The 60,948-nt window shown below is 38.8% G+C and overlaps 2 protein-coding genes across 3 annotated transcripts; both read right to left on the minus strand.

The window, feature by feature from the left end:
* Window positions 1-10,946: 10,946 nt before the first annotated feature.
* On the minus strand, window positions 10,947-24,788 carry LOC139314185 (gastricsin-like). The gene is made up of 9 exons (XM_070939739.1): window positions 24,682-24,788; window positions 22,991-23,138; window positions 16,639-16,756; window positions 16,375-16,493; window positions 15,290-15,489; window positions 13,814-13,936; window positions 12,403-12,550; window positions 11,728-11,826; window positions 10,947-11,118 (listed from the first exon to the last, which is right to left on the minus strand). Exons 1-9 carry the CDS (start codon window positions 24,735-24,737, stop codon window positions 10,963-10,965), a joined length of 1,167 nt encoding a protein of 388 aa, XP_070795840.1. The 5' UTR covers window positions 24,738-24,788; the 3' UTR covers window positions 10,947-10,962.
* A 20,694-nt stretch (window positions 24,789-45,482) lies between these two features.
* Window positions 45,483-58,945, minus strand: FRS3 (fibroblast growth factor receptor substrate 3). Of its 2 annotated transcripts, none has more exons than XM_070939741.1 (8): window positions 58,868-58,945; window positions 55,246-55,360; window positions 54,107-54,238; window positions 53,484-53,578; window positions 52,454-52,640; window positions 50,247-50,402; window positions 48,540-48,682; window positions 45,483-46,830 (listed from the first exon to the last, which is right to left on the minus strand). In XM_070939741.1, exons 4-8 carry the CDS (start codon window positions 53,547-53,549, stop codon window positions 45,889-45,891), a joined length of 1,494 nt encoding a protein of 497 aa, XP_070795842.1. In that variant the 5' UTR covers window positions 53,550-53,578; window positions 54,107-54,238; window positions 55,246-55,360; window positions 58,868-58,945; the 3' UTR covers window positions 45,483-45,888. The 2 variants fall into 2 exon arrangements, with proteins under 2 accessions (XP_070795842.1, XP_070795841.1); XM_070939740.1 differs by lacking the exon at window positions 58,868-58,945 and adding an exon at window positions 57,441-57,757.
* Between the last annotated feature and the right edge of the window lie 2,003 nt (window positions 58,946-60,948).

A 60,948-nucleotide genomic window follows, 5' to 3' on the forward strand; every position in this document is an offset into this window, starting at 1 on the left:
TTCCTTCTGTGAATTGGAATCCTGCTTTATTAAGGTCTTTGATTGTATGGGGTAGTTTTGGGATAGTGTTCTCATAATTAAATAATGTAATAAATATTACTTTAAATAATAGCGCAACAAATAATAAGATAGCCCCTCTAAGCCATTGGGAGTTAATATTGACCACTTTGAGGAACTGTATCTACACTTTACAACATAGTTCTCTATTACTATCTAGTATACATCAGCGATTTCTTCTTACACATCATGTCTCTTTCTTATCTCTCTCTCTGGGATTCTATTTTTTCTTCTCTGTTGTTACATTTAATGGCCATCAGGTGGCGATCTTCCTCCGTTTGAAGTAGTTCTTTTCCCCAGTACTTTCTCTGGAGGTCAGTTCCTTCTGCCCCCTTTTCTTTTTTTTCTTTTTCTTTTGCTTCTGAACTTCTCTGTTTGCCTCTCCTTCTATTTGTAGCTGGGTCAAGGTTGTTATTTATTGGCAGTTCTGCCCTGCAGAACCTGGGGGAAAGCCTCAAATGGGAGGGAAAGAAAGAAAGTGCATGCAATTTCCACATTTCCACAATTTCCACTGTATCTTGGAGTTGTGGGCCCAACTGGATGGGCCATTGAAAAAATCCCATTTAAATGTGAATATGTTTAAAATCCAAATGTCAAAATATTAAATTTGCTCCTTAAAATGCTGAAATGTCAAAGTTCTGCATCTGAGGCTTTTTTTAAAATAAAAAGATGGTTGTTAATGTGCACTAAAGCAAGAAAGGCTAATTTGAATTGGAAATCTTTTCCTGATTTCTGTCCTGATGTTTCTTGAATAACAAGTTCTGCACTTTTTCCCTGCTATGTTTTTAGCTGGTCTGAAATCCTACTACTCTTGTAGTCAGTGGAGCCTCCTGAAAAGTCATGAATAACCTGTACTGAATATCAAATTTACTGTGCTATTTTTTTTTAATCTAAAAACCTACTATATCTTTTGGATGACAAAAGTTATCAGCTTGGCTATGTTATCTATAGTGGAGTTAAGGTTTCAGGGGGGGAGTTAGTAGTCTGAGGATAGGTAGGTTAATTTAGCTTATGATTGTTAAATGAAATACCTTGTATTTTGCTCTGGGAAGTCTGGTGGGGAGGGTGGGATAAGGGGAGGGAAAGGGTGGGGGGATGGGGGGAAATTCTTTTTTTTTTCTGTAAAACTTTTCAATAAAAAAAAAAGTTATCAGCTAGGCGTGTCAGGAACCTGTTTGATATCCCAGTAATCTTGGGAATCGCGTACTTTAATAGAACCTTCAATGTTATAGTTTACTATGATAGTAATTCCCTTATCAATTGCAATAAGATGCATTAGATATCCAGGAAACCTTTTGTATACTACCATTTGTATATTTTTAACTCACTAAGTTAAGCAACTTTACTGTACATACTGTATGTTTTTAATTTTGGTTTTTAATAGGTTGCAACAGCAATCTATTCAATTTGCAATGTGCCATATATGTATGTTCATTGTTGTTATTGTTGTTAGTTGCCAAGTCGTGTCCAACCCATCGCGACCCCATGGACAATGTTCCTCCAGGCTTTCCTGTCCTCTACCATCCTCTGGAGTCCATTTAAGCTCACATCTACTACTTCAGTGACTCCATCCAGCCACCTCGTTCTCTGTCATCCCATTCTTCTTTTGCCCTCAATCTTTCCCAGCATTAGCCTCTTCCCCAGTGAGTCCTTCCTTCTCATTAGGTGGCCAAAGTATTTGAGTTTCATCTTCAGGATCTGGCCTTCTAAAGAGCAGTCAGAGTTGATCTCCTCGAGGACTGACCAGTTTGATTGCCTTGCCGTCCAAGGGACTCTCAGGAGTCTTCTCCAGCACCATAGTTCAAAGGCCTCAATTCTTTGGCGCTCAGCCTTTCTTATGGTCCATCTTTCACAACCATACATTGCAACAGGGAAAATCGTAGCCTTGACTATATGTTCATAGAGAACCCAAAATACCTGCACCAAATATAAACTAATTAGAATATTGGAAGAAAAAATGAAGGGTCTAGAGAAAAGTCTAACTACTCTGAGAGTCAACCGAGAAAATGAAGAACTCCCAGTAAAGGCAGAAGTCTGTGTCCAAACTGAATATAGTAAAGAACAAACAACTACCAGGAAAAATGAACCCCCAATAGATAGACTGATGGCAGCATGTCACTCACAGGATGAAAAAAAAATCAAGAAGACTGTCCTTGCTGCCCAGTTGAGCCCTGCTGGAGTGGAGCAACAGATTTCATATGCTCCTCCCACCCCCAGAAGAAAACATGTAGACAACCGGAGAAGAGACTTCATCAAGTATTCCAGTGACAGGAAAAACCTCAAAATTCCCCAAATAAAAAAAAATGTGTGTTGGTAATAGGTGACTCACTTTTCAGAGGAACAGAATCAAAAATTTGGAGATCAGACAATCTACCAACGGAGGTATATTGACTCTAACATGCAAAGATGAAAGATGTGACAGAGAGGCTTACCAAAATAATCAAGCCCACAGATTATAATCCCTTTGCGCCAACTCAGAAAACTCAAACTGCCCAAGGAGCTGCTGATACAGTTCTACAGTTCTACAGAGGAAACATTGAGTCTGTCATCTGCACCTCTATAACTGTCTGGTTTGGTTCTGCAACCCAACATGACAGACACAGACTTCAGAGGATAATTAGAACTGCAGGAAAAACAACTGCTACCAACCTGCCTTCCATTGAGGACCTGCATGCTGCACGAGTCAAAAAGAGGGCTGTGAAAATATTTACAGACCCCTCGCATCCTGGACATAAACTGTTTCAACTCCTACCCTCAAAATGACAGTATAGAGCACTGCACATCATAACAACTAGACACAAAAACAGTTTTTTTCCCAAACGCCATCACTCATCTAAACAAATAATTCCCTCAACACTGTCAAACTATTTACTAAGTCTGCACTACTATTAATCTTCTCATCGTTCCCACCACCCATCTCCTTCCACTGATGACTGCATGACTGTAACTTTGTTACTTGTATCCTTACGATTTATATTGATATTGTTTCCTGATTGCTTATTTGTACCCTATGACTATCATTAAGTGTTGTACCTTATGATTCTTGATGAATGTATCTTTTCTTTTATTACACTGAGAGCATATGTACCAAGACAAATTCCATGTGTGTCCAATCATACTTGGCCAAAAAAAAATCAATTCTATTCTATTCTATTCTATTCTATTCTATTCTATTCTATTCTATTCTATTCTATTCTATTCTTTCTCCTCTTTCACATTAGGACAAAGAGCCTGAAAACGATAGCAAGGGACTATGAAGCAGCTAGACAGGAAAGCTACACTCATATTATTCAAGCCCATAACCACCAGTGTGCATCTCTACATCATATGGCCTGCTTTGGATCCTGTCAGTCAAAGAATTCTGATAGTTGGGATCCAGAAGAGACTTCTGTGCCTTAACACCCACCTTCTTGAACATGGTACCTCCCAGGGTGAGATTTGTCCCCACCCTCCTATCCTTCCCCAAGAGGTTGAAGGCCTGTCTCTGCCAAATGGCCTGGGAATCCATTGAGGGAATACCACACTGGAAGTGGCTAATAGATTGATAGCAAACCCACCTCTCCTCCCCTGCATTCCCTACTTTCTCCCTCCCATTTTTTTATCTCATATTACTGTGTTTTCGTTGTTTATTTTATTGTTTCATTTTTTTGCTACTGTTAGCCTTACACTTCTTTTCATTTCTTTGTTTGTACTCTTGTAAACTACCTAGCGTAGCCCTGCAGCGAGATAGGCAGCAAATAAATTTATCAAATAAATAAATATGCCTAAAGATAGCTTCAAATAGAAGAGAAAAGGCAACTCTACATCACCATCTTTTCAAAGTTTAAAAGTCACCTCTGGTCATGTTTTTCATTTTTATAAAGTTAGTCTTAAAAGTCTTTTAATTCTTCCATTTGTTTTCTTCCCACCATACTCTGAGTAATAAATCATATGGAGTTTATCAGTCATACATCTATATATTCAGACACATTGCTTACTATTTTTCTTCTAACTCTCAGTGAACTGCATTAAATGGAGGGAAACTCAATTAAGTTTACTGAGGTTTCTGCGAAAGAGGAGATATTCCTTCTCATTATGTGCATCTTGAGCATTTTAGAGATGATCCCACTTAAGTGAGTACTCATGAGAAGGTGTTGATGTGGAATAGCAATAGCAATAACATTTAGACTTATATACCTCTTCATAGTGCTTTACAGCCCTCTCTAAGTGGTTTACAGAGTCAGCCTATTGCCCCCAACAATCTGGGTCCTCATTTTACCCACCTCGGAAGGAGGGAAGGCTGAGTCAACCTTCAGCCTGATGAGATTTGAACTGCCAAATTGCAGGCAGCTGGCAGGCAGCAGAAGTAGCCTGCAGTACTGCACTGTAACCACTGCACCACCGTGGCTCATACTCTCCACACTGTAGACTCTTCAGTATTATAATCTATCTATCTATCATTGTATTCTTTCATAGCAGCAATGAGTGGACGTGTGATGTATAAAAGGATGTGAAAAGGGTTGCATGAAAACCACAATGTATGGTCATCTTCTTAAAATGATAGATCAATAAAGTAAACCATTATTTTCCAGCAAAATTGATGACATGCTGATGCTTGTCTTGGTCTATGTTCATGTTGCAATATTTTCAGGATCAGACTCAATAAATTTAGTAAGAGTTAAAGGTTTAAATATATCTCCTTTTATTTACATTAGGCATTCTATATTCACTGAATATTCACAGATAGAAGCAGGGAAAAGGGTGCAAACAGCTCCTTATATATACAATGGGTGGAGCTAGGTATGGGAGTGGTGAATTATGAATACATTAAGAAGTGAAGAATAAATTAACCCCTGATACCCCGTTCATATACTATTTACACATTAGAGAATAAGGCATTTACATCTGACAAATCCCCCTCTAAATGCCGATTCGTTATGCAACACCAATTACATTCAGATTCAGGACAGTACAAAACATACAACTTAGAAGTTAAGTATTTATGCTGCTTAGCAGGTAAAGGTTTTGTCAATATGTCAGCTAATTGTTCTGAAGTTTCACAATGCACTGCTTTAATAAATCCATCCTGAGATAATTGTCTTACATGTTTAAATTTTATATCTATGTGTCTGGACCTTTGTCCAATGGCGTCAGATCTAGATATTTCAATAGCTGCTTTATTGTCTTCATGCATAACAAAAGGCAAAACAGGTTTTTTCCAAACATCTGAAATCAAATCATTAAACCATACAAGGTTATTTGCAGCTTTAGATAAACAAACATATTCTGCTTCTGTCGTTGAAGTGGCCACTAATTCTTGTTTACCAGTGTACCAGTAAACTGGACAGTCATTTAAGAGGAATATATAACCAGATGTACTTTTTCTACATGAGGTGTCTCCAGCCCAGTCCGCATCTGAGTAACATGTAAGCTTTGGTTCTTTATTATCGTTAGGTTCCAACATTAAACAAAAGTCTAGTGTACTTTTCAGATATCTTAATATTCTTTTAACAGCTTCCCAGTGGTACATTGTTGGCTTGCTGACATGTCTGGATAATAAATTGAGGGGTAAAGCGATATCTGGTCTTGTCCAATTAGATATATAAAGAAGTGAACCTATGACTGATCTATAAAATGTGTTATCTTTGAATTCAGGGGATGATTCATCAGCATTTCTTAGAAAGTCAGTCTGCATAGGAGTATCACAAGGTTTGGCATCACTTAGATTGCATTTGTTTAAGAGCTCTATGATCTTATCTCTCTGAGTAAGTTTGAATCCTCTTTTAGTCTTATTAATCTGAACACCAAGATATTTGTTTACTTTGCCTAAAGATTTCAATGAGAAATGTTCATTTAGCTTAGTTACAAAAGTTTCTCTTCTCTCTTTATGTTTTCCTATGTATAAAATGTCATCCACATAGATTAATACAAATTCTAAGTAATCATCACCCTTTTTGACAAAGAAACAGTTATCAGCAGTGGTGGCATTGAAGTCCATGGTTTTAAGTACTTTTACTAAACAATCATACCATCGTTTACCAGATTGTTTTAACCCGTATAAACTCTTGTTTAACAACCAAGTTTCATTCTTGTTTGTGTATTGACTGTGAGGTGCTCTTACATATATTTCCTTGTCTAGTTTTGCGTGTAGATACGCAGTCTGTATGTCATATTGGAATACATCGAGATTGAGTGCTGATGCTACCACTAGAGCTGTTTTGACACTCTCGGTTCTTACTGTAGGAGAATACGTATCAGTATAGTCCTCCGGATATTTCTGTGCATAACCTTGTGCAACTAATCTAGCTTTGTATAGGGTATTGCCTCCCTCTAAGTTCTTAATTTTATATATCCACCTGGTACCAATAATTGTTTTATCTTTTGGTGCAATTGCAGGTGTAAATACATTTAATCCTTGTAAGCTTTCCATCTCTTTTTTCATTGCTAACTCCCATTTTTCTTTTTCTTTACGAGGGAGTTTTAACACTTCCTCATATGTATTAGGTGTCGTTGACTCACCATCCATATGCATTATATAATCCTTGTATTTATTTGGCATCTGATTTCTGGTGTTTCTAATTGTTTTTTCAGGTTTACTATTGTTATCATGCAAATATCTTGCTTCCTTTTTTGTTAGTGTGTCTGTCTTTATTTTGTGTTGGCTATTTGTCCATGTTTTGTTTTTGTTTTTATATTTGTTGATATTTTGCTTTTCTATAGTCCCTTTCTCTTGAGATTTTGTATCTTTGTTGTTACTTGGAAATATTTCATTAAGATGTATTTTAGACCAGTTGGCCTGTTCATGGAACACAGCTGTTCTGGAGACTATAAATTTGTTATTACTATCAATGAATCTGTACCCTTTAGTGCCTGTCTCATATCCCATAAATCTGAGTCTTCTGGACACGTTTTCTCCCTTTCTTCTTAGTTGCTTAGGTATGTGTACGTCTGCAGTGACTCCAAATATGTGCATGTGTGCCAATTTTGGTTTCTTATTATACATTACTTCATATGGTGTCTTATTTACAATGCTGGACCAGGTTCTATTCTGTGTGTAATTGGAATAATGTAAGGCTTCTGACCAGAATTGTTTGCTTAAGCCAGCATCTTCCAATGTGCATCTAATCATGGTTTGTAATGTTGAGTTCTTCCTCTCTACAATCCCGTTCTGGAACGCAGAAAATGGACTAGACGTGTAATGTAACATTCCTTTGTCCTTTAACCATTGGGAGAATTCTTTAGACATGAATTCACATCCCCTATCTGTCATGATTTGTTTTATTTTGATATTGTGTTGTGTTTCTATGCGTTTATAAAATTCTTTAAATTTTTGAAAGGTTTCATCTTTGTGTTTTAATGTATAAACAAATCCATAGCGGCTATAATCGTCTACTATGGTCAAGAAGTAACGTTTTCTATAAGTGATTGATGGAGTTAGTGGACCAACTAAGTCCATGTGTACTAAATCAAAAATTTTGTTGGTTGATCTAGTAGATTTTCTTGGTCTGGGGCTAGTTTTTAGTTTTGTAGATTTACATACTGAGCATTCCAAATAGTTTTCACAATTTTTTATTTTAACACCTTCTGCGTGTTCAGTCATTTTTTGTACTACAGGAAAACTGGCATGTCCTAACTTCCTATGTAAGATGTGAGCACACTCATCATGAATTGGCTTACCTATTTTTGGTTTTTTTTCATTGTGTGCATCTTTGTGATCATGAGATATTTTACATTCATCATTGTCACTGTTGCTAATGTTCCCATCATCTACTTCAATACAATCTTCCATATTTGAATCAATGTTGTGCAACCATTTTTCCTTTGTTATTAGATAAGGTAGGCCTCCTTTAATCATTACAGTGCCTATATCTATTTTATTTTTCTCCAAAGTCGCTTTTCCTTTAGAAAAAACAATGTTAATATCAGAATCTCTACTTAGTTTTATGGCACTTAGTATGTTATGAGGTATTTCAGGTATTAGCAATACCCCTTCTATTTTTCCTAGACCAGGCAAGGTTACATTCCCTCTACCTAATACTTGAACCTTTTCTTGGTTAGCTACCTTTATTACAAATTTATCTTCTACAAATGAAGACAATATATCTTTGTTATTAGTGGTGTGATTAGTTGCTCCAGAATCAATAAGCCAATTATTGTTCTCATTCTGCTGTGTGTTAGTGTTGTCTTGTTTATTTAATCCATTCAGTGAACCAGATTTTCTATCCTTTGAATTATCTCTGCCCCCTCTATTATCTTTGTAATTTGGTGGGCTTCTATATCTATGTCTATCCATGGAAGACTGTCTATAATTGTATTTGTTTCTATATTCTGACCTATGTCTTTCTTTTGAAATTTTGGGGCAATCTCTTCTATTGTGTTCCCTGGATCCACAGTTGTGACATTTAAATGTTTCATTATATTTTTCTTGGAAAGCTACTTTCCTATATGGTTTGTGTTCTATGTGATTATTAGAACGATTCCTTCTTGAATTGTCTTCTGCTATTAATTTATTGGATAGACTTTCTATGGATAAGTATCCTAGATTGATTGTGTCTAAATGTGACATATAATTGTCCCATGATGGATCAAGTGAGTTGATAATAACACTTTTCATTGTTTGGTCTGAAATCACCTCCCCCCTTAAATGCAGCTCAGCTCTTATTTTGTTTAAAGATATTAAATGCTCACTTATGGAAACCCCTGGTTTTATCCTAGATGAAAAGAAATCTTTAGACATCCTTGTGGTGGTAGCTACACTGTCACTGTGAAACAAATTGAACATGCATTGAATAATTTCTGAAACAGTCAGATTTTGCTTAATGCTGTGATACATTGCAGGAGACACACTAGATATTAATAAGAAAAATGCTCTATGGTGTAAACAGTCTATTTTTAGAGTCCAAGGTCTTTTTGGGGGACTAGTGATAAAAAACAGTAAGTTTTCCTTCATAAAGACAACCTGGAGCTGCTGATACCATTCTTGCAAATTAATGCCATCTATCCTTAGCTTTGGGAAGTCACTGGGTAAATTTCCGACATTATTAGGTCCATTACTTACAACCTGAGGTAGTCCGTGGTCTCGTAAATGCAGAAAGTTACAAAACGGCGTGGGGATGCTCGCAACGAGCCTGCACGGTCTCCTCGTCAATTCATGTCTTCCCGGACCGTCTGCGTAGTCTTGCGCATGCGCGTTGTTCATTTCTTCCCTGGAGTCGTCGTGAGAGGTTCTCCTCGTTGCGGCTCGCTCGTTCTGCTCCTCCTCTGACGAATCGGTCTCTGGCTTGATTTTGGGAGTCCTGACGATGGCGGCTGCTCTTCCTCTTCTTTTGAGGGCGTTGGTGCTTGCTTCGGTCTGTGGCATGGGGCGGTATCGGCAGGGCTCTCTGGGTTCGGGCGTCGGCGCTCTCATAGTCAGGATGGGAGCGGGCAGGTCTTGAGGCATTGGCTTGCTCGCTCGCTTCTTCGTTAGCTTTTTAGTAATTTTTAGTTTTGGCCCAAATGCAGCAAAAAGTGTTTTCATTGCTGATTTTATTTGTTTGTTTGTTGAATCACCTTCACTTTCTGATTCTGATTCTTCTGAGGTGTTTGAATCTTCTTTTTCGTTTTCGTTGTCTGATAATGTTTTTCGCGCCAGAAATTTTGAATTGATTTTTCTGATTGGCTCTGCTTCGCTCACCCTGGAGGTCTGTTGAAACCAAGATGGCTGCCATTCAAAATTTCGCGCGGGATCACCGTTTTTCTTCTTCACAATAATTTTTTCTGCAGTCATATCACTCACTATTTTTGGGTCTTTTGATTTTTCATTAGTGATGTGCTTCTCTCTCGCTGCTCCGCTGTTCTTCAGCATATCTTGGAGGTTCGCGATGAGGCTTTCATCATTCTTCTGGCTCTTTAATAGTTTTAATATCTCTGACCTGAGTTCGTTATTCTCTATTTCGATTTCCTCCTGGTCATCATTTTCATCTATTATTTCTTCGTCTTCAGTGGTGTATTCTTCGGATTCTCTCGAAATCGCGTTTGTGGATTCGTTGATTATTTCTTGTTCTGTTTCCATTTCTTTGCTGTATGCCCTGGTGTTGGGCCTATCTTTCTTAGACATTTTTAAGTTTTTATTGAGTCAATTAACCATCCTCTGCTACCAGCTTGTTGCAATATTTTCAGGATCAGACTCAATAAATTTAGTAAGAGTTAAAGGTTTAAATATATCTCCTTTTATTTACATTAGGCATTCTATATTCACTGAATATTCACAGATAGAAGCAGGGAAAAGGGTGCAAACAGCTCCTTATATATACAATGGGTGGAGCTAGGTATGGGAGTGGTGAATTATGAATACATTAAGAAGTGAAGAATAAATTAACCCCTGATACCCCGTTCATATACTATTTACACATTAGAGAATAAGGCATTTACATCTGACAGTTCAGTATGTACTCTCCAGATTTGATCCACAAAGAATGCTACCCTATAGGTTTTCCTTCTTTCTTATTGAATTTAAAGGAGTAATTAAGACCCAAATTTAATTTTATTTCTATATTTAAAAAGGAACTCTTTGGTTGCAGTTATGTCTATTCAAGGCAACTACACAAAGGGCGTAATTATAAGATGATGTAAGAAGAAATATTAAGAAAATATTATATAGTCTTTCTTTAACTCCTGGAATAGGGATAGTTTTAAAAAATAAATAAATAGAGGAATTCTGTTGTTCAAAGGAAACATTGAGATGCCATGTTTCTTCCAACCATCTCTCCTGTACCATGCTCTCACAGTTGGCCAAGTAAAACTTCACACATAAGACTGTCATTTGCATAATCATTCTTTATTTGCTTCCAGTTACTTTGGGGAAGAAATCAACTTTGATTTATTATCACTTTTAGTGGAAGATTTTTGCAGATGAAAAACCCTGCACAAGACTGTTGGATATGTTTATGCTGCTGCTGCAAAGCCAAGCCGGTTGTTGCCCAAGTCGTACACGGAGTAGTAGGCCCTGAGGAAGACATCACCAAGGATCCACAGAGGTTGCCCATTCTGGGATGGCAGGTAAGTAGACATGATGGCAATCTCGCAATAGTCACCATCATACTGTTGAGGAAAAGACATAGACTGCATTAAAACTTTTGGGCTAAGGCAAAATATCAGAAATAACCTGAGACAGTTAACCTGAGAAAGCAAAGTTCAACTTTCAGTATTCAAACTCTCTACAGTTGTAAATCACATATAACTGTCTAGATTTTTAACCACAAAACTATCAACTATTCTGCAACTGCATCTTAAAGAATACATTTTTAGGCCTACTCAGTTCATAATTACTCAATTCCCTACAAGAAAAGTGTGATCTAAATTTCAAGACATGGACCACCAAATCGTTGGCTTCAATTACCCAAGCCTCTCAAATATTTATTTTCTTAATGGCACCCTACTTTACACCATACTGCACCTTCTGGTTTCCCATATTTTTTTTATATACCGTAGTATCTTGCCAACCTTTTTAGCTCCTTTCTTCAGCTTTCCCATGAGGGCATCTCAAAGTCATGCTCTCTGCTTTTCCATGGGACAGCGAAGAGAATGAAATGTCATGAAGAAATCCAGCTGTGCTATGCCTTTCTATAGAGCAGTCGTAAATGACTGATACAAGGTAATTTCAGATACCTAAGACCAACATGAAAAGAGCTCTTGAAGAGAATGACCTACCGGAAGGGTATAGGCAGATGGTCTCAGGGGGTAATAAACTCCATTGATGGCAAATGTGATGGTCGGCATGTACTCAATGTTATTGCAGTTAACCACAAACTATAGAATAGGAAAGGAGATATAGAGAAAATGTAGAAAAACCGTAAGTACAATATTCTATGGGATAAACCAGACAGTAAATAAGTAAGTAAGTTTACACAGCATCCTGCTCCCCTTCTTATTTTGAATTACTTTCCTTTACAAGCACATTTGCTTAATTCAATATCAAGATGCATTAGAAGGGAAAATTCTACTTCTTGCTTTAGCCTTCTTAAGAAAAAAGCCAACTCTTCCCTATACTGGCAGATGGATGGGAGTTGAACTTCCATTAGCATCTTGTTTGATTTGGTTTGACAAAAGCTAAACTAAGAATTAGCAACTTCAGTAAGGTAGGTCTTGCCAGATAGCTGTACATTTTCTGGCAACCTCCCTCATCCCACCCCACCTCACAATTCCCATTGCCTGGATAAATGAAATGAGTATTAAGGGAGTCGGTTTTTCCATCATCTTATATTGGATTCATTTGGGATATATTTTCATACCCACAATAAGAGCATCCTAGGTCTCTTGCTGACATTTAGGATTGCCAGTTATACTCAATATTCCCTGTCCCTGCATATAGCAGCTTTCCCCTACCTGGCCATTGTTGCTTTGCTGAGCTCCAATGTTCTGCATCAGGTTTCCAAAGAACTGCCCAGGAACAGTGAGTAGGGATGTTCCGGTATCCACAATCGCCTGGCACCCCTGGCTACACCAATTGGTTTCCTGGTTGTTGACCAGGAATCTAGAGAAAGAAAGTCCAGAGATACTTGCTGTTATATTGTTCTTCCACACTTAGTCAACAGAAATTCAGTGGCATCACCAAAACGGGAGTAGCTGTGGTTATTTCCATATAAAATCAGATTGTTTTCTTGCCCTGGTTTTGCCACTGCACCACCAAAGTCATGAGTTTGTTTGTTTTTTGTTTCCAAAGAGGAAAAAAAAGATTATTGTCCCAGAAATAAAAGCAAACTGGAAAGGCATATTTGTAGAGTACATAATTGACGACTGCTGACCAGCTGCTACTAGTAAAATCAGAGTTGTCTTGGTGTAGGAAGCCAGAGACTCTTCTGCTGACTGCCAGCTGACTGCAATTTGGCGGTTCAAATCTCACCAGGCTCAAGGTTGACTCAGCCTTCCATCCTTCCAAGGTGAGTAAAAATGAGGACCCAAATTGTTGGGGGCAATATGTTGACTCTGTAAACCGCTTAGAGGGGGTTGTAAAACATTGTAAAATGGTATATAAGTCTAAGTGCTATTATTTATTATTTATTTTATTTTTATTTATTTATTTTGTCAAGTACGTATTAGATAATATATATAAGTATAAGCATGAATTGAATACATAAAATAGATACAAATAGACGAAACATTAGGACAGGGAGGTAGGCACGCTGGTCCTCTTATGCACATCCCTTACAGACCTCTTAGGAATGGGGTGAGGTCAACAGTAGACAGTCTTAGATTAAAATTTGGGGGGTTTTGGGATGAAACCACAGAGTCAGGTAGTGCATTCCAGGCATTGACCACTCTGTTGCTGAAGTCATATTTTCTGCAATCGAGTTTGGAGCAGTTCACTTTAAGTTTGTATCTATTATGTGCTCTTGTATTGTTGTGGTTAAAGCTGAAGTAGTCTTGACAGGTAGGACATTGTAGCAGATAATTTTATGAGCTACGCTTAGGTCATACCGAAGGCGGCATAGTTCTAAGTTTTCTAAGCCCAGAATTTCAAGTCTGGTGGCATAAGGTATTTTGTTGCAAGCAGAGGAGTGGAGGAGTGTTGCTATTACATTCAATTGGATACCTCTCCATTTAATACTTTTGCCTTCTGTCCTATTAAAAACTACCAGTTGCAACATTCTGAGTGGTTCTGGGGCCCCACAGGTATCCTTTGATGTAGAGATTTCAAAATCCCATCTCCAAGGGATTATTCCTCATCTAAGACTTAAATTTCTGTTGGTTTTCCATCAGGCTCTTCGGTAAATATTACTACTGAAAACAGCCTTACCCATCAATCGCAATTTGCCAATACTCTTCTTGGGTGACTGGACTCCAGTTAATCTGACCAGAGTAGAGACTGGAATCCACACCTCCGAATACAAGTGAACCACCATCCTGAACGCTTGGCTGCCTAAAAAGATCAATGGAGAAAGTCAGAAGGACAATCTTATTAAGATATATTGCTGGTTTATACCAATGTTTCCTTTTTAGTTGACTGAAGGACCTGTGTGTGAGGGCCTTTTCATTGTGAAATAATACCCTCCTTGAAGGGCTGCCTAGTGTTAAGGGACAGTATTATGCACCTCCAGAAATAGAAGAGGCCATTTAAGTAATCCATTCTCACTATCTGGAATAGAATTCAGTTTAAACCAGGTTTTTTTCAAACTTGGCCATTTTTGTTGGATAGACTTCCCAGAATTCCTCAGCTAGCATGCTGGAAACTGAAGTCACCCACCTTAAAGTTGCCAAGTGTGGAAAAACATTGGTTTAAACCAGTCGTGAATAGTCACTCACTATGATCTTCTATAACAAATCTGTTGAAGAGGAGCCCAGCACCTCCCTGGGTATTTGGTTAACTATCAAACTGCTCTTATAGTTAGGAAACGTTTCAAAATACTAATCTGGGATCTGATTCTGATACCTTAAATCTATTGTCCAGGATGACAGATAATAGGGCTTTTCCTTTCTCTGTGTCCATCCTGAAAAGTGCTAAAGAGTCCTGTGAGATCATCTGGCAAATCAGAAGGTGCACAGAGTAAAGGACAAATATGATAAGGTAAAAAATAGTACTCTCTATCTTATGCCAGTAATTTCAAGAACCATTTTTAAAACTTTAAAGAAATCCTAAAGCACCCTGAGAATAATATAGTCAAAATAGAATCTATTTTAATAGGAAAAAATGTATCAAGCAACTGGAGAACTATTTTTTCTTATAATTATAAAAGAAAGGCATGAGCAACATTTCATGGCTAGGACTCAGTAATACTTTAGAGCAGCTGAGACTTTAGTAATCACTACCAAAGGTGTCTGTGTTCAAATCTCTATCCTGCCATAAACTGATAGGATGTTTTTAGAACAATCATTCTACCTCAGTCCTACCTAGTATTGGTACTACGTAGCAATGTAAAGTTGATATTTTCAAAAACATCCCTCTCTCTGTCTGCCTTTTAAATTAATGTGAAGAAGTGCTTTCTTGCATCTGAAATCTGTAATCCAAAGAGAATCTACTGTAAGTATTTTACAGAAACTTTCACTGGATAGCTTTCTAAAACAGATATGTAATGTGAGAAACCAAAGGTCAAAAAGGCCCTGCGATCTAAGTTGTCCATCTCAAAATTCCAACCACAGAAATGTTCTCCATAATTCTTGTTGACATATGTTGTAAGTTGTATACAAGGTATAGACGACAATTGAGAAACAATAATTGTAGTAAACTGAAACAGCCAAATTAAAAAAAGAAAGGTAGAAAAGACTTCATACTCACTGACTCAGGTAAAAGCTGAAAACAGGAGCATCAATCAGATTCTCCTGGATCATTCCCTGCATTACAGTGGTGGCACCACCAGAAGAAAGGGAGGGATAAGCCAAACCCAGGATGCCATCAAATTTCGCATACAGAAAAGCACTGCCAGGCTCAGTTTCACTTAGGCCAAATTCTTGATTGGTAATAGAGATGCCTTGGATCTACAAAGGAACAGGACAAGTCAGAAGATAGGAAAAATATACCACACAATAGCCTAACAAAAGTTCAGAAAATTGAAATTATGGATAGCTAATCTATTTTGTTGTAATAGAGGAATAATTCACTAGGCAGAGTATTAGAGGATGGGAAACCTGTTCTAACATCATGGTCAGTTGATCATGAAATATATTAAAAAGATTTTCAAAATGTTAGCCTTTTTGATATAAATGGATAGATTCAACAAGAGAACCCTCATTGAAGCTTTCTTATATTTTCAAATGTTCAACTCATATATATGCAATCAACTGGAAGAGCTAATGTCATGAGAAGGGTGTTCACGAGGAGTTGGAGCACCAAAATAGATACTTGGATGTGGAAAACAGAGAAGGCAACTTATTTGGGGATCTCAGAGCAGGGCGCTAACACTGATTGAATTCCTACTCTGTACCATCACCAGCTCCTAGAATCTTCCCCTCTCACAACAGTGAAGGTGTTGTGTTGCCCAGGCCTCTATCCACTGATCTTTGGAAAGGATTGGAAGGTGTTTTTGATGTTCCCTTTGTGCCATCCATATCAATCAGCTAGCAGGTCTCCCTTCTTCATCCATCAAAGCCTTGGCGACATATAATGACATTAGGTAAACCCCATGAAACTTCACCAGAAGGTGAGACCAGTGAAAATGCCCCAATCTCTTTCTACGTCTATGAGATTTAAGTATTTGCAGGCTTGAATGTTTTCAAGATTCAGCTCATTACTAACTATCATAAACCTTTTGATTTTAGTCACTGACCAAACCAATACTGTCCATTGTATAATAATAATATTGCCTTGTGCTAGGAATATCAAGTCAAACAAATACGTTCCACTTGGAGAGAACTGCTACTTACTGTTACAGTATCATAGCCAAAGACCCCAGTGAGACTACCACTTCCATACTGTATAGAAAAAGTTTGTCCATTGCTGGAATAACTAGAAGACTCATTGGGATTAAATAATGGATGGTTTTCTGGTAATAGAAATGAGAGACGGGGAGAGAAGGTTTTACTTTTGAATCAATAACAAAACCAGTTTAAATAACAGCATAAAATAGGTGTGAAGGACAAAAAAAAAATGTATTTTTTATTCTTAAATGAACGAGAAAGAATACTCACCGCAAGGCGGACTCTGGCAATACACGGATGACACCCAGAGATTGGATGACCCAGTGTCAAAGAGAACCATGAAGTTCTGGGGTGGAGTTCCAATACTGATCTCTCCATAATAGCTCATCTATAAAAAGGAAAACATGTCATCATTCAGGGCTTCCACACTTGAATGTTGATAATGTAAGGACTTAACACATCCAACAGAACATTCTGTACACACTTAAAACATATTGTTCAATATATTTTAGGAATATCGATAGGCAAAAATAAAGAAGAAATAAAATGTCAGATGTAAATGCCTTATTCTCTAATGTGTAAATAATGTATATATGGAACATCAGGGGTTAACTTATTCTTTGGACTTTAATGTATTCATAATTTACCACTCCCATTCCTGGCTCCACCCCTTGTATATATAAGGAGCCATCCTCCCCATTTTACTTGCTTCTATCTTGAATATTCAGCGAATATAGAATGCCTATTATGATTAAAGAAAAATATATTTAAATCTCTAACTTCTATTATCTTTATTGAGTCTGATCCTGAAAATATTGCAACAAGCTGGTAGCAGAGGATGGTTAATTGACTCAATAAGTAATTAAAAATGTCCAAGAAAGATAGGCCCAACACCAGGGCCTACAGCAAAGAAATAGAAACTGATCAAGAGACGATCAACGAATCCACTAATGCGATTTCGAGAGAATCCGAAGAATACACCACTGAAGAAGAAGAACTGATGAGTGAAAATAACGACCAGGAAGAAATCGAGATAGAAAATAACGAACTCAGGTCAGAGATATTAAAAATACTAAAAAGCCAAAAGAATGATGAGAGCCTCATCGCGGACCTCCAGGAGATGCTGAGAAACAGCGGAGCAGCGAGAGAGAAAAACGTCATTAAAGAAAAACCCAAAGATCAAAAAACTGTGAGTGAAATGACTACTGAGAAAATAGTTGTAAAAAAGAAAAGATGTGACATCGCGCGAAATTTTGAATGGCAGCCATCTTGGTTTCAACGAACTTCAAAAGAGAATGAAGCAGAGCCAATCAAAACGCTCAGTTCAAAATTTCTGGCGCGAAAAACGCTATCAGACGAAGAAAGTGAAAAAGAAGTCTCAAACTCTTCAGATGAACCAAAATCAGAAAGTGAAGACGATTTAACAAAGTCTCAAGTAAAGTCAGCAATGAAAACGCTTTTTGCTGCTTTTGGGCCAAGATTGAAAATTTCCAAGACATCAACAAAGAAGCAAGAAATCAAACCGACAACTCAAGACCTGCACGCTCCCATCCTGACTTCGAAAACGACGACACCCGAGCCCAGAGAGCCATGCCGATTCCGTCATACACCGCAGACAGAATCGAGTGCCAGCGCACACAAGAGAAAGAGAAGAACCGTCGCCATCACCAAAGCCCCAAAAACCGAGCCAGAGACCGACTCATCTGAAGAGGAGCGGATCGAGAGAGCTGAAATGGAGAGAACCTTCCACAACGGCGCCAAAGAAGAAATGAGCAACGCGCATGTGCAAAACTACGTAGACAGCCCCGAAAGACTTGAACTGGCCAGAGAACCGCGCAGACTCGTTACAAGCATCCCAATGCCGTTCTGTAATTTCCTGCACTTGAGAGACCACGGACTGCCTCAGGTTGTAAGTAATGGACAAAATAATGTGGGGAATTTACCCAGTGACTTCCCAAAACTTAGAGTTGATGGCATTAATTTACAAGAGTGGTACCAACAGCTTCAGGTTATTTTTATGAAAGAAAATTTACTATTCTTTATAACTAGTCCTCCAAGAAGACCTTGGACTTTAAAAATAGATTGTTTACATCATAGAGCATTTTTCATAATAATTTCTAGCGTGTCTCCTGCAATGTATCATAGCATCAAACCAAACCTAACTGTATCAGAAATAATTCAATGCATGTTTAATCTATTTCACAGCGATAGCGTAGCCACAACCACAAGAATGTCTAAGGATTTCTTTTCTTCTAGAGTGAAACCAGGGGTTTCTATAAGTGAGCATTTGATAAATCTAAACAAAATAAGAGCTGAGCTGCAATTGAGGGGGGAAGTGATTTCAGATCAAACAATGAAAAGTGTTATTATCAATTCACTTGATCCATCATGGGATAGCTTTATGTCACACTTAGATACCATTAATTTGGGATATTTATCAATAGAAAGTCTATCTAACAAATTGATAGCAGAAGACAATTCAAGAAAAAATCGTTCCAGTAACCAAACAGAACACAAATCCTTTAGGAAAGTAATCTTTCAAGATAAATATAATGAGGCCTTTAGATGCCACAATTGTGGATCCAGGGAACACAGTAGAAGAGACTGTCCCAAAGTCCCAAGGGAGAGACATAGGCCAGAATATAGGAGCAAATACAATTACAGACAATCTTCCACAGATAGACACAAATATAGAAGTCCACCAAATTACAGAGAAAGTAGAGGGGGTAGAGAAAATTCAAAAGAGAGAAAATCTGGGTCACTAAATGGGCTAAATAAACAAGACAGCATCAGAACACAACAAGATGAGAACAATAATTGGCTTATTGATTCTGGTGCAACAAATCACACCACTAACAACAAAAGTATATTATCTTCATTTACAGAAGATAAGTTTGTGATAAAGGTAGCTAATCAAGAAAAGGTTCAAGTATTAGGCAGAGGAAATGTGACCTTGCCTGGTTTAGGGAAAATAGAGGGAGTATTATTAATCCCAGAAATACCTCACAACATACTGAGTGCTATAAAACTAAGCAGAGAATCTGACATCAATATAGTTTTCTCAAAGGGGAAAGCAACTATAGAAAAGAACAAAACAAATGTAGGCACTGTGATGATAAAAGGGGGTCTACCCTATCTGATAACCAAAGAAAGATGGTTACATAACATTGATTCAAATATGGAAGATTGTATTGAAGCAGATGATGAAAATGTCAGTAACAGTGACAATGATGAATGTAAAATAACTCATGATAACAAAAATACACACAATGAGAAGAAACCAAAAATAGGTAAACCAATTCATGATGAGTGTGCTCACATCTTACATAGGAAGTTAGGACATGCAAGCTTTCCTGTAGTACAAAAAATGACTGAACACGCAGAAGGTGTCAAAATAAAAAATTGTGAAAATTATTTGGAATGCTCAGTATGTAAATCCACCAAACTAAAAACCAGTCCCAGACCAAAAAAATCTAACAGATCAACCAACAATATTTTTGATTTGGTACATATGGACTTAGTTGGTCCATTAACTCCATCAATTACCTATAGAAAACGTTACTTCCTAACAATAGTGGATGATTACAGTCGCTATGGTTTTGTTTACACATTAAAGCACAAGGATGAAACCTTTCAGAAATTTAAGGAATTCTACAAACGCATAGAAACACAACATAATATCAAAATAAAACAAATTATGACAGATAGGGGATGTGAATTCATGTCTAAAGAATTCTCCCAATGGTTAAAGGATAGAGGGATGCTACATTTCACGTCCAATCCATTTTCTGCATTTCAAAATGGGATTGCAGAGAGAAAGAATTCCACACTACAAACCATGATTAGATGCACATTAGAGGATGCTGGTTTAGGCAAACAATTTTGGTCAGAGGCCTTACATTATTCAAATTACACTCAAAATAGGACATGGTCCAGTATTGTGAATAAGACACCATATGAGGTGATGTACAATAGAAAACCCAAATTAGCACACATGCACATATTTGGAGTTACTGCAGACGTACACATACCTAAACAATTGAGGAGAAAGGGAGAAAACGTATCCAGGAGATTAAGATTCATGGGATACGAAACTGGAACCAAAGGGTACAGATTCATTGATAATAATAACAAATTTATAGTATCCAGAACAGCTGTGTTCCATGAGCAGGCCAATTGGTCTAAATTGCACCTTAATGAAATATTTCCTAATAAAAGCAAAGATAATATATCTTGCGAGGAAGGAACAACAGAAAATCAAAGTATTAACAAAAGTAAGAACAAAACCAAAACTTGGACAAATAGTCAGCATAAAATAAAGACAGACACATTAACAAAAAAGGAAGCTAGATATTTGCATGACAACCATAGCAAACCTGAAAGAAATATTAGAAACAATAGAAACCAAATACCAAATAAATACAAAGATTACATAATGCATATGGATGAAGAACAAATAACACCTAATACATATGAGGAAGTATTGAAACTTCCCCGTGAAGAAAGAGAAAAATGGGAACTAGCTATGGAAAAAGAGATGGAAAGTTTACAAGGATTAAATGTATTCACACCTGCGATCGCACCTAAGGATAAAACAATTATAGGTACCAGGTGGATTTATAAAATTAAGAATTTAGAAGGAGGTAATACCTTATACAAGGCCAGACTAGTTGCACAAGGTTATGCACAAAAATATCCAGAAGACTATACTGACACATATTCACCAACAGTGAGAACAGAGAGTGTCAAAACAGCTCTTGTAGTAGCATCTGCACTCAATCTGGACGTGTTTCAATATGACATACAGACTGCATACTTACACGCAAAATTAGATAAGGAAATATATGTAAGAGCACCACACAGTCAATACACTAATAAGAACGAAATTTGGTTATTAAATAAGAGTCTGTACGGATTGAAGCAATCTGGCAAAAGATGGTACGATTGTTTGGTAAAAGTACTTAAGACCATGGATTTCAACGCCACCACTGCTGATAACTGTTTCTTTGTAAAAAAGAGTAATGATCATATTGAATTTGTATTAATTTATGTTGATGATATTTTATATATTGGAAAGCATAAAGAGAGCAGGGAAATCTTTGTAAATAAGTTAAACGAACACTTCTCATTAAAATCACTAGGTAGAGTGAACAAATACCTTGGTGTACAAATTAACAAAACAAAAAGGGGATTCAAACTTACTCAGAAAGATAAAATCATTGAACTCCTAAACAAATGTAACTTAAATAATGCCAAAACATGTGACACACCTATGCAAACTGATTTTCTCAGAAACATTGATGAATCTTCCCCTGAGTTTAAAGACAACACATTTTACAGATCAGTTATAGGTTCACTCCTTTATATATCTAATTGGACTAGGCCAGATATTGCATTACCTCTCAATTTATTGTCAAGATATGTTAGCAGACCAACCTTGTATCATTGGGAAGCTGTCAAAAGAATTTTAAGATATCTGAAAAGTACATTAGATTTTTGTTTAATATTGGAACCCAATAATGATAAAGAACCAAAAATTACTTGTTATGCTGATGCAGATTGGGCTGGTGATACATCATGCAGAAAGAGTACCTCTGGTTATGTTTTTCTATTGAACGATTGTCCAGTTTACTGGTATACTGGTAAACAAGAACTGGTAGCCACTTCTACCACAGAAGCGGAATATGTTTGCTTGTCTAAAGCTGCAAATAACCTTGTATGGTTCAATGATTTGATCACAGATGTTTGGAAGAAACCTACTTTACCATTTATTATGCATGAAGACAATAAAGCGGCCATTGAAATATCTAGATCCGATGCAATTGGACAAAGGTCCAGGCATATTGATATAAAATTTAAGCACGTGAGACAACTATCTCAAGACGGATTCATCAAAGCAATACATTGTGATACTTCTGAACAATTAGCTGACATATTAACAAAACCCTTACCTTCTAAACAACACAAATATTTAACTTCTAAATTATATGTATTATATTGTCCTGAATCTGAATGTAACTGGTGTTGTATAACGAACCGGCATTTAGAGGGGGATTTGTCAGATGTAAATGCCTTATTCTCTAATGTGTAAATAATGTATATATGGAACATCAGGGGTTAACTTATTCTTTGGACTTTAATGTATTCATAATTTACCACTCCCATTCCTGGCTCCACCCCTTGTATATATAAGGAGCCATCCTCCCCATTTTACTTGCTTCTATCTTGAATATTCAGCGAATATAGAATGCCTATTATGATTAAAGAAAAATATATTTAAATCTCTAACTTCTATTATCTTTATTGAGTCTGATCCTGAAAATATTGCAACATAAAAATTTCAGAAACATGGCTTTAGAATTCCAACTGATTCGTAAGTTTTTTTTTTAAAGTAGGTACTGTACAGCCACATAAGTACACTTACAATTTAATTAGGTTTTCATACCTGCTTCATGGTTAATTGGGTACATGTAACTGTGTTTGATGTTAGTTATCCAGATTTCCAAATTATAACACAATTGCAATTGGACGTATGATTTTCTCAACTAATGTAAACTCTTCCTGTCTAGTTTTCATCTTGACATAATTGTGATTGTTTACTTTTAACTAACCAGATACTCACATCCATGTAGTTAGCAAGGGGCTCCTCACCAATGGCTAAATTATTGATATATTTGCTGGCTGGATCATAATACTTGTGTAGGAGTGGTCCATCGACACCTTTTTCCTCCATCACTTGCCTTATGGACTTGAATCTTTTTAAGGGGATTCTGTGTGAGGTAAGCAGTTAAGCAGAGAATCAAACTGGCAGCTCTAGACACTTCTCACATTGAATTTTTTTCATTGAGATTTTGTAGGTGGTCTAAGAGTTTACCTGGACTGAACTCAATATCACTTAATTAGTAATGCTAATTTCTGTTTCATTCTTTCGGGGGTTAAATTTTTTTTTCATTGAGCTCTTCAGTTTTAGGAAATCAAACTGAAGAACTCCAATGTCCCCCTTTCAACTCTACTGTTCTACAACAGGGTTACAAATTTGAATAATAACAAGATGTTATCTAATGTTGTCTATTTTATCAAGGAGCTGCAGTGGCACAATGGTTTGAAAGCAGTACTGCAGGCTACTTCTGCTGACTGCCAGCTGCCTGCAGTTTGGCAGATCGAATCTCACCAGGCTCAAGGTGGACTCAGTCTTTCATCTTTCTGAGGTTGGTAAAATGAGGACCCAGATTATTGGGAGCAATATGCTGACTCTGTAAACCACTTAGAGAGGGCTATAAAATACTGTGAAGCAGTATATAAGTGTGCTATTGCTATCAAGTGATGGAAGCCGAGGCTGTACCTGCATAATTCCAGTTAACTAAATGCAAAAAAAAAAAAGAAGAAGAATCTCATTCACTATTTTTGCAGAGAGAAGATGGAATGGGATGAATTTGTCTGAAGTGGTGTAGGGTTTCCTGCCTAAGCAGAGGGTTGGACTAGAAGACCTCCAAAGTTCCTTCCAACTCTGTTATTCTGTTTTCTGAATTATCTGCCTAATGCAACACAAAAAATGTATTACATCATCCTGAAAATATCCACATAGGAAACAGAGGTGTTTTTTATCATAAAAGCTGCACAGAATGGTGGTTACACCTAATTTTAACAATGCATCTGAGGGTCTCCTAGGAGTTGTAATGACTTATCCTAGTGTATATATCTTTAGCTGTAGTCCTACATCACTAAGAAAATGTTACCTAATTGTCTAATTTTGAGCCAAAACATAAAGTAAATCCAGTTATTCTTCAGCATAGACGCTTCTGAATTTGGGGATGCAGTCCTTCAGCAAAAATGCTATGAAAAAATAAAAGTAGTGTACAGCAAGATAGCATACCTAAAGGCATAAAAAGTGTAAAAGCATATATTGTTCTAGAAACTATGCCCAAAAGGCATTAAAATTTCTGAATATTTTAGAAAAAGGACATCCATCTAATACAGAAATGCAATGAGCTTAAGAGCATAAACATAATAAATGCTGGATCAAACCCCTGACTCATTTAGTCCAGCAGTGGCCAACCCACTGCTGAAGAAAGTCCATGAGTTTCCCATCAGATGGTCTTCAAAGGCAGGTACATCAAGTGTCATGCCTACTGTCCCCAGAGACTTCCACAAATCCAAACCTTTTTTGGAGCTAAGTAAGCAGACATCATTTAAGAAAGAAAACAATTAGGAGAGAGAGAGAGAGAGAGAGAGAAACTGAAACAGATTTTTTATTAAGAGAGCAACTGAAGCTAAAAGGCAATTGAAGCTATTATATAATTATGCTATACTCACTTGATAATAGCCTCACTGAGGTGAAGGCATACTAGAGCCAGAATTAGCCACTTCATGGTCCTCTTTTCCCAAAGGCAGTTGCTAACTTGAATTTTTTAGCTCCTGCAAGGACCTGGAACACTGGGTAAAAATGGCTATGCTAGGTTCCTTTCTTTTATACCCTGAGTCGGGGCATTTTTTTCATGAACATATTCCACAAAGTCATATGGGAGTCCTTATCAATGGATCATATTTACATGTTTCTCAAAAACATGTAGAAATTTATCTCATGTAAACTTATTTTATCAGTAAAGTAAGTAAATGCTGTTTAAATAATGTTCTAAAGCAGAGATTGGTACTAGTTCTTATCATCAGGTCTTCAGTTCCCTTAATTAAAATATTTCCACTTGTACATGTGACAATAATTTTGATGTGTGTTATGAAAGGTAGGCTGAAGGAAACTTTTTGCTTATAGGTCTGAATTTAAAATGGAAAAATACATGGTCACACTGAAATCAGATACTGTATGTAATCTATATTGTTTCCATCCAAGGCCTGTCTACAGCATATCAGCAGCCCAACAATTCCATGTTGTAATCTTCTAAATGGAAAGGTTACATTTATTTCAGGGAAGATCCATTCTGAAATACAACTGGAATAAGTAAGAAGAATCCATACCCTATTTTGGGAACACCCTGAATAATCCAAAACCCAGCATCACAATGGCAATTATCCATGGTACAGTAATTTTTACAAATAAAGAAAATATAGTAATTTTTACCATTTATAAAAAAAAATTAATGGTATTTTTATCATTAAAAAATCAAACTCATTTCTTTTAAATGTGAAACTTCAAACCACACACACACTAGTGAACTCACTGTGTTAGTAGCATCCTTTCTCTGTCATCCTTGGCAGCTGAAATAAAGAAATGCAAAATATATTAGCCTGGGTAAAAAAGTTGGTCATCCCTGGATTCAGCCACCCATAACAAAGCCATAGGAGAGTGAGTAGAACATTATACTATAATGCAGTTGATAGTGGGAGTGGGGAGACTCAGGAAGTTTTCGTCTTTTAAATCAGACTATGCAAACATCTAATTTATAACATAATATTGTTTATAGATTGTCAACACTTCTTCTCATCTCAGGAAGAGATCATCCCATTGTCTGTTATTACCTGAAGCCTTTAACTACAGATGAAAGTTTGGGATCACCAGACTACAAATTCATCCATTTCTCAACTTTGCCCTTCTCTTGTCTCTGGCCACACTATCTCATTTCCTGCAATAAGAATGTCATGCCATTCATGAGATGCGGGGGAATTCACTGGAGAAAGCAATTATGTTTGGAAGAGTTAGTGGTAAAAGGAAACCAGGCGATCAAAGAACACAGTGGTTGGACACTATCAAAGTGACACCAATCAGAGCATAGAAAAACTCAAAGAAATAGTGCAAGATCAGAAGATGTGGAGAGGCCAGGCCAGTTGGTGGTCCATCAAAAGAAATAACCTGTATCCTAAGAACCTTCATTTAACCAGTGGTGTGGAACAGGAGCTATTTTTTGGCTGTCACCTCGGTTCTAACTTCTGATTTCTGACCTAAGAAAGCTTGTTTGCTGCAACTTGTGGCAAACCCAGTTGGGTTACATCAGTGCCTCCAGACCCAAAGGTGCTTTTTCAAATGACAACTGGACTTTCAAGGACTTTCAAGAAAGTCCAGTCCGGTCATGGGACAACCATGACCTGGATGACTGAGAATCTCCACAGACAGTGCCTCCAGAGGATGGAGAGTTGAGGACTGGATTAATGACTTCAAGTTAAGATGGTTTGGGAAGTGGACCTAGGGGGAGCAGTAATTGCTTTCATTCTTGGGTGAGAAGCTAGGGGTGAGGTGAATCTGGCTTACCTGGCACATTGAAAGTGGAGCTTGTTTTCTTTTGGCTATCCTGGTGAGAGTGGGATGTCCAGGGGACGATGTTGAGTGGGTGATGAATAGGTTCCTTATATCACAGCTGCTAAATACTAGGTTGAAGCACTCAAGTTCCGCAGTTTGTTAGCCAAAGGGCTCTTAGTAAAATTGTAGCTGGTCCCTTTGACATGGGCAGAAAGGAAAGTAAGTGATTGTACACTGCTAGGGGGAAGAGAGCAGTAGGAACACCAGGGCAAAGGGAGATATGTCAAGAATGAGAATTCATCAGAATTCCGGAGGGAAATTGGTATAGTTCCTGAAGTGTTTCCTGGCCCAATTGAAAACTTAATTTCAGCTTCTATTGAGTAGGTGATAATGGCCTCGGATCAAATTGTTCCTATGCAGATTTTCTGTTTGTGAATCCCAGGTATCTCCCTGGTTTTCTTCGTAGGCTTTGTCTTCTGGCAAAAACAGGCTTATGTCTCCATGCTTAACACATCCATAAATAGCTAGCTGGCAACCATATTTTGGGTGACCATGTCCCTTTTTTGGTGGGGTTCTTTGAGTTTCTTTCTCATACTTCCTTCTATCCCCAGACTATTTAATCTTTTCTGCAAGCACTTCCCCCACTCCCCACTTTTATGGCTTTCTCATATTTCCCCAAGATCAGTTCTACATTCTTTTATACTATGTTCAGGTTTACATGTAAATAAATGATAATGACAAACTGCCTTTGAAAGGAAAGGCTTCAAGTAATGTTTTTGGTTGCCAAATAGGTGGGACAATGCAACATGAATTTAGGAATGGTTTGTGAACCTGGGAAGTCCCAAAACATTTCAAGAGAAGACAGTGACAGCCTACTTCCCTAATGCTGATCAAAAAATTGCAATGGGTGAAGACACTAGAAACAGGACACTAAGGCCTAAAGATTATCTACCTCCAAATAAAGTGAATGTGTAATCATACCACTTTTCTAGAAAGTATTCATGCTCCTAAATGTACCTAGAGAGATCTTTTGTTCTTTAAACCTCTTTCTCTCAGGAAACTATATGTTCCCCTTTTCTGTAGGTAGGACAAAGGCTGTTTGTGGCCCAGTTAGGTTCTGCCTTATTTCTGAAAATGTACTTGTCAGTTTTAGTATATGATTAGTTTTTAATTCAGCTATTTGATCAAAGAGCCATTTTCCATCATATACTTAAGTTTTATTAACCTTCATGAAAATTAGAAATCTTATCGTGGTGGATAACAAATCACATTCTGACCATGTAAAGCCAGCCAAAAGCAGGGACTGAGTGATCCGCCAAAAGCAGGGACTGATAAGCAACTAGAGGTACCCAATTCATCTCGACAGAATGTGACATTCAATTCACCAATAAATGTCATGTAGCAAATCAGATGCCCTTTACAGTTTTAATTACATAAAAGAGGGCATTTAACAACTTTTTGCTTAGCAGAGATTTATCAAACTGGATAAACAGTGGAAAAAGGCCCAACAAGGTTCTTAGTTACGGAATATAAAATAGAACTTAAATGGGAAAACTGTCATGTATGCTTTGATTTTATTGACACTTGCAAGATTTTCAGTATAACCAAAGGAACATTCACTCTTTTCTTAAACGTATAAATTGGAAGAGGCCATTTAGGCCATCTGGTCTAATTCCCTTCGGAATGTTTAGCCTTGAATGCATTCAGTGAAGAGGAACTCATTATCTTTCACTGCTTTTACTACTGAGGAATGTTCTTTTTCTAGAAAATGAAATTGGTCTTCCTGTGTTTTAAAACTAATTTGCTTTTTTGTATCTTAAATCATGTATTTATGTGGGTTACACTCTGAAACAATGCAGAATAAATTTAAATCATCTTCTGGGTAACACCCTTTCCAGAATGCCTTGGTATCCTCTTTCAGTCTTCTTTCCCAAGGCTAAACATTCTCAACTGCTTCAGTCTCTCTATTTACAACTTAAGGGGTTATACAAAATGCCCCATTGCTTAGCCACCAGAAGGCATTCATATCTGCAGGGTTTAAACCAGTGGTGAAATCCAATTTTTTCTACTACCAGTTCTGTAGGCTTGGCTTGGTGGGCATGGTGTGGCTTGGTGGGCGTGGCAGGGGAAGGGTACTGCAAAATCTCCATTTCCACCCCACTCTGGGGCCAGCCAGAGGTGGTATTTGCTGGTTCTCCAGAACCTGTCAAACTTTCCGCTACCGGTTCTCCAGAACCTGTCAGAACATGCTGGATTTCACCCCTGGTTCAAACAGATGGCACATTTTTCTGCTCTGCTTCAAAAGCACACATTTCCATGTTATGCCACTCTGAGTACTCTTATTCATCCTAGGTAGCACACTTGTTGCAAATTCACCCAGCAATTCCTTTGCTACTTTGCTACTTTGAAGAGGAAGTCAAAGGTTATTATATAATATGTGACAGTCTTTTAAATCTGCCTTTTACCATCAGTGCTATAACACTACAATAAGTAGAATTCTTGCTTTCAAAATAGTAAGTTGTTGGTTTGAAACCTGGCAGAAATGTGTGTGTGTGTGAGCCTCCTTTAACACGCCCCCTCCAAAAAACCCTCCAAAACTCTAGCAGTGTAGTTTGTTTCTTTTATTTTTCTTTCACCCAAGACACATGTTTTTGTAGGAGAAAAAAAATTGTGTTAGTCTATGGTGACAAGAATCAGAAATCTAGTAACACCTTTTCTGACTAACATATTTTATTAAAAGATTTTGTGAGCTTTAGTTTATTTCATCATAGTGGCAGTGTGGCTAGGCTGATGGGGGATTTAAATTGGAGTAAGGTGGAAAGAAAGGTGGGTGGAAGGAAGGGAAAGATAGATTGGTTAAGTAAGGTAAAGGTTCCCCTCGCACTAATGTGCTAGTTGTTCCCGACTCTAGGGGGCAGTGCTCATCTCCATTTCAAAGCCAAAGAGCCAAAGCTGTCCGAAGATGTCTCCATGGTCATGTGGCCAGCCAAAGGCGCACGGAACGTTGTTACCTTCCCACCAAAGGTGGTCCCTATTTTTCTACTTGCATTTTTTACGTGCTTTTGAACTGCTAGGTTGGCAGAAGCTGGGACAAGTAACGGGAGCTCACCCTGTTACACAGCACTAGGGATTCGAACCGCTGAACTGCTGACCTTTCGATCGACAAGCGCAGCGCCTTAGCCACTGAGCCACCGCATCCCTCTCATAGATTGGTTATGCAGATGCAATTTATACAGGTCACAGATTACCAGTAGCTTGCTAATTAATATGTTAAATATCCATCATATATCTTGAGACCTTCAGATATTGCCTGAAATGTTTTGATATGTGTTCAACAATTTTTTTCTGTAATGATGCTGTTAAAGTCATGCTCTTTTGAAACATTCACTCTGAGGTCTGCTCTGAAGTATTCTGGAAAGATGAAATGCTCTGATATTACTTTCTCCTTGATTTGAGTCGTGATATTAAACTTATGTTCATTAAGTCTTTTGTTCAAAGTTTGCCCCATGTGTCCTATATAGAATCCAGTAGGGCACTGACCACAGATGACAGCACAGATCATGTGAAGGTGCATCTTATTTATTTTATTTATTATTTATTATTTCAATTTGTATACCGCCCTACTCCCGAAGGACTCAGGGCGGTGAACAGCCATAGAATAAAACATATGAGTACAAAATTTAAAATAAAATAAAACGAATTAAATAATTTGGCTGAAAATTTAAAACCCCAATAATTTAAGACCAAATTTAAAATTTCCATTTAAAAAGGGGAGAAACTTAGGTCAGGCCAGCTTGATGAAATAAGAACGTCTTGAGCGCGCGACAGAAGGTATGCAGATCTGGGATCCTCCGTATCTCCGGGGGGAGCTCGTTCCAGAGAGTAGGTGCCCCCACAGAGAAGGCTCTCCCCCTGGGGGCCGCCAGTCGACATTGTTTGGCCGACGGCACCCGGAGGAGCCCCTCTCTATGGGTGCGTACTGGTCGGTGGGAGGCTATTGGTGGTAGCAGGCGGTCCCGCAAATAACCAGGTCCTAAGCCATGGAGCGCTCTAAAGGTGATAACCAAGACCTTGAAGCGCACTCGGAAGACCACCGGGAGCCAGTGCAGCTCACGCAGGAGAGGTGTTACATGGGAGCGCCATGTCGCTCCCATTACCACCCGCGCGGCCGCACTCTGCACCAGTTGGAGCCTCCGAGTGCTCCTCAAGGGGAGCCCCATGTAGAGAGCATTACAATAGTCCAGACGGGAGGTGACGAGGGCATGAGTGACCGTGCGTAGGGAGTCCCGATCTAGAAAGGGACGCAACTGGCGGATCAGGCGAACCTGATGAAAAATCCTCCCAGTCACGGCCATCAAGTGCTCTTCTAAAGACAGCCATGAATCCAGGAGGACACCCAAGTTGCGAGCCCTTTCCGTGGGGGCCAATGATTCGCCCCCAATAGTCAGCGATGGCACCAGCTGACTATATCGGGACATCGGAAACCACAGCCACTCGGTCTTGGATGGGCTGAGTCTGAGCCTGTTTCTCCCCATCCAGATCCGTATGGCCTCCAGGCACCGGGACATCACTTCAACGGCATCGTTGGGGTGGTCTGGGGTGGAGATGTACAGGTGGGTGTCGTCAGCGTACTGGTGGTACTCCACCCCAAAACCACGGATGATCTCGCCCAGCGGCTTTACATAAATGTTGAACAAAAGGGGCGAGAGGACCGATCCTTGTGGCACCCCACATATAAGGGGCCTCGGGGTCGACCTCTGCCCCCCTGTCAACACAGACTGTGACCGGTCGGAGAGAAAGGAGGAGAACCACCGTAGTACGGTGCCTCCCACCCCCAACTCTTCCAACCGGTGCAGCATGATACCATGGTCGATGGTATCAAAAGCTGCTGAGAGATCTAACAGGACCAGGACAGAGCCCTCCAGAGATCATCCACCAACATGACCAATGCCGTTTCTGTGCTGTACCCAGGCCTGAAGCCCGACTGGAACGGATCTAGATACGTCGTTTCATCCAGGTACTGGGGAAGCTGTCGCGCAACCACGCTCTCAACAACCTTCACCACAAAGCGAAGGTTGGAGACTGGACGATAATTAGCCAATACTGCCGGGTCCAGGAAAGGCTTCTTGAGGACAGGTCTCACCACCGCCTCTTTCAAGGCGGCGGGAAAGACACCCTCACCCAATGAAGCATTTATAATCCCCTGGAGCCAGCCTCGTGTCACCTCCTGGGAAGCCAGCACTAACCAGGAGGGGCACGGGTCCAACAAACATGTGGTTGCGTTCAGTCTACCCAGAGTCCTGTCCATGTCCTCAGGGGTCACAGGATCAAACTCATCCCAGATAACATTCCCAGGACCTGCCTCCGTCATCCCCGCTGGATCTATCCAGTCGGAGTCCAAATCTTCCCGAATCTGAGTGATTTTGTCATACAGATACTGAACAAAATTCTCGGCTCTTCCCTCCAAGGGGTCCTCCCTCGCTTCCTGGTGGAGCAGGGAGCGGGTCACCCTAAACAGGGCGGCCGGGCGATTATCTGATGATGCAATAAGAGCAGCGAAATGAGTACATTTTACTGCTTTTATCGCCACTAGGTAATTCTTAATATGAGATCTTACCAGTGTCCGGTCAGATTCAGCACGACTGGTCCTCCAACTACTCTCTAGGCGTCTTTTCCGGCGCTTCATCTCCCTCAGCTTCTCGGTGAACCAAGGAGCCAGGTGAGATCAGCGCTGGGTCAGAGGCCGCAAAGGCACAATTCGATCCAGAGCTCCAGCGGCTGCCCTATCCCAGGCGGCCACTAGGTCTCCAGTCGAGACGTGAGCCAGAACCTCAGGGATTGGCCCAAGCTCCACCTGGAACCTATCAGGTTCCATCAGGCGCCTGGGGCGGTACCATCTTATCGGTTCCGCCTCCCTGCGGCGGGGTGCAGCAGTTCGAAGGTCAAGGCGAAGGAGAGAGTGATCCGACCATGACAAGGGCTCGATGACTATATCCCCTATCTCAAGATCACTCAACCACTGTCCAGAGACAAAAACTAAGTCCAGTGTGTTTCCCCCCATGTGCGTAGGGCCATGAATTAGCTGGGTCAGGTCCATAGCCGTCATGGAAGCCATGAACTTCCGAGCCACCTCAGACGCCTCACCCACGGACGGTAGGTTAAAATCCCCCATGACCATAAGTCTGGGGGTATCAACCGCCACCGCGGCGATAACGTTGAGTAGCTCGGGCAGGGCTGCTGCCACATGGCAGGGAGCCAGGTACGTGATCAGCAAACCCATCTGAACCCCATGACCCCACTTCACAAGGAGGGTCTCACAACCGGCTGTCTGAGGAACAGTGGCCTCCCTCGGCCTAAAACCTTCTCTAATAATAACCGCTACTCCCCCGCCCCTCCCCTGTGACCTCTAATATGTATCACTGTCTGTACTTGTTGTATCCATAATGATTTCACCCTCAGCTTCCAAACAACTGAAAAACTAAGAGCTACTTTGGAACTTTGGGAAAAAATATTTAGATAACAGTAACAGAGTTGGAAGGGACCTGGAAGGTCATCTGGTCCAACCCTCTGCTCACGCAGGAGACCTGTACTACGGATTTGAACCGCCAAAGTGCCAACTAGAGGAGATGAAAAGTGGTGCACCACTGTTGTTTTGTTTTGCTTTGCTTTTGCTTTTTTAAAGCACAAAGAAAATTAGCAAGTAATGAAAAAATAGTAATATTTTACTATTGGGTTTCAAACCTTCCATTTACAAGGCAGCAGTTATGCTCATGGTAAGGATAAGTGTCAAAGGCATTTCAAAGAAAAAATGCAATAAGAATGAGGTGAATTGTTTTAAAGCAAGATGGGCCTATATATTTGTGCATTTTGACAGTTTAATGTTGCATATATAAATCCAATATAAATTTATATGTATTTAACTTACAAAGGCATGAAAAGAAAAGTAACTGCTTTCCTGGAACAGAAAAATGGGGAGGGCACAGCATCAGGGGGAAAGTCTAATGGGAGGATTTGGTAGCATACAATTTGAACTGAATACATTGCAAGCTGTGGCTAAATTGTCTCGGTCAGGATAAGAATTTTTGAACAGGCTCAGAATCAAGCTGGCATTGGCAGAGGTCAGGAGCAACATACAGTAAGTGGTAAGTACAGATGTGCTCTTTTTTTCTAAGCGCTTAATCATCTTTGCTACCCTTCACTGAACCTGTTCTATTTGCCTGAATCCTCCTTAAAATAAGGCACACAGATGTGGATACAACATTCAAAGTATCTCCTGACCACTGCAGGATAAAGTTGAATTGAATAATCTGAAAACTCTACTTCTATTAACAAAGTCTAAATTTGTATTTGTATTTGTCTTTCTTTTTGATCATATATCACAGTTCTTATAGTCTTCTACCTGAAATAGCCAACCCTATACAGTTATCCTAAGAGTCTAGCAGGTCCTTCCTGTTTCCATGACGAAGGCAGAAAAACCCTTAAACATTGTTTCTTGATTTTGGTCCCAGTGTTATGGAAGTGTCCCTTACAGTGAACCTTTACAAGTAAGATTAGCCCTTTCCTGTTAATGTTAATGTTTCAGAAGATCACAAAGATGAAGTTTTATGGGGCATATATGATGATGAAATTTTGCCATCATAGTTTTATTGTTGTTATGATTGTTATTATTGCTTTGGACTATTTATAATCATGTTGTGTTAAATTATTGTAACTATGCTTAGATTTAAATATTTTGTGTTTAGGTATATTTTAATTGCATTTATATTCTGAATGTTTCATGGATCAATTATCAACTGTCATTGGTAGATTTTGCAGTTTAGAAATGATAACCAACTGCAGTTCTAAGATTGTTTTCATAAATATTATAGATAAGTCAGCTATCTTCATCCTATCATATCAAGGAACATGTTTAACTGGGTGTATTACTTAGAATACTTTGGGCCACTTTATCAACATTAGTTGAAATAAGATATTTTACTGAGCAATTGGTATACCAGTTATTTTCTCTTCTATTTGTTATGTTGTATGTTTTTTAGACTTTCCAGATTTGGAAAAGTTACTAAAATTGTAAAATAACCAAATAAATATACCTACAGAAGGCATTTTTGTTGTATGTCACATCTTTCATCAACCAGAGATTCTGAGCTCTAGTTTTTCTAGCAGTATCTTTATTGAACTGAGCTTCCACTTCAGTACTGTATGTACATTATTCATCCTGGTGACACATCCTTCTTGTATTTCTCACATGAATTCTTATTTTGAAATGGGTGGAGAGGAAGAAATGTTCTTCTTCCTCCTTCATTAAAATTGTTTGCAAAGTTGTTTTTGATGGGGATTTTTCAGGAACTTTTAACTATCTTGAGCTCCTGTTTACATTAGCTTCACCTGCTGTAAAATCCCATTTGCCTCTGCTCAGATTTTTATCCAAATATTTTCTTTAGTGGTTCAGAAATATTTTTTACAGTATATATCTATTACTTTAATACTGAAGTAGAGGGATTTTTAAAAAACAAACAAACAACCTAGTATATGGAGTTTTTCTTTTGCAGCTCATATATCTGTCTGGACCTGTCTCGTTGTTGCTGTTATTATTTTCTTTTCCTGCCTTCTCTTATATATTTTATCCTTCCTGAATGAAGTGACTGCAGCCATGTTGCCATATAACTTACATTATCTTATTATGACAGTTTGGGTTCAATTGAAAAATAGCTTATATAACCAGCAGGCATGCCTGCTCTTAGATTGTAGCAAAGTTCTCACCTTTCTACCCCAACAAGACTTTGTGTCACTAACAAGTATATGGTAATGGTATTTTCTCCCCATGAGTTCAGTTCAATGTTGATATAGTTGGGCTTTTGTAATTACATTCAAGTTTCTTATGTATTTATTTACCACCCCAGTCTTGAGACTCTGGGTGGCTATTAGTATTCGAGGAACTGTTGCTAAACTAAATCCAGAATTAAACTAAGAGTTTCTATAAAGTCTAATTTCTGGGATTTGGGGATATGGGACTGAAAGAACTCCTTACTTGACCCTTCTCTCTTTAGAAGTGTCTGGTTGCAAAGAGAGCTTTAAGAAATCTTATATATGCGAACACCTATAAATGAGAACTGGGGATCAATTTAGAGACCAGATGAGAAACCTCCGCAACCTGAATTAGCTTGACAAGTTCTCCATTCCTGTTTCAGAACCAATTTAAATCATCAAGCAGGAGGGCAGGCTTAGGAAATAAGATCTTGGATGCTAATGCACTGAGCTCCATTAGCTAGTCAAAGAACTCATTTGGAACTAACAAGGGCTCAGCTATTCAGATCTTAATCAACATTACTAATGAAGCTTATGCAATTAAAAATATATTAAGGTAACACAAGGTGATTCCACAGGGCTCAGTCCGTTCCCGCATGTTGTATAATCAACATTGTCTGATTAGAGGCACTGTGTAAAAAAAATGAAGTTTAGACAGGTAAAGAGTATTTCATTGTGGTTCCACACTACTCAGTTCTTTCTCCCAGGTTGATTAATATCTACATGAAGCTGCTGGGGAAACCATCTGTAAATCTGTATTTACATCTGTATCATCAATACAAAAAAACAAATTAATTGTCTAAAGATTGCAAAGTTCTTCTTCTACCAAGCTTTTGATCATTAATGCTACTTAGGCTGCCTGGTTAGTTTAGGCTGGATGGTTGTTCATTTATTATTATGTTTGGTGACAGTCAGCCAGATGTTTAGGCTTAATTTTATCCACCAATCAAGTCCTTCTCAAGGATCTGGGATAGGCAAATGTTGTTCGATGGCATAAGAGGAATCATTGCAGAATGTAAACTGTTTCAAGTGAAGTGCCTTTTGGAATTGACTGACAGTGATTTTGTCAATGCTGATGGTGTTTTAAAGGTGCTCCAGATGTTTTAGGATTGTACCCAAGGTACCTGTTACTAATCTTTGCTTTCTTTTGCCACAGTGATTCTACTTCTATTCACAGGTCTTTCTATTTTGTGATTTTCTCCGGCTCTTTAGCTTCTATTCTGCTGTCTCCAGAAACTGCAACGTTCACCATCAAGACTTCTGTATTTCTTACTAACAATTAAGTCTGGGGTATTACCAAGCAGGTGTTTGCATGTTTAAGTCTAAAGTCTCAGAGCACCTTAGTTCCTTCATTGTTGATTATTATTGCACTTATTAACAACCTCAAGTTTTTGTAAAGTGTTTGATCAATGTATGCATGTATGAACACAATGTTGTTTTGTTGAAGTCTGGAATCCATTTAGAGCAGCGGTTCTCAACCTGGGGGTCGCGACCCCTTTGGGGGTCGAACGGCCATTTCCCAGGGGTCGCCAAAGCCCTCTCTCGCCCCCCCCCGCCTTCACTCACCCTCTGCCTCTGCTGGATCGCCCGGTCGCCGTTCGCTTACCCCGCCCACTCCCAATCTATTGCTGCTCCGGAGTCCCAGCTGATGGCTAGAGGGAAAAAAACTTTAAATTCTTGCCGCGGGGCTTCAAAGAGCTAGCTGCAAAGAGGTAAATTCCTGGAGCAAGTTTTTTTCCCCCTAGCTATACTGAAAAGAGAAAGCGAAAGCAGGGTCTTAACTGCAACGTGACAAAATGAGGCAGAGAGGTTTCTTTTTCTTTTTCCTCACCAAAAAAGGTAGGTACAAAACTGCAAACAATGGGAAATTTAGGGCAAGAGGAGGTTCAAGATTTTAAAACACAAAAGAAAAAAGCTCTATTTAACTAGGGAATTGTAATAATTAAGATACTATTAATTGTATATTGTGTTGAAAGCAGAAATGGTTAAGTTGTGATTTGGAGGAATATATGGGGGAAATTATTTGGTTTATTATTATTGGTAAATATAATTAATTGATTTGTAAGAAATTGGATTGCATGGAAATAATTGGAATATTCATGTTCATATTGATTAATATACAAAAAAGATAGTTATATAACTAATTGATTTATATTAAAATGTTGAATTTGTATTAAACAACTGTATTACATAATTACATAATTAACCAATGTGAGGATGGATATAAAAATAGATGACAATGCGAAGGGGTATAATATAGAAGGGAAAAATTGAATTTGATTAAGATTAGAGATGAGGATGAAGGGTAATATTGGTTTTTTTAAAAAATAGTTGAGGAATAAATATGGTAAAAAGGAAATATAGAAATTGTAAATTTAATTGAAATGACTAAATACTGTGTTGGAAGAAATATCCTTCTGGGTTCTGCTCCAAGTGGGGAAAAAGACACTGGAAACATGGAGACTGTTTGGAAAGATGTTTTAATAGTGGACAGGATCACATGGCTTGATGGGGCCCATTGTGTTAGTTTCTGTTGCTATTGTGTTGCAAATGTCCTTTGACAAAGGATTGACTTTCTGCCTCTGGCCCATTAACAAAGGGTGGGGGGCAGGAAGGTGGGAGCTGCTTTGTCTGTAAAATATGCTTCCCCATTTCTCATCCAGGGAAATATAATATTCTGCCTTTTTAATATTTCCCAAAATATTTCATTCTTCTAGGAAAGGGGTGGCTGCTAACCTCCTACAACTGTTTAAATTTGTGGACTGGCCAAATACTCTGTTCAAAGAAAATATGTTGTATGTTTGTATGTGTGTTTCTAATTATTGCTATTTATTCCTATTTGTTCTCTTTTATTCTTTAAAGTTTAACAATTCATTCTTTATCTTAATATCTTTATATTTGTTTGGGGTTGGCTTTCTTCCCTTTCATCTTTTTTATTGTACAGCAATCTTTCTCCTCAAACCTACCACCTTTGTCTTTTCTTTCTTACTTACTTTCTCTTCCCCCCCTCTTCTTCTTCTCCCTACTTCCTCTTTCTCCTTCTCCTCCTCTCTTCCTCCCTCTCTTACCTTCACTCCTATTCTAATTTCCCTTCCCTTCCTTCATCCCTCTCTATTGCTGTATCCTTTTATGCATATGAACTACTCAGAGGGCTGAAAAAGTTATTTTTGACTGGTCCTCGCACTTTTGACCAGTCCTCGAATTTACGACTGTCCTCACATTTTACGTTTTTTGCCCTATCTTATACCATGTTGAAGAGAAGCAGTTGTGAAATGAGTGACATGGTTGTTAAGAAAGCTGCACAGGCATAAATGTGAGGATGGTCATAAGTGTGAGGACCAGTCAAAAGTGCAAGGACCTGTCAGAAATGACTTTTTTTCACCCCTCTGAGTAGTCCCTATACACATAGCCATGGCCAACCGGTCACATGACCAGCTAGCCACGCCCACTCGGTCACATGACCTCCAAGTCACGCCCACAAAATAAGCCACGCCCACAGAACCGGTAGTAAAAGAAATTTAGAACCCACCCCTGGTTGGGGGTCACCACAACATGAGGAACTGTATTAAAGGGTCGCGGCATTAGGAAGGTTGAGAACCACTGATTTAGAGGGACCAGAACAGACAAGAGTAGTACTTCAAACTTCAGAGACACTCTGCCAAATTCCCTTCCTTTTTTCCCCCTGATCAAAATAAAATAAAATAAAATACCTTTTGTAGCATGATTTTTTATAGTCACTTTCATGCATCAGATAAGTAAGCGTAGAGTGTTTTCATTAAATAACAGATAATAGTTGATTCTCACACCTTATCTGATGGGGTTCTAAAAATTTCAAATTGCTTTAATTTAAAGCTAAAAAGCCGATACCTTTTTCAGTAAACTGTTCAACATTGAATAATAGTTTGCCAGAATCAAGACTGAATTTTGTTTTTTATAAACATTTAGCCATTGTCTCCTTCATTACAATGAACTCATGCTCTCTAGGACTATTGTTAACTACTTCTTAATATGGGAAAAAAATCTCCCATTAGAAGTTTCTATTTCTGACTTTAAAAATACTTTTTATATTATTGACATCACCACCCCACCACTATTTTATAAAATAAAACACTAACTTTATGGCCTGGAAAACTTTCTGTGATTTTATCTTGGCATCTTCCAGGTACCTTAATTAATTTCTCAGCATTACCATCAAAATCATGGTAGCTACACATTATGAGGGCTGAAGCTCAAGACATCTGGAGGATCTTACATTGGAAATTAATATAGGTATTATACAGAAAATCCAGGATTGCCAAGCAAACAAAATTGCCCGAGATCAGAGTACCTTGGTAATTATAGTTTTTGTTTACAAATTACCAAATAAGCCACACTTTCCAAAAGATAAGCATCAGAATTAATTTATTTTGGATACATTCTTTGTGCACATTCACGTAAGATATTAGTGCTCCTCAGTCACATGGCACTGCTAATGCTCTTCACTTTGAAGGCTACACAGGATAAGATACAAATAGGAATTAACAGAGATACACAGCAGAAACCACTGAATAAAAATCACAAAGCAACTTCTGTGGCCAGAGCAACTGAGCATCCCCATGCCCTTGTTTTTCTGCCAGGTCAGAAACAATCAGCAAAATCATCAGTACAAATGAAGAAAACGATGAAGAAAACTGCACAATGTAAGACATTGAGATCCACCTAGCTAGAGCCAGGCTTTTCAAAATGAATTACAGAAAGAAAGAAAAAAACAACTACCCACTGAAAGTTGTTGTCTCACAATCCCAGACTCCAATTTGGTTACTTTTTAATATTAATTCAAGAACAGGACCATTTGCAACATTTCAAGTATTTCATATATCTGAGGACTGAAAGTTCCAGGAAAATAAAACTATCATCATAAGCGGGTTACATTTTACTATATAGAGTTCTCTCTTCCCTACCTCCCCTAATGGGAAAATGGGGGCAGATTCACGTTCTTCTATCACTAGGCAAAGAGGCAACCTTTCCCTGCTGTTACAGAATCCAAAATGCTTGAAAAGATGAACTCTCATGGAAGGACTTAAAACTATGAAAACTTTTAAAGAAATATTAAAACATAAATAAAACCTATTATCTTATGTACAACAATCTGAAGATGCAGATAACCATTATGAGATAAGGAATTGGGGAATTGGATTAGAGATAATGCCCTTTCACACTAAACACAATAGCAATTAATATGGGATTCCATTTGATGTGCAAAATAAGTTCAGTACAGTACTAATGTTTCTTGGCATTTATGATACTCAAACCTTAATCTTCATAATGTTCTTGAGAGACGAGTAGGTATTTCATTATCATTATTCCATTCATTGAGTTTACAGTACCTGCTCTAACCTTTAAAAGCTGCTGGTTGCAGTGTAGCTGTAAATAGACATACTCATTGACAATGTTTTTAAAAGGGGCTATGAAGTACATACTGATCTATTTTACGCTAACTACCCAAGAGAACTAAATACTCCATTTTGACACTGAAGCCTAAAGAAAATTAGGCTACAACTGCAAACTATATTTAATGTGCTGATCCTAAAAGATGGCTAACATGGAAATTTTATTAAGGATGCAATGAAACATGGGTCCTCTTTTTGTTCACATTATTTTTTTTTCTCTAGAAAGGCTCAATATGTAGCTACTACTGCAGTAACAGTACAGCTATGCTTAGAAATGTGCTAGATTTTTGACTGTGACGGTCGTTAATGGCTTGGAGTTTTCATGAAGGGAAAAAAGGGTGATATCCAAATTAGTTTGGAGGTAGTGGTTGTTTTGAATAGCAATTTATTATGGAACTTGTTGAATTATTCTTTCCAATAACACCAGATTCTTTCCAATTGCACAATTAAAAGCAGATAAATAACTTTATGAAGTGCTGAGCATGATATATTCAGAGATAGGAAAGCATAATGTTTATCAACTCTCCAACTCTGTGAGGCTTGTGACTTATTGCCAGAAAAGTCACATTTTTACTTTTGCTTGCTTGGCCAGTGTTAAATATAATGTTACACATGTAGCAGGTGAGAATAAGAGCAAACTTCTATTGAGAATATCAGAAATTGTTTTTGTACACCATCCTCACCCCAAGGAATTCAGTGTCCTGAAATTCACTGCCAGCATTCTGGCAATGGTCTTCCTCACCAATAGGAGAGTGCAAAAAAAATATATGTAGCCAGATAATGCACTTACCCCTTCACTCAAACTTTACACTGTTTCTGTTGACATACAAAAATAAAATCAGCTACAAGGACAGCGGCTACAAAACTGCCTCTTTATGTATTTTAAGACCGATTTAAAAGGCACTGTAGTGCCATAGTTCCTTAAGCCAAGCAGGGAGAATGGAAAACTCAGGAACCAGGACGAGGCAAGAATTCCCATTAAAGGAAAATTTCCCACCTCTCAGCTCTATCACTTCAGTTTCAGCATCTGCAGCACTTCCTCCTGCCCTGCTGCTGAGCTCAGAATTAATCAGCTCTGTTTCCCCCAGTAATGTCAAGGTGCAATCATATGGGTGCAGAGCTGATGAAGAAACAGCACAAGCACCACCTGTAAAGGAGACACTGGATTGCTGAACGATTATCTATTTATTTAACACTATTAGTATGCTGCCTTATTTTTACAACTCTAGGCATCTTACAACAAACACAATAAAACACCTATAAAATACTCAAAAAAATCCAAGCCATTAAAACGAATAAATACTATTAACAAAATTATTAATTAAAAAACTGTTACTACCATTAGACAGATTTGAACAAATGCCCCACAGAGCTAGCTGCCTGTTAGGTCTCTACCCAAACACCATTAGAAACCAAAAAGAGTTCATCAGGTGCTTGCAGCAGACCAATTCAATCAGCCTGTTCCCCTGAAGGTTGATAGAGGCTATAAGTCTGACTCAATGAGAGGCTAGTACACCAACTGCATTTCTGCTTTTCATCTGCCTATTAAGAATGTCTTCTAGTTGGAATTTTTCTAACCTTCACAAAGGCTTGGCAAAAGCACCATTCTTGGCACATTAGAAAATGTTCCTTAAAGGTCTCTGAAAAATAACAGTAATAAATAGTAATAAAATAAGGTACAGTGCATTGAACATATTTAGCGATTAAATGAGGAATGGATGTAAACTGCAGAAAGACATTAGCAGGCAACCAGTTTCATATGTTTCATCACTTTTCATTCAATGGATAGATTCACATAACACAGTAAGTTACTGTTTAAATATGGCTTAGTAACTAAGCCGAAAGTGGTTGAATTCATAGAGTACACTAAGCCATAAACCTGATTTAAAAACCAAAATGGCTATATCCAAACACTAAACCAAAGTCAAACAGTGAAACCATATAGTGGCTCAATTAGATAAAACACTTATTTTTGGCACTGATTTAATTGTACCATGGTAAACACATTTCTTAGCACTTAAAACTAAACCATACTTCTAGGGCATCAGGGTACAAAAGTGTAATTTTAGCTGACTCTCAGACAATAGCAACCGGAAAGTATTATAATTTTTTTTAAAATATCTCTCAAAATAAACATAATCCTTGAACGAGAGCTCCCTATTTTATCCCACATCCTCCTTTCTAATCAATGTTGTTTAATTAATTACCCTTTAAGTTCCATTACACCTAAAAAGTAAACCATTTTTTTCCATCTTAACTGTTTTAAGATAGATACATAGCTTTGTGATCAATACTGAGTGATGACAAAAAGCTGCTTGAGTCCTCTGGACTCCAGCCTTCCCATCATCAGTTATATAGAAGCCTTCATTTGATGTTCTAGAATGAACAACATGTGGATTTGTGAAGTAAAACTGATGGCAAGGCAAATGATGACACTGGAAGAATTCTGCATACTGAAACTCCCCATAATGGCTCAAGAGCTAGTCTGGTGTAGTGGTTAAGGTACTGGGCTAGAAAATAGAAATCTAGTCTTCCCTTAGGCGTGAATGCCAGCTGGGTGTTTTGGGGCCGGTTACTCCCTCTCAGCCCAATCCACCTCACAGGTGTGTTGTGAGGAAAATTAGAAGCCAGGAGCATCAGTTCACCATTTTGAGTTATATATAAAAATTGAAGAATAAAAATCTGATGATGATGTATTTGGACTGAGTTGATCTAAAGTACAAATAGAGGACAGAGAAACTCTTCTATTAATTCTAACAGATTTTGATTAGACACTGGAACACCACAAAGGTCGATGGTCATAAAAGACCACCTAATTTTAACGTCTACTAATAAATTACAACATATTATGCACAACAATTAAAAAGGCAGTGCTGAATAAGCAAAATGATTTTATAGTAACTGGTTAAAATCAGAAATAGCCCAATTAATACAGCAAGAATACAAAATCACTCATCAAATCAATGCCTTCATGACAATCATGACTATATGACAACGGGCCACAGTGAGGAAATCTTGATGTCTACCCAAATCTGTCTATCTTCCCCTTACAGCTATGAATTTTAGAACATGGTCTATAAGACTGCAGTGAAAGGAATAGAGGGAAAAATGCTGAAATTTGACATTTTTATACCTGCTTGTGATACTGAAACCATATAAAATAGCAGCCACTTTCAAAACCTTCCAGATCACATCCTAAATACAGTTATCATATAAAAGTCAGTCCTAAATCTAAATGCATTAATTGATAAACTCCTCTTTGACATGAAATATATGTAATGGAAGCAAGATTCTCTATGAAACCATTTCTTCTCTTGTTCCTTTTCTCTCTCTTTTAGTTATGAGTTTACAGTAGAACTGCAGAGGAATAGTGGAAGGTAAGCAGAAGCTGAAAGATAAAGGACGTGCTGGAGCATGATATTCATTATTTAAGTCTTCTTACTCCTGCTTAAATCTGGGATATTCTACATGCAAAGCATTTGTTTCATGACAATATGGTAAGCAATAATTAATAATAAACATATTTTCAAGCAGTTTTTAAAACTTTTTCTGTACTATGTTGTTTGGGTAAGGTTTTAATGGTGTGGATCTATATGTAAAAGTTAGAATTAATATTTATCCAAATTATGAATACTTTAGATTGGTTTTGCTGAGCTTATCACTTGAAATACTAGTATTAATTTGGACTCCTTGAAATGGAATTACATGAGAAATTCAAAACCAAACAGGTAAACATTCTATTTTCCAAAAATAAATAAATAACAAAAAGCATTTTGAAAAACTGTTAGACAAGGACAGTTCTTAAGAGATTTGGAAAGGAAAGCAAAGAAATTATAACTTTCTACCAAATCTTAATCCCCAATTCTATAATGCTTGTTTCACATACAGTGAATTTTAAAAACGGCTTCAGTGGAACAGATTTTCAGAATAAACTGACTGAACTTTAGATCAAATACAGTTATTCCTGGAAGGGCCATCTCTGAGAAGGCCAACAGCTGCACAAAATAAATAATGGCCACCAGATGTATACTCCCTATTGTAGGTTTATTACTAACCCTAACATAAATGTGAAAGTCCCAAATAAGCAAAACTTTGCTTGTCCTTAAGGTTGCTCAAAATGTTTCCCCCTCCCCGCCCCCCAAAAATCAATTATTTGCAAATAATGGTCTGGATTTCACTGACATATTGAAGTATGTCTGGGACAATATTAGAGTGTTGGATTTGAGGCAATAAAGTAAAATGGAAGAAGGAAAGCTTTTATGTGATTCTAGCAAACTATTGTAATACCATAACATCAGAATATCAACTTCTTAGAGACTATCCCAAACTGTTAGGCAAACAGCAACAGTTAAAAACATTCACCAAGGATTTGTTAGGGAAATTTATAGTTCCACAGTTTTTCCTACTCTGAGGGTGAAGAGAGGCATATTATGAGATATACCACCAGTCAGAAATCGGAGCTAGGAAGGTCAGCTTTGTCAGCATGTTGAATCACCCGTGGGACCATATGGTTTTAGAACCATTCTTGCATGGGTTACTTTTTCTGACAGTCTGAATCTCCTCCTCTGTTCTGCCTTTTGGTGGCTAGCCTTGTATTTGTTTTAAAAAATGATACAACTCCTCCCCTCTTAGAGCTTTTCTGATTCTCATGGAGAAAAGAATTAATTGCAAAGCAATTCAATGTTACATTTACTGGGCACTTTAACTTGAATAAATAAACAGACAAACAAATACCAGCATCTCTGAAAAATAAGTTAATGCAAAATTTGAAAATAAATATATTTTGTGTATGTTCAAAAATAAAAATTAAACAAGAGTTTCCTTAGCCTTCACACTCCAACTGTACCATTACCCACCCTGCCATCAGCCCCGTCAAGTAATCAAGCACATGGCAGGGCTTCAGAAAGTACATGGTAGAGGAATAGGAGGCTCGGAAGAGGCACAGATAGGCTACATTTCTTAAATTAGCTTGATGAAACTATTCCAGTGACTCACACTGAGTAACAGGGGGGCACAATGGGAAAATGGCAGTTATGTAACATGATTTGTTGAAGAGCAGATACAAAAGCCACAATGAGGTGCTTGGGTTGAATGTTCTTCTTACAGAGGCAGGTCAGTGCTGTTATGTCGTGTTTTCCTGGAAGTCCCATCATCCTTAGGCAGTGCTCTCTGTAAGCTGGACATGGCTGCTGTCTTTTTATGGTCAATGACCGCATAGGAATTGGTCCTGTGGGCTGGATGGGCAACCGCACATGGGACATGGGGGACTGGTATGCTTTGGCGCCCTTTACAAGGATCATCTTGCAGTTCTACCTGGATATAATTGAGCTGCCTTGGCTGCTCCAAATAGGGCCGGCAGAAGTCGAAATTGAAAACGCTCGGGGTACAACTGCGGCGCCGTTGCAAGCAACCTCCTCTACGCATGCCTCCATGTAGGGCAACCCTTTCTGAGTTCATGTAATTTCGTAAAGGGTCATCTTCTTCAATTTCTGGATAACCAGTGGAGGAAGGTGTCATTGCATCACCAGAGTCCTCATCATCCTGGCCCCGTCTTAGGGGCTGGCACTCCCACACAGGGGGCAATGATGGTAGGTTCTCATAGTGCAGCAGAGTGGTCCGGCGATGGGAGCAACTGGCAGGATTCAGGTCCTCACGAGGAATTTTCAAGCGCCCGCTACCGTGACGAAGTAAGGTTCCTCGAGAAGGCAGCAGACCGTTGAGGTTTTCATAAACACACTTGGGGGCGAGGCACTCATCTTTGTAATCGTTGTTGTTGTTGTTGTGAGGGGTGCAGAAATGCCTTGAGCACTCCCAGTGGGGTCGACAGTAGCCATCACATTTCATCCTGTGCCTATAACCCAGGTTTGGGCCCAAAACAAACTTCACTTCTCCTGGCTGAAGGTAAACCTGGGGATTCCGATCCTCCAGGGAGCAGCTATGGTTGGAATGAGCAATCGCAGGATGAACTTCAGGTAAGGAGTGCATACAATGGTGGCCCCTTATATCATCTTCACCACTGGCTGTGTTTACATAGGTGTGGGACTGCAAAAATATATATATATATATATTAGCAGGTGCTGAGAATAAATGTTGTCTAGAAATCCTGCACAGGATTAATAAGTATCTGCACAGCATTTAAAAATGCTTAAACAGTTTAACAGTAACAAGAGTTGGAAGGGATCTTGGAGGTCATCTAGTCCAACCCCCTGCTCATGCAGGAGACCTATACTAGGGATTTGAACTGCCGACCTTTCTGATCAACAAGCTCAGTATCTTAGCCACTGAGCCACCTAGTCAGGCCATAAACAGGATGTTCTTTAACAGCAACAATATTAAAAAGAAAGAGTCCCATCTTAACCTTGGGTTCTGTTAATAATTCTAACAATGTTCCCTGACTGAAAATACTTTTTAAAATCATTATCAGATCACACCTGTCCTGTCACACGATATTATGTTACCTAATCAAATCTTATACAAGTAGTCCTTGACTTAAAACCATTTGTTTAGTGACTGTTCGAAGTTACAATGGCACTGAAGAAAGTGATTTATGACAGCTTTTCACACAATCGTTGGAGCATCCCTGTGGTCACATGATCAAAATTCAGATTGGGGTGGGTTCTACTTACCTTTACTACTGGTTCGCAACGGGATCGCGAACCGATCCGAACCGGGGGCAACCCACCGATTCAGATGCTTGGCAATGGACATGTATTTATGATGGCTGTGGTGTCCCAGGGTCATGTGATCACTTTTGTGACCTCCTGACAAGCAAAATCAATCCAGATTCACTTAACAGCCATGTTCCTAACTTAACAATTGCAGTGATTCATTAAAAACCACGCCAAGGTTGTAAAATGGGGCAAAATTCACTTAATAACTGTCTCACTTAGCAGTGGAAGTTTGAGGCTCAATTGTGGCCTTAAAACAAGGACTACCTGTATGCATGGGGGCGGGGGGAAGACAATATCACCCCAATTCTTGTTTAATTAAGAAAACAATGTACACAGTCATGGAAAACCCATCCTAGCCTTTTTTTATTTGAGGGTGGATGGAGGTCAAATGATCAATACCCTGTGCAATGAGAAGGTATTATTATTATTGTGACTTTCTCATAACTGGGAATGAATACATCTTCTCAATAAATGATTTTTCCTGAAAATCAAAGTTAGAAACTTAGTGCTGCGTAAGTGAAAAAAGAACAGGTACCTATTTTCCTATACCAGGGGTTGGCAACCTTAAACATTCAAAGAGCCACAGAAGTCCTAACCGGAAGTCCCCTCTTCAATTCTGGAGCTGGCCGGAAGTCCAGCTCCCCCACCATAGAATCTCCTCCTAGTGCGGCGTACTTTATCCTCTGCCGACTGGATGCCTGATTCCCCCACCATGGAGTCTCCTCCTAGTGCGGCATCCTTTTCCCTCTGCCAAACGGAAGTCTGGTTCCCGCACCATAGAGCCTCTTCCTAGCATAGCATCCTTTTTCCCCTGCCAACTGGAAGTTCGGTTCCCCCACCATAGAGTCCCCTACTAGCATTGCTTCCTTTTTCCTCTACCTGTCCTAACCAAAAGCCCTATCAATTGTGGAGCCGACTGGCGACAGGGAGCCGCAGCAAAGGGATGAAAGAGCCACATGCGGCTCCAGAGCTGCAGGTTGCTGGCCCCTGTCCTATACCAACATTAATCGGCATAGTTAAAATTAATTGGCACAGTTAGTATTAATTGGTGCAGTGTTCTATTTCATATATAATACTTACTTGCCCATCAGGGATAATAAGAGCATGTGTAGCGTCCTCCCCAAGGGAAGAATGCCTTAGACCACTCATGGGGGCATGGCAGGCTGCAGGGCAAGATGAGGGGTCCATAGGGAAGTTGTGGAACCCATTAGGAAAGCCTGGGACTATATATTCAAAAAATGAAGAAATGGGAGCACAATTAGCTTTACACAAAACTCTATACACATTTACCAAAAATACCCCCAAATACTTTGCTAATAGGCCAATGGACCCAGATTGTATGATGAAGTTCTCTACTGTAATGAGACAAAACAATTATAAAAACTAGGCTAAAGTACCTATCTCAAATCTAAGTGCAAAATAAATCAAAGCTCAAGATAACCAAGTCAAATAATAATCTTTCTATTCTCATGTATACTTTTTAACAGTAGTTTTGGTGATATTTTACTGGAAACTTAAACATATCTGATCATTGTGTTTGGTTGCCTTAGAAATAAAGCAACAAGCTCACATAAAACTTTAAACCTTACAATAAGCAAAAGACATGAATGAAGAGTAGAGTTGATTTTATGAGACCAGATGATTAAGTAATTAACAATACCTATCTGGAGATGAAACAGGTTGATACAACTGTTGCAAATGTGCTGAGCCTTACAAGTAGCCCCAGTTCAGAAAAAATGTATATGAAAACAAGGCATGACTCTCTTGCATAAATTAGAAAAGCCCAATACTATAAACATATTACAACTGCATTATAAAAGTGGATTGACATTATGGCTTCAACTGTGAATTGGCAATGGAAAGAATGAGCAACTCAACACTGACTCAAAACAGGGCCAAATCCCTATAACATTTTATATAAAGTAGGGTATAAATGTTTGGCACATGCTTAAAGAAAGGTTTCACCCCATACAAATCCAAATTCCTATCAAAACAAAATATTCTAACCAAGAAGAAATGTCTGTGGAGATTCTCAGTCATCCAGGTCATAATTATCTCAAAGACGTGTTTTTCTTCAAAAGACAACTGGACTGTTTTTTCCTTGAGGAAGATGTTTGCTTCTCATCCAAGAAGCTTCATCAGTTCTGATGGCAGGGGGATAGAAGGTTCCACAGCCAATTGTACCCTGATTCAGGTGACCCTGAGGGCACACATAAATTCCCAAGTGGCCCCAACAGCTCTCAGAGAGTGCTAAAGACCAGATGACTGCAAAGAAATACAATCCTTCCATCCTCCACCATCCTATCAGAACCTATCCTTCCATCCCCCCGCCATCAGAACTGATGAAGCTTCTTGAATGAAAAGCAAAAGGTTTCTCTTCTTCCACAAGGAAAAAACAGTCCAGTTGTCTTTTGAAGAAAAAAGAACCTTTGAGACACCAAGAAGTAATTGTCTAGAGCAGGGGTGTCAAACTCAATTTCATTGAGGGCCACTTCAGGGCTATGGTTGACCTCGGGGGGCTGGGGGGCATGGCTGACTGGGTGGGTGTGGCCAGTTTTGACGCCACTCCCCAAACTGCTGACATGTTTCCTCTTTGCACTGGGTAGTCCGGGCCAAAGAGACACAGGCCAGCCCCTTACATTTTCCAGGATGGCCCCATGGGCCGGATCTGACCACATCACAGGCCGGATACAGCCTGCGGGCCTTGAGTTTGACACCTGTGGTCTAGAGTAAAAGTTAACATAGGCCTCGTTCCCCTATCTCTTCCAGTTTGTAAGAGGGTCTCACTATCGGGTGTCTGGGGAGTCCGGGATAGTTCCAGTTCAGCTGCATTTCTTGTAATGACAACAGGTTCCTCCACCACACTGATACTATTACACTGCATCAGATCCTGCAGCAGATTAAATATCTCTTCAGCTCTTGAGCACTTGAATGCAAAAATTCCTAGGCGAAGAAGAGAAAGTCTATTTTAATGCTAGCATGTTCACACTATCTAAAACAAGAAATGCATATCAAAAAAACATAAAGCGGTGCTAACAAAATGCACCATTACTCCAGCCATATACTTCTATTCTAAACATTAGCAGATTACTAAATACAATGAAAGCAATATGACTGCATGGACATTTGGACAAATCAAAAGGATAGGATTAAGATGTAACATGTGATTAATGCACACTGAAACTAAAGGTCTGGTCCTGAGATTACAATTTAATTTAGGAGACTCTTAGAAATATGTTGACTACTTGCCAACTTAATTTTTATCTTTGGACATGAAGACAAGTCTTCAAAATTATAAATATTACTGTACCGATTAAATATTATTTGTATAATTAGTTACACTAATAAAATTACTAATAAGGGAAGCAGCAAAAAAATGAATCAGAATATGACATTTTCATGATACACTTATAGAAAGAGATTGCTTCTTTAGAGAAGAGCTTCAGCACTACTGAAATTTCAAGCCCACCATTTGCAAGAAGTTGGGGAGAAGAAACTGATCTGTGAAGCACCCTAAGCTCAAACTATTTAGGACTTCAAAATCAAAACACAGATATCTGGTTATCAAACAAGTCTCTCAGTCAGGCAGCTATCCTCAGCCACTAGGTTATACATAAAATGGAATTATGATTTCATTTGTGCAACATTCTGGCCAAGAATTAAAGTGTTCTATAATTTGAATGCATTTCAACATACCCAGGTGGTATAAATAAAGAGTGTCAAAACATAACTTGTTCTGGTCAGAACTGCTGACCATGAAATAGTACATTTAAATCCATATTCCAGTGAAAGTAAGAAACAGAATAGGAAAGGAAAAAGAAAAAGCACGAAGTTAATATTATTGTTACTAGTATTACTTGGTAAATTTTCAACTGTGCTGCCCATGAAAAATTTGAGCAAAACATTATCTGTACCTTATTTGGGCAAAGTAAGCCTGCAACAGCATGAGCCTGCACAAAGAATCTAACAAGCTGTTTCCATTTAAATTTGCCAGCTCAATGTTGAGGTTAGACCATTTTGCAAATCACCAGTGATTAACAGGATTGTACTGGTACATGTCTGCAAAGCATAGTAACTCGCGTTTGTATTAAACTGCAACACCTGCCCACTACCCATAAATACTTTTATCAATTGACTCTCTATTCTGAACTAACCAATCAGATGCCGGCATGCACAGGCATGAACCAAAAATCCATAGCAACAAGGACAAGAACATGGCAACAACAGCTGCAATTCTGAATAAAAATATTCTAAGACACACACACACACACGTCAATAGATTCTACACATTTTCTGTCTTATCTTCCTGATATTAAGAATGATCATTCAAGTGAAATAAGCTTTAAAATCCAACCATGAGAGAAAGGAATGTGAAAAGAATCAGAGAACATTCATATAATGCAAGGGAAATAATGAATCTCAACGCACACCATTTATTTAATTCAGCAGCAGGTTGGGTGTGCGCTTGCGTAGCTGGCGCATGGACCAGAGTGGCTCATTCAAGGAGGAGAGTGAGCGATTTAGATTTAGATTGGAATTTTAATCTGGATTAGATATACTTGTTTTTTAAAAAATGTTACTATTCTTAATATAGTCTAACTATTCTTAATGTAACAAAGATTTAAATTATCTCAAAGTTATCCCCAACCTTGCACATCTCACCGTTGACAAAATAATATGGATTTTAAAAACTATCAGAGAGTATTGGCCAGAACATTCCTTCAATGCTGTTAATGTGAGAGGCGCTAGAAACCTGAATACAAGATATTTAGAATTTCCATTAATATATGGTTGGCCTTTATGAAGCAGAATACTAAACTAAATAAGGCTTTTAAAGTGTTCTCTCACCAATATTTATCTGAAAACAAAAATGTGAATTTCCTTAAGTGTCATATTAGAATATTGTTTCTATTTCTGAATCTCCTATGAGGAGAGAAATTAGATGTTATCCCAAGTTAACAGCTGTCCTGCTACTTGGGGAGAAATTTACATACCTTGTCCAGTCAGGCAGCGACGTCCACTTTCAAAGGAGAAGAGGTTGGAATCATAGCCATAACGACGCAAGCAAAGGTATGGCCACCGAACAGCATCACGTTTATGAGTGTGCAAAACAAGCTCCCTCTGTGTCAATTCCATAATCCCTGAGCCCAGCTCATTGCCCTCATCATCAACATTTGTCACCTGTAGAAACCAAAGCCAGCTGTCAGGAGCTACTAGTATAAACACTAAACACCATATAAATAGACACAGTGGAGTTATAAACTAGTAGTGTGGTTTATTCAGGAAGGTACACCAGCCCAACCACATCTCCATGAGGCAGTCATTTTTTTTCAGTGGTGAAATGCTTTGGAGCAATGTTTTTCAGCCTTGGCAATTTTAACATGTGTGGACATCAGCTCCCAGAATTGCCGTCAGTGGACTCAGAGTGGAAGTCCACACATCTTAAAATGCCAAGAGATTGAGAAACATTGCATAACAGAAGTGCTTCCTTACCAGAAAAATATTTCAGGCAGGTATACCTAGAGTCAGTGCTAGTCCATCAACAAGAAGGCCTCAGCTATTCAGGAAATTGCTCCCTCTGGTGACATAAGGAATGTTTTCTTAGCCTTAGCATATAGTAAATACTAAGAATGCATTTATTAATTGTTGTGCTTCTACTTTGGGAATGCTATCTAAGATTCCCTGAATAATACTGTCTAGTATCAATCATCAACTAACTGACCCAAGTTAAATGATTCACCTTGAAAGAATTTCTAAATTCACAGTCATGCAATGCCTTTACCAACCATGCACACAAGAAAATTGTCAGAGATAGAATTCCTTGAAATATACAGAGAAGATAAACTTTCTCAGCTAAAGGCAGTAATATTTAACTGAAAAAGCAGAAAGAAGAAACTCATAAAAAGGAGTTTCTCAATCCGACTCAAGACTTCAGTCTTGAGATGGAATTTTGTTTGGGTTAAATCACAGCGATCAATACTAGTAGAACACCACATTATAAAAGACAAAAAACATATAACTTACCTTAAACTTGGTAGGGTGGTTATCTGGAACCCTGTCTCGGCATGGGCCACTGCAGCACGTTCCCATGGTGTCAAAACAATAGGCAAACCCTGGAACTTAAGGAAAACCAGAATGCTGAAGACCAAAGTGTAAACTGCATCTTTCTGACAAAGTATTTTCAATGTTTCAGAAACTCAGTGGCAGATGGAGAAAAAAGTCAAAGGTCTACACCATACATTTGTGCAGTACTTCAGATTTGATAGGAAATAGGTGCATGGAGGCAATCATGTATCATCTGTCAGCAACTTTTTAAAGTAGTACTTGTGCTCCAGTGCGAGAGTGTCCTGTGCCAAGAGTACAGAGAGTTACTTGATGTTACAAGTATAACACAGTGACTTGATTTATTTATTTATGATCCCAGACCAATCAAGAAGTGTAATAATTTTCAAAATGATATTAGATCATTTTCAGGCAGCACTGTGGAAACATGGTAAGACCAGTATCTTCAAATCCACACTATTAAAAACCCACAATATGGGACAACTATTGTCTGCTGTATTAGAATTACAAACAAAAAAACATTTTTTATCATCCCATAAGGACAGGATTTCAGACAAAGCATCATACTCCTGCTTAAACCTTACCTAGCCATGGCTGACAGCAGTTTTTTAAGGGGAGGATTCCCACATTCTTCACATAATCCTGTGCTGGGTGTCATGGCAATCAAGATGCCAAGAAGTCATTTATGGTTTCATAGAAACTATGTCAACTTTCACCTATGAAGAAGAGAGAAAAATAAAAATACTTGAAGCCCCCCAAATTATCGACCTGTATTTGACAGTCTTTTTGTACTCATATAGGTCAAATATTATGAACAAATCATTTTAAACTTCTTTACTCTCTGACAGAAATATAGCAGAAAGTTTTTTGTTTATCTATGTCACAAGGAGAATTAGAAATTTACTTTAAAATAAAAGCTTCAATTTATAAAAGTTTAATTAAAATATTATTTTACAGCCTTCTAGGATAATTTGGTACTCCATTTTACAAAATAAGAAAAGTAAAAAAAAGTTAACATAATTCATCAACAAAGAAACAATGTTAATAATTTATACATCCCTATGCTGGATAATAAAGGTTTCTTAACTTAAAATAAATAAGTTTTCTATTTTGGAGAACTGTGGGTACTCCTCTGTTACTTAGTGAGAAAACAAGTTAATGACAAACATCATTGAAAGGCATCTTGCTTACTAGTACTGTATACGTTGGTGTCCAAAAGGGAGATCCAGATGTTTAAGACATGCACTCATTGCACATGAATTTAAATGTGAGGGCTTAAACAGGCATTTCTGAAATTGTTTGTCTTGTAACACATCCAAGGAATCAGTGCAGGGATTCCTTCAGAGAAATTGGTGCAGAAAATGATTGCCCAAGACAGGAATTTTGACAACATCTGTTTTAAAAAGATATTGATTATATTTGAGACATAGAAAATGTCCACTTCCCAGATTGTTATAGGATTTGGTAATAAAACTAATGAACAATGGAGTTGTATTGAGCTTGTAAAAAGTTAAATGAGGGGATTACTAGAGACTATCTTTAAGAGCTAAATAGTTCTTTAGCTATTTATCAACTATTGTTGTTTTAAAACATTCTGAATTCCAGATATTCCTAGAGTAAACTGTTTCTCTCCCTGGCAGTGAATAAAAAATCCTACTTCTCCTGCACAAAGATTAGTTTAACCATTTTAATTAATCAAAAAGTTATTAGAAATCTAACATACTTCAGTTCTCAGGAAGTTCACCTGTCTTCCATGTTGTATTTGGCTGTTTTGCTGGCTGTTTCCAGCTTGGCTGTAAATCACACTTAGTTTCTGCAGACCTGGAGTGCCAAACATTCTGCAATTAATCAACAAACAATAATTTACAGGGGGGAAAATTTGCAGTTGCACCCTAATATAGTTTTACAGGCATAACCTATACAAAACAAACTTTGTTCATTGTTAATGCAGAATGAAAAAAGAATCCTACATACGAAAGTCATTTCAATGTATTAGCAATTTTTCTGAATAGGAATATCTCATTCATTTCTATAAACATTATGCTGCCGCAAAATAACCATAAAAGATAATCAAGAGCTATTCAAATGAACTTTTATTTAAGCTTTTAAGGTGCTTCTACACAAAATGTGTACTACCACTAAATTTCCTAAAGTGGGTCTGCTGTTTCTTCTCACAAAAACAGTATAGAAGAAAACTGCAACTGTACCAATGAAGCAATAACTATTAACCTAGGCAACAGGAAGTCTCTCCTTCATGTTACAATTCCTGATTCCCTGATATACAATTAAAGAATAGCTTGCCCCAAAGCTGAAAGCCCATTCTAAATTAAATTAAAATAAATGCAATGTATTATTTCTGTAAGGAGCATCAAGACTCAATCAATTCTAAAATAAATTACAACTGTTCCCAATGATAATGTTTATCATTATTTTGAGCATGTTTCTTGCATGAAGCAATAAATATGACTACAACAAATGAGCAGGCAAAAAAACAGTCAAGACTGATGAAATCCATATTATGATTTCAATATACATATACTATGCATTCCATGGATTTTAACTTGCTGCTTTGTATGAGCAATAATGCATAGTGAAGGTATGGATTAGGGGAAAAGGCTGAATAACATAAGCAAACAGGCCTCAAGCAGAAGATTACAAAACATTTATCCAACACTGATGAATTTTTGTTCTGAGGATACACCACAGATATTGATTGTTTTTGCCTTCAAACACTTCAACCCAATACAATAAGAATTACCGTACTGCAAACCACTGCAGACTGCAAACAACTGTTCGCAAATCAGACACATTCATTTCAGAACAATTTCTTCTTTTCCTTACATGCATTTAATTATGGTCATTTATCAAACAAAGCAAAAGCACAAGTTCTCTTAACTACTGTTTGTACAGAAATTTCAAACTGTGATATTTCTGGAACTAAGACAGTACAGATGCCAGTGCAAAATCATAACTGATATAGGAAAAGGAAGAAGTCATTCAAAATATAAAGGTGGAAATATACAGTATTTATAACATTAGACATTATTTGCAAACTTTTGTTTCCAGAGAACTAGCATTATCTGTCCTTCAATTTAGAAAACCTTACTATTGCTTACTAATATTTAATAAACATTGTCTTTTAAGAGTTGTTCTTCATTTGCATCAAACTAGCATAAACATTTTTCAAAAACCTTTATCTGGCATTGCCTTTATCTGGTTTCTAAACCTGAAGCAGCCGAGTTGTCCTTAACTTGTATTAAAATAGTTTCCTCTTTATCCCAACATACTGTAGGTTTTGTTGAAGATACAACTGGTACACTCAGGTAATCCCTTGGGGAGGCAGTAGATTAGACTGACTCCACTGGCCCATTGAAAGTAGTACAAATATAGCCCTGGGCATTGTCCTCCAATCCACTTTGGGCAGGAGAGTCTGGTTCTTTACAATCAGACTCTTCTCTTATACTTGACAGATCTCTGAACTGACAGTAGTGGTGACTGTCAGTAAAGCAAGAGAAAAAGAGCAACTTTCCCCATGCTTTGTCTGTCTAATCAGCTTTTGAGCACAAGTTCAGTGCTCTTCTGGAATAGCATTAAACCAATGCCTCAAATGAGTCCATTTACCAACTGACATCAGCTGATAGCCAGACTCCCTCCGCAAAACACCTGTGCAAAACCACAGCAAATTCTGCCAGATGGCTAAATCTGCACCAAGCTCACATTAAGAACAGCAGCATTTGTTGCTATCTTGCCTGTAGCAGGGTAAGAAAGGCCACAGAGGAAAGCCAATTTTATTGTGGTATAGTTTTCTGCGAGCTCATGGATCCCTGTATAGCCCTTTAATTCAGGTATTAGGAAGACTCTTCTGAAACATGCTATCCAACATCAGCACCCTCCATTATGATCTATATTATTACATACCTAAAACTGAAGCAATTTCACTTAGGACATCTTCATTTTTCTATCTGGCAGCAAATAATTTCATATATTGTTGGTCTAACATGGCTTAGGCCCGGGGTACTTGCAGGACCATCTCCAGCCGCTCTCCCATCGTCCTGTGCGCTCTCACAGAGTGGGCCTCCTCAGGGTACCGTCGGCCAAACAATGTCGGCTGACGGCTCCCAGGAGGAGGGCGTTCTCTGTGGGAGCCCCGACCCTCTGGAATGGATTGCCCACCGAGGACAGCCCCCGACCTTCTTTCCTTCCGTCGCGAGCTGAAGACGTGGCTCTTCCGTCAACTTAACTGATCCGTTTGGGGGTACACTGTTATAATTTTAAATTGTTTTAATAGGGTTGCTGATTTTAATTTTTATTTCATTGTGATTTGTATTGGAAATTGTCATTTTGTAAGCCGCCTTGAGTTCCCAGGGAGAAAGGTGGCATATAAATCACAATAATAAATAATAAATAATAAATAAATAACATAATTTTCATTCACTGTGGTTAAAACCAAGATGTTAGGGACTACATCATGCTCAAAATGGTTGAAAAATATTAGGTTCAGGAAAGATGCTCAGTTCTAATATATTCCTATTCTTTCTACACCTCTATTACTGGTCAGCAAAACCCTACACTTAAGGCAAAGATACAAACACTACATAAAACATGAACAAATCCACCAATTTTCTATAAGTGACAAATGAAGAAAATGCAAAATATTCTAATTAAGCGTCTGTTTGGACCAAGTAAAGCTCTCACACACAAAAAGGGCTACACTGCAGTTCTGTACAGTATGATTCTTAAGGCATTTACTACTATTCGGAAGACAAGAAGCCTACAGAGAATTAAAGCTAATCATAAAGCATACAAATTATGTTCGCTTACTGACACATGAACAAAATTAGATTTGCCAAAAAGGTGTGTGACAGCACTGTCATCTGGTAGTCACGGCTACCTAATGAAGGTAATAATATCCGAATAAATAATTTTAGTCTTTAGTGCCACCAAAACCCCTTGCAATAGATTCAAACGGCTAGTACTTCTGCAAAACTACTGCCAGAAAAGGAAAATCACGACTTTAATTGCTCTCCCCTCCACCACCACCCGGGAGGGGTTTTGCAAGGGGACGAAACTGCTGAGGAATCGGATGGGTAACAAGCGAACGACAACGGCAATAAATACGAGGGTGCAAAGGGACTGGGAGAAAAGCGCCGTCCTTGGCCGGGGAAAAGGGTGGGAGCGGGTTGCGCTTGCAAGCGCCGGCGCCACGGGGAGACAGCCAGGAGGAGGAGGAGGAGGAGGAGGCCGGAGGACGGCTTAAAGCACCGTCAGGATAAGAGATAAACTGGCCGCCGTGACTTAGGAAGACGGCGCGGGCTTGGATAGGGGGAAGCCTGAGAGGTCAATACTTGCGGCACCGTCCAGGCGCGGCGCGGGATAGAAATGACGGAAGCCGCCGCCGCCGCGTCCCTTTGCCCAAGTCCAGCCCGGGTCGGAGACCGCCGGGAGCAGCGAGGAGTAACACGAGGCAGCCTAGAGCGTCGCTCGCCTTTCGACGGGCGAGGAGCGAAGTGGCGGCGGACCACAAACCACAGACTTTGCGATTGGTAGATAGTCACCCGGTGGTCGAGCGAGAGGGACTTTCAATGGCTTCCCCCCTCCTCCGCCCCCCCCACCTCGTTAAGCGGCCAAAGGGACTGCTTTTTTTCTTCTTCTTCTTCTTCTTCTTCCGAAGAGGGGTGGTCATTTTAGATTCTAACGGAGTTCTGATTGGGCAGCAGCGGAGCCAGCCAGCCAGCCAGCCGTCCCTCGCCTCCAGTAGAATCGTCTAATTCATTCTAATTTTCGTGCCTCTGAAAGGATTTTGAAAACGTTGAGAGGTTTAAAAAAAAATCGCCATGCCAATACCAATTCAGTCCACGGATGCAGATGAAGCATGGGCCACAATTTGCTAACGCCAGAGGTCTTCAAACTTGGCCGCTTTAAGACTTGTGGGACTTCAACTCCCAGAATTCTCCAGCCAGCTTTGCTGGCTGGAGAATTCTGGGAGTTGAAGTCCACAAGTCTTAAAGCGGCCAAGTTTGAAGACCTCTGTGCTAACCGCTTCCATCGGGGTGGGTATCCTTTTCCAGGCTGGAGACGCCGCAGTTTGTCTTGTGCCCCACCTGTGGGCCGCAGAGACGTTTCCCTGCATCTGCTGAGCTTCTGCAGGTGGCGGAACGTTATGGCCGGTGATACGTCAAGCGCTGATGGCTTTTCTAAGACGCCGTTTAGCCTGGGCGCAACTGCAAATGTTATTCTACAACAAATGTCGCAACCTCAATTCCCATCACCACAAGGTCAGGGCTTAGCTGAATGCTTCACATCCTTGCACCTACTAGATGCGTTGTTCCCGGTGTAGGTGCAAAAAACAAAAACAAAACCGCATTAGACGTGGCTGTTCACGGCATAACCACTAGGTGGAGCTACGCGCCTCTGGCTTGGCCCGCTACGGTTCGAGCCGATGGGTCCCGGTGCGCGGGGTGTCCCCCCCCCCCAAAAAGGAACCCATCCCAACTACTGCATGCAGAAAGCGAAGTTGTCGATGTCAGTTAAAATTAGAGAGTATATGCAACGCAAAGAATCTTGGGAGTTGTAGTGCAGAACCTCAGCAACGCTTTAAAGGCCGGCGGGTTGCACATCCCATATCCCCAATGCAGGGTTTAATAATTTCAGTGTGGTGTCACCAGCAGAATGACTCAGAATTCCAGAATTTGGTGCTAGAATGGATCAAAGTACTGTAGTAGAACTGGACCAATTCCTCCCATCTAAGCCAGCATTTCCTAATCCAACTGCATAGAAAAATAGATTGCAAACATCTTCCTGAAAACATCAATCCAAAGAATGGGGACAACTAATCTTATTGCATTCTTTGATAAAGTGACAAAATTAGCGGACCAGAGGAATGCTGTCAATATAATTTACTTGGACTTCAGTAAGGCATATGATAAAGTAGACCATAACGTACTACTTGATAAAATAGAAAAATGTGGGTTAGACATTATCACCACCACGATGGATTCGTAACTGGCTGACCAACCGCACTCAATGTGTAGTCTTCAATGGAACTGCGCATCTACATGGAGGGAAGTATGCAGTGGGGTACCCCAAGGCTATTTTAGGCCCAGTACTCTTCAACATCTTCAATGATTTGGATGAGGGGAACTCATCAAATTTACAGATGACACCAAGCTAGCAGGAATAGCCAAAACGCCAGAAGATAGGCTTAAGATACAGAAGGATCTTGACAGACTTAAACATTGGGCATTATCTAACAAAATAAAATTCAATGTGAAAAAAGTAAGGCAAGAAAAACAAAATGCACAGGTACAGTATATGTGGTACCTTGCTCAATAGTACTGGTAGTAACTGTGAGAGGGATCTTGGAATCCTAGTGGACAATCATTTAAATATGAATCAGCAGTGTGCTGCAGCTGCCAAAAAAAGCAGA

The sequence above is a fragment of the Pituophis catenifer genome, unplaced genomic scaffold (assembly GCF_029215685.1).
Source record: "Pituophis catenifer annectens isolate HBS135680 unplaced genomic scaffold, rPitCat1.0.hap2 SCAF_3, whole genome shotgun sequence".
Classification (NCBI taxonomy): Eukaryota; Metazoa; Chordata; class Lepidosauria; order Squamata; family Colubridae; genus Pituophis; species Pituophis catenifer.

Excerpts from the sequence above, each read along its gene's own strand:
- LOC139314185 (XM_070939739.1), bottom strand. The coding sequence starts at position 24,737 with ATGAAGTGGCTAATTCTGGCTCTAGTATGCCTTCACCTCAGTGAGGCT. Across the intron at positions 16,757-22,990 it reads CCCTTGCTAACTACATGGAT|ATGAGCTATTATGGAGAGAT; the intron begins GTGAGTATCTGG and ends TCCTTTTTATAG. Across the intron at positions 16,494-16,638 it reads TTGCCAGAGTCCGCCTTGCG|AAAACCATCCATTATTTAAT; the intron begins GTGAGTATTCTT and ends TTCTATTACCAG.
- FRS3 (XM_070939741.1), bottom strand. The coding sequence starts at position 53,549 with ATGGGAACGTGCTGCAGTGGCCCATGCCGAGACAGGGTTCCAGATAAC. Across the intron at positions 50,403-52,453 it reads TCGCTGCCTGACTGGACAAG|GAATTTTTGCATTCAAGTGC; the intron begins GTATGTAAATTT and ends TTCTTCGCCTAG. Across the intron at positions 46,831-48,539 it reads TTATTATCCCTGATGGGCAA|TCCCACACCTATGTAAACAC; the intron begins GTAAGTATTATA and ends ATATTTTTGCAG.